Source organism: Pelecanus crispus, chromosome 1, assembly GCF_030463565.1.
Source record: "Pelecanus crispus isolate bPelCri1 chromosome 1, bPelCri1.pri, whole genome shotgun sequence".
NCBI lineage: Eukaryota > Metazoa > Chordata > Aves > Pelecaniformes > Pelecanidae > Pelecanus > Pelecanus crispus.
The window spans coordinates 95060351-95111795 of NC_134643.1; the positions used below are offsets into that span (position 1 = coordinate 95060351).

The 51445-nt window shown below is 48.6% G+C and overlaps 1 protein-coding gene across 1 annotated transcript; it reads left to right on the top strand.

The window, feature by feature from the left end:
• Nucleotides 1–7680: 7680 nt before the first annotated feature.
• CASQ2 (calsequestrin 2) lies at nucleotides 7681–42684 on the top strand. The gene is made up of 11 exons (XM_075723863.1): nucleotides 7681–7914; nucleotides 22962–23046; nucleotides 24515–24615; nucleotides 27347–27458; nucleotides 28908–28981; nucleotides 29450–29580; nucleotides 34292–34337; nucleotides 36829–36883; nucleotides 37576–37676; nucleotides 38029–38103; nucleotides 42484–42684. Exons 1-11 carry the CDS (start codon nucleotides 7681–7683, stop codon nucleotides 42682–42684), a joined length of 1215 nt encoding a protein of 404 aa, XP_075579978.1.
• Nucleotides 42685–51445: the final 8761 nt, after the last annotated feature.

The following is a 51445-nucleotide window of genomic DNA, read 5'->3' on the forward strand; positions in this document are numbered from 1 at the left end:
GCTGGAGGGAAGGAGAGCTGAGCTGCCACTCCAGCGTAACAGGTGTAAATCTGCTGGGCACAGCTCCGTCAGCAGCAGCCAGTGCCACGCCACTAAATTAAACACCCCTCCAATCATCAGGTTGCTATTAAATACACCCGTGCTCTCATGGCTAGGAGAAAGCTGAGGTGCAAGAGGCACCCCAGACCTAGCCACCCCAACCCTGCCTGGTGCAGGATCCTTGTTTTAGATCCTGGCCCCGGAGGGCTGGGTGGAAGAAGCACTGGTGGTTAATGTGTGCATGGGCACGTGCAGGCAGAGATACAGACATATGCTCGGACATACCGATCATGGGCAAAGCTAGGCAGGAGTCCTGTGATCCCACCTCCTCCAAGAAAAAGGCAGAGGACCAATGGAAATGGCCAGACTGTATGTGCCCCCAGGGTTTCCAGAAGGGAATGCACTGTGTCAGACCATGTGCTTTATTTCTTTTACTTTATTATTAGTAATTATATTATTACTATATTATTAGTAATTGCTGGGGTACCTGGGCCAGAGCTCAGCCTATGCCCATTCACACCCCGGCTCTCAGGGGACCAGCACTGGGCCATGCTGGGCCAGCTCAGGGCTTGGCTCTGGATCACCAGGTTTTCATGGAGATCACCCAGAGCTCAGCTCTCAGCATGTCTCAGGGCAACATGCCTGGCCAGGTCTCTGAACAAGCTCTCCTGAAAATTCAGCCCACAGCAATTTTGTCCCCTTCTCCAGCTCTTCAGCATGCCAAAACCTTCAGGAGCCCAGACCCGGCCCAGGCTCCCTACCCGCCTAAAGCACTCACCCCCATCCGTCTAGTGTCTAAGCATCTTGCAACGTCATACGTTCCCCAGACCCTGCCAGCACAGCTCAGATGGAGAACTGAGACATGGAGGGATTTTTCCAAAGCCCCATGGGAAGCCTGTGTCAGTGGAAAACTCAAATGTCCGTCTCCTACCCACAGGCACCCTCTGTCCCTCCTGAAGTACCCATCCACACCTTTCCCCCGGGGGGGAGATTATGCCCCTGTCTCAGGGGCAACTTCTTCAACTCATCAGTTGTGACATCACAGCACAGGAAGGTGACATAGAAAGGGTCAGGGTGGCAGTCATATGCCATGGGATTTGTCCTAGGGGAGAGTTCTTCAGCATGTGGTACTGGAGTTTTTCTGAAGTAGAGTGTGTTAGAGGTATCTGGGGAAAAAAGGGGCCTCTCATCAGTCAGCTTAAAATTGTTATGCAGGAATCTGACACCAGAGTGATTTTAGGACTTTGTATGTCAAAAAAAAGGTTAAAAGCCCCAGCGCCAAATGCATGTCAGACCCCCTCCTTGCTCCCAGGTCCCACAGAAGAGGAGGTGGGCAGGAGCCCACTGCAGGCAGCAGCATGGCCGTGTCTCTGCTTGGGCTGCTTTGTGCAGCATGATCGGCAGAGTTCTGGGGCACGTCTGTAGGACCCTGGCTTGCTGTGATTACTGGCAAGGTGAAGATTTTACTAACCAGGCTATGGCTAAGTCACATCTCCCCATTTTCAGGTTAGATAGAGCCAACAGGCCAGATACTTGCTCAAAAGTCTCTTCCAAGCACTAATTTGCCCAAACAAGGCTGCCTTCCTGTGGCTCCAAAAAGGCATTGCCTCTCAGACCCAAACAGCCACAAACAGAGCTCCCCTCTGCCCGGCTACGCAGAACACATCCTGCAAAATACAGGCATGGGCTCCCGTTAGAAGATCAGTGAATAAACCTGGGTCTGACTTCTTTACGCAGGGCACCAGTTACTCCATCCTAGGAGAGAGGAGTTTTTGCAGGCAAAAGTACAGGGAGCGTAGCCCTGCATGCTTACCAAATATGATTGGGGCCTGCAGCTTATATAATGGTCTTTCCTGGAATATTTTCAGGTCAGGGTTTTTTTTCACCATCTCTCTGCCCCCTCATTAGTAGGATCCAGGCTTCTTCTAACATGTCTAACACAATGCAGATACAGCCAGGTGCAAAGATGTTGCCCCAGCTATATATAATGCCAATTTTAAGCTCTTCTTTCTTTGAAACTATCTGGGTGTATTAGAGGTGACACCTGTTTGCTGGCTCCTGTATATGCAACAGAAACAACGCAGAAAATCCTTGCATCCCAGTGCTACCTGCAGGAAGCCCCCCAGGGGAGCCCCTCCACCCTTTCCAGAGTGGGTTGCGTGTGGATAAGTCGTACCCTGCTCCCACAGGCTGTCAGAGCTCCCAGCCCAGCCGGGAGGGGTAGGCAGGTCGCTGCCTCTGTGTCCTGCTGCAGGCAAGCTGCAGCCTTTCCCAGTCCACCTGATGGGTCCCCCAGCCACAGCAGCAGATCGCCTTCAGATTTCCCTTGTCAGGCCTCTGCATGAAGAAGCAGCCTTGTCTGCTTCCAGCATTTCTCCTTATGCTTTTCATTTTCACTTTATTGCTCTCCTTCCCACCCACTTCCACCCATGCTAATGGGCCCATTCCCATTCGGCCCCAAGTGATGTCTAAGTTAAATCCTTTCTTGCTGTGTAGGGTTTATAAGCCCATTAGAAGGTAACTAGCCCAATCCTTCTGGGGCAGTCCTGGTTTTGACCTTCTAAAGTACTTTCTGACCTGCATAAGACACAGGTGCCAGATCAGCTCCCAAAGACAGAGAGGTGCAATCCACGGGTGGCACAGAGCAACTTTGCTCTGGGGGACACGATGTCTAAAAACGACAAGACTTTTTTGAAATGTCTGCGTGGCTGAGAGTGAGTTAGAACTCCTGACTCATCTCATTGACCTTCCCCTTACAACTTCTGTATAATATTGTGTAAGTGCTTTTGTCTGTGGTGGTGCTTTATTTTCCTCATCAAAAACAGTGTCTGTGTGTCAGAAAATGGAAGGGTTTATAGCATCTTCTCACACGGCAGATCTCAGGACACCTCAGTCAAAATATACAAAGCATCATCAGGTGCTGCAAAGATCTCTGGCAGTTTAAAAAAGGAAAAGAAGGAGGGAATGGAAATGATACAACTTCTCTGCCTTGTACTTGCCATCACTGACATGACTGCATTGGAGTACAGGCAATGTAAAGCACCACGAAGGACTTGTCACCTTTCAGGGCTGAAGGGAAGGGAGAGAGAAGTAGGTTTTCTCACACTGCAGAGCTTTCCTCGAGATGCTAGTGATCCCCTCAGTCTCCTTAGAAAGGTTCAGTGAGTCTCTGAGGCTTCCACCCTAATGACAGCAGTACACTCAAAGTTATTACGAGCTGTGACCTTGCTTGGCTAGCTGGAGGCAAAAGGCATATTTTCTGAATACTCCTATCTTGCAAAACATACAAGGTCTTAGAAGCTTGAAAAGAGATTAGCTAAAGCAGAACCTTAAATCCTGAAGCCCTGGAAAAAAGGCTCACCGAAGCATTTGGATCAGCAGTGGCTGGGGACCTTACTACGTGAACTAGAAAGGACAATGAAGGTGAGAACAGCAGCGTGGAGTGCGACTGCAGCAGCCAGGAGGGAGGAGCAGCAAGTGTGTATCCCTAATTTCTAATACAAGTAGGAAAAAAAATCAACAAGAAGGAGATTTTTATTTATCCTACATCCCCACCCTGCATTTCTGCAGGCCTGAAGTGAAGGTCTGAGATTGTACTGTTTTGAGCACTTCTGTTTGTATTTCTGTCAGTGGCTACCTACCCTCACAAAATTCAAAAAACCAATGTAAAATCCTACTACAATGCGTGTCAGGCATGGTTTTGCAACCTAATTCCCTGGAGCCAGGATTTTGCTCAATGGGTATACCCCAAAGAGCCTAGAACAGTGGATAAACCAACAGCAAGCTTTTCCTTTAATTCTCTTTATTTGCCTGAAATTTTTGGGCCAATTCTGAAGGTTGTTTGAATGACTTGGGAACTTGCCCAGGTAGATGGGCATTGAGCCCTATCAGCTCATTTCTCAGAGAGCTTTCAGGTGGATGATGGGATGGTTTGCCAGGGAAGAGCATCATAATGATTTCTAGAGGCAGGACTGAAACATGGTTAAGGAGTTAGAGTCGGGAGTTTGAGCCTTGCAGTCAGCTTATACCAGAGACTAACAGATGCCAGCTTTGCCAGGGAATGAGCTGAAGGGCAAATGTCCTAGGACACTGTGCTGACCATATCATTCCCTTGCATGGTGCTGGCCACAGAAACAGTTGTGTTGCAACCATGGGGATCAGCTAAATGGGATCAGGAAGACCTTGGACTATGCAGAAATATAGCACAAAGTATTTGTAGTGAACCTGTGAATGCAAAATCCAAGATTTCACAGAAAAGTTCTTTGTCCCCCTCATCCTTCCCTCCTGTGGGGAACTGCTATTGCTCCTACCCTACAGGGGAGGATCTGGCACACAGAGAAACCTTTCGTCAGTGTCCCATAGAAATGGGCCTTCAGCAAAACTCAGGTTCCCCAAATCCATGAGGTCTACACACTGTCCTTTTCTTGACAGTGAGCCTGCCCCAAAATGTCCACTGGATTTAGCACTAACAGTCCCACTGAGGTTTTGAGTGGAAAGACAAAGAGATGGACTCTCTGGTGACCATGACATCCAGTGTCAGTCTGCTGGAGGAATTTCCTTCGGAGCAGAGGTGAAGCCTAACAGTCACAGATCTTTGCTACTCATGCCACAGGCAGATAAAATAGATGTGTCTGGGGCTAACGAGGTGACACTTTTTGTGAATAAAAAGCCTTTTTGTTCCTTTTTTTTGGTAGCAAAAAGAGGAGAAAATGAAAATTGGATTGTGTCTATTTTTAGGCAGATTAAAAAGTTAGTCAGACTAGAGAGAAAGCACCTCAAAAATAGCTTGAGCGATATGAAAGTGGAGCAATTGCTGAAGATCTACAAGAATAAAAGGAGGGCAGGAGCCTGGGAAACCAATTTTGAAGTAGCTGTGAACGTTTCATTTTTACAGCCCTGTCTGATGTGTGCCTGGTTTAAAACACACTCTGACGCCAGTGGAAGCCTGCTCCTGCACCCCAAATCCATGGGGTCCTTCAAAGGCAACCAACCAGCCTGGTGTATGCCTGGTCATCCCACAAGCTCAGTTGTGCATTTTACAGCCTAAATATTCAGCAAAAACCCAGCTAGCCATTGCCACCCACTGTGACACAAGTCTTGCATCTCTCACTAAAAGCAATCAGAAGGATCCAGGTTTGTCACATCTCCCTCTAGAAATGACTGCCCCTGAAGGGTGCCTCCACAGGCAGTGTATTTCTGAGGCTGTCTTGCTCTGGCTTCTACCCACATTTCTCAGGCTTCATCATTAGGACTTCAAGTTGCAGGCAAACATTGAACTTCTGAAAAGGCACAAGCAGAAACTAAGAGGAGCCTTGGAAATAAGACAGACTTGGAAACTATTGCTGACAGAGTTTCAGTCAGTATGTCGTGGGCTGTTCAGGTTGGAAGTGAAAGCTGAGGGGGATGTGTGCTCCTAAGTCACCCAGGAGATGGGTATAATTGCTAAGTAATGCTTGCCTTTTACCCTGTCGTGGTTTAGCCCCAGCCAGCAACTAAGCACCACGCAGCTGCTCGCTCACTCCCCCTACCCTGATGGGATGGGGGAGAGAATCAGAGGAGTAAGAGTGAGAAACACTCCTGGCTTGAGATAAGAACAGTTTAATAAATGAAATAAAGTAAGATAGTAATGATGATAATAACAAAATAATAATAATAATAATAATAATAATAATAATAATAATAATAATAATAATAATAATAATATACAAAGCAAGTGATGCACAATGCAATTGCTCACCACCCGCCGACTGATACCCAGACAGTTCCAGAGCAGCGATTGCTGCTCCCCGGCCACCCCCCCCCTCCCCCCCCAGTTTCTATACTGAGCATGACGTCATATGGTATGGAACAGCCCTTTGGTCAGTTTGGATCAACTATTCTGGCTGTGCCCCCTCCCAGTTTCTTGTGCACCTGGCAGAGCATGGGAAGCTGCAAAGTCCTTGACTAGCATAAGCAGTACTTAGCAACAACTAAAACATCAGTGTGTTATCAGCATTCTTCTCATATTAAATCAAAAACACAGCACTATGCCTGCTACTAGGAAGAAAATTAACTCTATCCCAGCTGAAACCAGGACATACCCCAGATATTGAAATATTCCAGCCATACAACTGCAACAGCTGGTTGGGGCAAGAATTGCATGCACCAAGAGGAGACATCATCTCCTTCCCAGTGTGGATGGAGCAAGGCTGTGATGGAGCAGCATGCAAGGAGGAGGCCTGATAAGGCCACTTGTCTGCACATCACTTTGGCAGGGGGGGAGATCCATGCCCCCTGTCAAGCTCTTCTCTGCCAGCCCCTCAGCATGCCTTCTCCAGTGGATCCGCGTCAGCCCCGGTGCCGGCACGTGGCCAGCTGGCCTGCCGCCACCTGCCTGTCGCTGCCAGTCATGGGGCAGCGGTGACATCCTGGTCAGAGTAGGGGAAGAGGTGAAAGAGTGTGCCACCGAATTGTTCTCCCCCAGCAGCGTGGTGCAGGTGATGTGGCAAAGCAGCAGCCGGCACCGAGCTCCTGGGGAAGGGGGATCCAGTCACCGTTCTCGGGAAATGAAGAGGAAGGAATATGCAGGACCACTTGCTGGGAAATGCAACAGAGTTGTGTGAAAAACCCCCTTCGAGCCAACAGGCAGGTCTCAGGAAGGGAGGCCAGCAGCGACGTGGCATCTGTCCATGCCCTGCCTCCTGCCCCAAGACCCTGGCCGGGGCACGTGCCTCCTGCCCTTCATCTCCCTTAGTATAATAAGCTTTTAACCACTCGCTAGCAGTGTATGGGGTTTGGTAACTGCTGTGGGCATGAGAGGTTGCAACGTAAGCTGCCCTCTGCTTTGGGATTACAGGTCCAAGGGCCAGCAATTCTCCTGGTACCCTGCAAGCAGAGAAGGTACTTCAGAAAAGAGCTCGAATGTCAGCCGGCACCTCTGGGCGATGCCCCAGGCAGGAGGAGGAGGAGGCAGTCCCACGAGCGCTCACCTCCTTTGCTGCTGAGGAAACGGGACTTTTCCTCTAGTGGTGCAGATGAGTGTCTGAAACTGTTTAATTCGAGATCTGTTATCCAAAGCCTAATCACTGTGATGCCCAAGGGGTTACAAAGAGAGATACCCTTATTAAAAAATGCAGTAAATACCTTCTATTTTTGTTAAGCCCTAGTGGGACAGGCTGTGCCTTGGTTCCCTGTATGAGTGAAGTCTGTCCCTTCACAAACCCTGCGTGCATATTCCCAGCATCGACATCTTCCACTCCCTCCCTCTCGCTTGCTCCCTCTCTCTCAGATGATGCAGAGTGCCAGCAAGTCCCTCAATGGTGTCATATCTGTCCTTTTTATTCATTGCAGGGTTTATTTTTAGCCTGAAACAACTGCTTCCTAAAAATGGAGTTCCTAATGACACGGGAGCTGGACACAGCTATGTAAGGTATCCGGGGCTTGGCCTGACAGCTTCTCCTGTCTGTCTCTTTGTTGTAAGCCCAGGACAGCAGAGTTTGCTGCTCCCCACCAGCCTTGCAGAGTTTGGACTGATCACTAGGGAGGCAGCAGAAAGAGAAACTCGGTTCGAACTTTGCCTGGAGCCTTTGGTCTCCCCCTCTTCCCAAATTAAGAAGGAGAGGGACGTTTACCTGCCCTCTGCTGCACTCCAAGGGCTCCCCTATGAAAGCGATTTGCTGGATCCTGGCAGGTTTTTACCTGCTTTTCTGCTGCAAAGCAGAAGAGGGACTGAACTTCCCCACTTACGATGGGAAAGACCGAGTAATAGACCTGAACGAGAAGAACTACAAGCAGGCCCTGAAGAAATATGACATGCTCTGCCTGCTCTTCCATGAGCCTGTGAGCTCTGACAAGGTCTCCCAGAAGCAGTTCCAGATGACAGAGATGGTTCTGGAGGTAAGCACTGCTGCATGTCCCAGCAGGGGTCAATGCCACAGCGTTTGGAGCTGTGGAGAGGAGCCACAGGACAGGACAGTCAAAGGGTCTTGTGCAGGGGTGGGGGATTGAGCACAAAGTTTGGGTTTGTTTACTTGGATCTGAGTTAGCCCCTGAGCTCTGCAAAGCCCAGGAAAAAGCCTCTTTTGCGCTCTTCTGCATTGTTTGCTGGGAAATAGTCTTTCTGGATTGCGCATCAGAAACCCAGGCAATAGTGAGTAACCTTGCAAACCTCAGCAACATGAACTCAGCTCAGCCAAGCTTTCCCAAATCACAGCAGAGATCTGAGGCCATAGCTTGAAATTTTTAGATCCTTTCTCATTCTGTGCAAGCCAGTATCCCCCTTGTATTCTGTATTCAGTCCCATTTTCTGTCCGACTAGGAGCAATCAGCCAAGAAGCCTTACCAAACTGCGCTGCAAACAGGCGTCCTCGCTCCCCATTTCAAAAGCCACCCGTTGGTGCAACATTAAATCCCTTTTTGTTTTTCTGACACTTGGTTGCCTGCTTGGAATCAGTCTGTAGCCGTGTGCTAATGCAACAATTCACTTCTGTGCTGGAAAAAAAGTGTTGTTAATTCTTTGGTGAAAGAATGATTAATTAATCCTCAGTAAAATAAATCATGGTAAAATTACAAAGTAGATTCATAGCATTCTTTCTTGTAGTGTAGCTGTAATCTACGGAATCATACAGCGGCAAGCCTGGATTGTTAGGTGCTTGTTTCCTACTAGGGGCTTACAAATATTCCCTCCTAACTAAAAGACACATTTGGAAGGAAGGTGAGAATTGCATGAGAAACACATAAGCTTTATTTATGTTATCCAGAGAGAAAATGCATTGCACCCCTAGGAGTATATCAAATGTGAATTAGAAACTACGCTTGCTGAGGGCTAAGACCTGCAAAAGTCCAATGTCAAGTTCAAAGTCTACTGACCTCCTCAGTAAGCCTGACAACAAGAAAGATTCAAAAACTAACTAGATTTTACTCACCTGTCAGGAAACAGTTACTTGCTCCAGGTGAGCAATCAAATAGCATTTGGCAAAGGAAAGAAAAAATAACACTGGAACTCCAGTTGAAATGTTTGTGGTTGGTAGTGTAATTGCATTGCTATTGAATAGGATAGCTATTTCGTGCTTGATAGGTGGCAAGCAGTTAGATACATATTTATAGAAACCTGACAGAAGCAGGTATCTGTTGTGTACTATCAGGTTTAGTCCCCATGACACCTATACCCATGTTAACAATCAGCCATATCAAGGGTGCAATGGCTACAATACAATTTGGCTTAAAGCTTTTATTTTGCAGGGTTTGATTCAGCAGTGAGCACATTAGCTTAGGACTCTGGTGATTTGGTTTCCAATTGCCTCTCTGCCGTGGATTTCTTATGTGACCTTGGGCAAGAGACTGAGGATTAGATCCACAGCAGACTTTACATAATTGTAGTGCTCCAGTCCACTAATGCTCAGCTACTGGCTAACCATGCCACGCAGGAACCGGCCCTTGTGGCTTTGACCTCAAAGTTCCCCAAGCACTTGCAATGCTGATTCAGTGCATGTCTCGAAGTTTCACAGTCGTGTGTCCTGTCCCCCCTGCGACCGGGAACTGCAGCAGCAGCAATCTGACAGCCCAAGCACAAAAGCAATCTGCAGACTGAGCACTCCTTTGCCTCTGTCACCTGAGAGAATTAAATGGGGAGAAGGTCTTAGGAGCCAAGAGACAGTATCCTGCATGGGACACAGCCCAGCAAGGTGCTGGTGCTCCCAGTTTCTGTACTAACTCAACCATGGGAGCACTTGGGAAAGGAGCAGGCAAAGCAGGTTTTAATCTGCTGCCTCTTGTGACAGCATGCACCTCCCTCACCTCAAGCCATAATGTGTTGTGGGGGTCACTCCCAATCTCCCCTGCCAGAACTCATCCAGCTGTGGGACTTCACCACATGTTCACCGGGCCAGGGAGAGGGAAACAAATGGCTTCAGTGGCTCCGTGGCTGAGGTGTGGAGCTATTCACCTGGGAGAAGAACTGCCTGGGATCGATCTGCCTGGAGGCAGTCAGCAGCTGAACCCAGCTCTCCTGTAATTTGAGCAAGTACTTGGAGGAGTGAGCTGCTGGGTAGGCACAGGAGCAGTGACAGAGCCTCTCCTTCCAGCTAAAACCAGGAAAAGTTCACTCAGGAAGGCTTTATGTATCTGATTTCAGTAGAGGGTTCAGGGCTCTGAGTGCTGCAGGTCCTTTATGCCTGAAATAAGCTATATAAAATGCAAACACTCTAGCCCTCAGTTTTCCCTGCCTGCCCACCTTTGGGGGTTCCTGGTATAGGATACTGCCTGTGATAAGCTGCCTTTCTGGAGCACCTTGTGTTTTTCCATCTTACTGTACTAAGAATTTACCTGCTGACTCACAAGGTGTGTTGCTTCCACAGCCGGGAAAACATCATAACCTTAGCCCCCCATCCATAAAATGGCACTGGTCTCCATCATTAGGAATAATAGGGAACCTTCATCGAAGACACAGGCAGGTATGGAGCTAAGCAAAGATCTGAGCTGCGTGGTTATGTCCTATGGGCTGATAAACATGAGTGTGTGTGCACATGGGAGGGAATGGGCTTAGTCCAGAAAACCGCCAAATAGTCCACCCTTTCTCTTTCTCCCACATGCACCTTACAAGAAATTTATAATTCCAAAGACCAAAGACCTGAAGAAATATCTTAGACACCAAGAAAAGAACAGGAGAGATCCAATGGCCAGGTTCCAGCAAATTCGCTAGGAGAAACTCCCAGATATGCCCAGCTAGTAAACAGCATGGCATGTTGCTGAAGCAAACAAAAGTCCCAGTTCCCTCTTGACTCTAAATCCAGACCCTGCTTTAGGCTTCAGCACATGAAAAAAAGCCACAGCTACAAAGCACTGAAGGGCAAGATGAGTGTAGGCAAACTCACCTCTGACCCAGGAATGAATTTGTGTCCTTTGACCATGAGCATGATTTCCTTGAAATATGTAGCTCATGGTCAGCAACAAGCTCCTACTGGGGCTTCTCCCATGAGTGAGGAGTCCATGAGGCTCACTCTCACCTGAGTCCTTTGGTGTCTAACAGGGGTTGACTTCATGTGGTGACATTTCCTTCGTTCAGGCCACTTCAGTCTCTTTCCTCCCAAGTCCCTGGTCTTCAGGAAGCTTGCAATAGCTTTATTATTTTGTATTCAAAAACCTGGTAGACATGGCACTTTGGGACACAGTTTAGTGGGCATGATGGTGTTGGGTTGCTGGTCGGACTGGTGATCTTAGACATCCTTTCCAACCTTAATGATTCCTAGTTTTTACTTTCACTAAAAAATAATCCAGCCACCAAGCCAGGAAACATGAAATTATTACTCTGCCCTAAATTGGTTTAGTGGTGGACTTGGTAGTGTTAGGTTAATGGTTGGACTGGATGATCTTAAAGGTCTTTTCCAACCTAAATGATTCTATGATTCTATGATTATGCCTGAGATCCCTGCCTCTGGAAAATTTGGTTTAAAAGGGTGAACAGCTAAAAAAATTTTTAGGGGAGGCAGCTGACAGACAAACCTGGGAGGAGAGAGAAGAGAATCACAGGGGTCTCATATCCTTAGGAAATCAAGCTGATAACCTGACAGCACGTGGGTAAATTTAAGTACGTATTTAAGGACTTTGCCAAACATAACTACAAACAGCAGACTGAGAAGAAAGTGATATGATAGGAAAAATTTCCTTCCCAAGACAAAAGCCAGCATGCAGGACTGACTGACTGTGTCAAAAGCTCAGAGTGCACACCAGCTACCATCGTAATGATGCCATTGTTAAGCTGATATACAGTGGGACAGCACATAGGGTCTTCAGCTGCCTGAACCCAGGTGTACTGGGAACTGTGACCAGATTGCCACGCAGCCCAGGGTCCCTTTCCAGTTTAGAAAGGGAATGAAGGTGAAGACCATGATGAAGCAGTCCTGACAGCTCCTGCCACCCACACTGCTGGGTGCTACCTGGTGAGGACAGGGTCTGGGGACAACTGAGCCCCTCTGGGAGAAACAGCACCTTCTTTGGACCAGCCTTTTGCATGGCAACAGCTCCAAGGATGGGAGTGCCAGCTCCTCAGGTTGGGGTGGGAAAGCCAGTGGCTGTTGGGTTAGTCTGTCAGGAAAACAGTCAAAGCAATGTTTGAAGATGCAGCTGCCTACTGCTTTCTGGCTAGGATGGAAAAGGGTTGGGGAAGAATTGTAATAAGACAGCCCAGGGCAGAGACAGCATGAGCACAGTCTGCTTCACAGTTCAGGTTAAAGGGCTCTCCTTTGCTTGCCTTTCTCCTATGACTCCACTCTGCACCACTGACTACTGAAAAGCACCTGCAGCTTCAGTGGGGAAAAGCCTCCATACAGGGCAACACCAGAGGTTGAACAGGCAGTCATGGAGCTAATAGTAGCTATTCCTGCTCTGTGGTGATGTTTACAAGAGCCCTGCATGCCCTGTGAGGTGAGTACAGTGAAGAAGCAGATGAAACAGAGGGATCTGGACAGGCTGGATCAATGGGCCGAGGCCAACTGTATGAGGTTCAACAAGGCCAAGGGCTAGGTCCTGCACTTGGGTCACAACAACCCCATGCAATGCTATAGGCCTGGGGAAGAGTGGCTGGAAAGCTGCCTGGTAGAAAAGGACCGGGGCGTGTTGGTCAACAACTGGCTGAATATGAGCCATCAGTGCGCTTAGGTGGCCAAGGCGGCCAACAGCTTCCTGGCTTGTATCAGAAATCGCATGGCCAGCAGGACGAGGGAAATGATCATCTCCCTGTACTTGGCACTGGTGAGGCCGCACCTCCAATACTGTGTTCAGTTTTGGGCCCCTCAGCACAAGAAAGACATTGAGGTGCTGGAGCGTGTCCAAAGAAGGGCAACATAGCTGGTGAAGGGTCTGGAGCACAAGTCCTGTGAGGAGCAGCTGAAGGAACTGGGATTGTTTAGCCTGAGGAGGCTGAGGGGAGACCTTATTGCTCTCTGCAACTACCTGAAAGGACATTGCAGCAAGGTGGGTATTGGTCTCTTCTCCCAAGTAACAAGTGATAGGACAGGAGGAAATGGCCTCAAGTTGCACCAAGGGAGGTTTAGATTGGGTATTATGAAAACTCTCTTCACCAAAAGTGTTGTCAAGCACTGGAACAGGCTGCCCAGGGAAGTGGTTGAGTCCCCATCCCTGAAGGTATTTAAAAGATGTGTAGATGTGGTGCTTAGGGACATGGTTTAGTGGTGGACTTGGCAGTGCTAGGTTAATGGTTGGACTTGATGACCTTAAAGGTCTTTTCCAACCTGAGCAATTCTATGAAAAAGCTGGACACAAGGCTTCACAATAACTATTTAACAGACAAGTTATAAAAAAAAGCTACTTGTCCTAAAAGGTCTCACCTTTAATGAAGAAGGGGCAAAAGAGGACAAGACCAAAGCAGTGAAGCTGAGAAATATCTGTCCTGCTTTTCTTCTACTCCATAGCTCCCCCGCCATATTTCGTCCTGTCTTATACTATCACCACTTCTCAGACCTTTTGCCCTCTCCCTCTCATCTCTGAATCTCCTAAATATTGGGATAGTTTCACCTTCCAGTGGGCCAGACCCTGTCTCTAGGAATCATGTAACAAGAATAATGAGCAGTGTGGTTAGGGGCTTTCCTTTTGCACTTGAGAAGCTCTCTAGCAACTGAGATTGTCTCATTGCCATAGCAGGCTGCCTGCAATGGCAGGTCATCATCTCCCTTACCCTCTCCCCTGCTGATCTTGCTCAGTCCTGGCTCCCCTGTCATTCTTCCCTTGTCATCTGTGTGCATGAGTAATATCCTTTTAAAGGATAAGAGGTTAGTTAAGCCCAGATATTTTAGGCCCTTCAATGCAACAGTGTCTCTGGGCTGCAAATTCATGGAGAGTTCTCCATGTGCCCTCACACAAACCAATCTGATTAGAGGTAAGAGAAGTGGGACGTAATACTCCCCTTTCCAGATGAGGTCTAGGATCAGCCTGGCTTCTAGCAATAAATGGCAGAACAAAGTGAAACTCCTTAACATATTTGGCCAATTCTGTAACACAAGGGAAAATTTCTCCTATAAACCTGAGAATACAAATCCGTGAGATTACATTGCATGAGATCCTCCCAGTACCCAACCACAGCCAGTAGTTACCTGGGGTATGAGAGGAAAAGATAGATTTTTGAATCCAGTAAAAGGTGAGGGTTAAACTGGGTGTGAGGTCTACCTCCCAGTTCACTTGAGAGCAAGGATTTATTTTCAAGTGTTGAAACTACTGCAGCTTCCAGCTCAGGATGGAAAAACTGGTGCAAGATCAGCTGGTTTTGGGGTAGTTACACCCATGTGGTCTTGAAATCTCTTGAGAACAGATGTTCCTATGACAGTTCAGAGCCATGTAATATATAGCAAAAAGTCCTTCTCTGCTTCTGATGCAACACAGAAAAAAGGTTTACAAGTTTAGGTCTGTGAAGTTTATCCCAGAAATCCATAGGAACCAGGAGATGAGATTCTAGTTTATTCCTATCTCAAGGTAGAGTATAAATATAAATATAAATATAAATATAAATATAAATATAAAACCAAGCCCTTTCTTCAAGAACCCTTCTCTCTTTCACAGATCCAGATTTCAGCCTTTTTCTTTGAAAATGGGCATGTTCATTAGACAGTGCCTCAACACAATTTCCTGGGCTGGGTAGACACGTTATACAGGACATGTTCACTGAGTGTCACAGAAACTGTCAGGTCTCTGGGTCCCTACAGAACAAGTCCTCAGGGTGAGAGACGAGGCACACCTGGCTGCATAGGTATGTGCAGAAGCCTACACTGCAAGTGCCTTTTACATACCTGTAACAGAAGAGGTGTTTTGGTTTCCATGGCTACTAAAGCAGTGGCTTCTACTACAGATAAGTTAAAGCAAAAATAAGGAAGGAAGGGAAAGAAAAGAAAAAGTGTGCACTGATTACTTTGCCCTTTGAGACCATGTAAGTAGGTCTCAATCCATTAACATCCAGCAGAGCGCTGATTTTTAGCAGTAGCGCCTAGGAGGATTTCACTCACGGACATGCCAGTCACAAAAACAAGTTACAGAGAACTCCCTGTTTTGCAGATGGGCACGTTGACATCCAGGGACAAGTATGTGATTTGGTCTTTCTGTATAACAGTGGCAGAAACAATTTCCGAGGCTGCTTTACCTGTTATTGCCCAGTTTCTTTCTTTGAAGTCTCTCTGCCAGTTACCAGCAGTGAGTTTGGACTGGCTGCATGAGCAGCATCTAGCATAAGACCCTGCTTTCAATGCCATAGAACTCTTTGAAAGCCACCTTTCTCAGCTGCTAAAGTATGGTCAGAGAGAGGTGTACTGACAGCAGTTCTCAGAGCAGAGACTGGCTGTAATCCCAGGATCTAAAGAAAATCAAGCTGGTTTCATCCAAAGACCCAACTTTTAGGCAAATGTCACCTGGAGACATGGCAGACTCCTGTGAGCTTGGGTTTGCTTGCTGACACAGTGCAAGGCCAAGTCTGCTTAGGCTTTGCAGACTTTCTTGGCCCTGACGCGAGGAGCTTTTCTCACTGTCCAGCTGTGGCAGGCAACCTCTGCAGGTGCCATGCAAGACCTTAAGCCGCACAGAGACGCTTTCTGTGTCACTCCTCCCTTCAGAAATGCAATTGAGGAAAAACACTGAAAAGCCCATCCCCGTAGGGTCTCTGTCATCCTGCCATACTACTCAGCTTCCCAAAAAAGTGCCAGTGAGGGTTCCCAGTGCCTTCCTGCTGGGCTGGTTCCCAGGAGGCAGGGTCTCACTCTTGGACAATGAGGTGCCTTTGCCCCATCCTGAGTGGGGAGGGCCTCAAAAGGACTAGCTTGAGCTCACACTTGTCTACTCAGTGGACATGTGTGGTGTTTATAGTTATCATTTCATGTTCTTCAACCTGGACCTTGACATTTCTCAGGAGCCTGCCTGTGGGCAGCTGTTGCTCTGTGAGGCAGACCGGGTACGGTGGGCCATGCCTTGCTCGCCCACTGTGAGCTTACTCCGGAGTCTGGTCTACCGGTGCCCTTCATCTAAAACCAAACTAATCGAAGCCTGTGACTGCCCTTCCTTCAGGTTTGAGCTTCATTTGAGGGGAGAATGGAAAGGGGATACAATAATTCTCTTTAAACACCCAAGAGGGAGAAGAGCTATTTAAGCACAAAGCCTAAGGACAAATGGGCTATGAATAAACCAAGTCTGGAAACTATGAAGTCCCTAATCACCAAAGGAGGAAGGCATCAAAGGGAGAACAGCCCAATGAGTTTTAAATGGACACTGACCAGGTTGCGACAGAGATTGAATGACATGGTGCCGGGTTTGATGACCAAAGATGTCCTTTTGCAGCCTCTGTCCCTAAATAACAGGCACCCAGGCAAAGAATCCATGGGCTAGGAAAGAAATGACTTAGTGAGGTCCAAGTTCTCCTTTTTTATTTTTCTTTGCACATTGGGATTTACCTACATACATGAGACAAAACCTTGCCCGAGGAAATAGAACGAGCAGCAACAGTGAAGAACTCAATTCCCAGGGGGGCTGCAGAGCAGGCATTTGCTCCTCCCCTCCTGGGTGCCCCGGGAGGGCCAGCGCTCCTTCCTAAGCCGTGCTGATGGGGCTCATTCCTGCGCACTCTCTGGCACAGCTTTGGTGAAGGCCAGCTGCTGTACATGATACGTCCTTTTTCTTGGAACCCTGTCCGGCCCTGGCAGGAGACAGACTGCTGTCAGCTCTGACACCTCTGACACCTCGAACCCTGCACAAAGGGGACTGCATGTTTTTAAAGCTTTCCTCTGTTCTTATTTCTCTCTGCTCACTCCTTGGGTAAAAGGCCTTTCTTTTCTCAAGGACCCCTCCATTCCCTTAGGGCCCCCCCTCGCTGATCCTTCCCACAGGTGCAGGGTGGCATCTCCTGGCTCCCATGTGCAGCATCCCAGGCTCTCCAGGGTTTCAGAGGCATTGGCTCACACCCACTCGGCCAGAAACTTGAGAAATGTGGCTTGTTCCTGGGAGCTGGAGGCGTAGGAATGACATGGGCAATGGTCTGCGGAGGTGAACGGGCTGAATATCAAGCATGCTTCCCTCCTCCAGCCCCTACTGAAAGGAGCCAGCTTGTCCCCCGCATGGGCTTCACAGTGGCATCCAGCCTTTGGTTTCAAAGCAGCCTCTCTGAGGCCAGAAAGACAAGGCAGCTATGGCCTCACTTTTGTCTAGGACTCAGATTGCGCCTCTGGTCTCTGTTCAGTCAAAGGGGAGCTTAGCAGGGTGGCCCCTGGGCACCATCCCAGACCCCACAACCTGGGTCAGCACATGCATGCACGCACGCACACACGCATGCCCCGGGCTGTCCTCAGCACGCAAGCTGCCCAGCTGAGTCGGCAAAACATCCATGATGCAGCACCAGCGAGGACTGGCTGGGAGCAGTGGCAGGTGGCCCCTGCACCCGTGGGTGCTCAGTGGCATGGGCATTGGCCCCAATTAGCTCATGGCTGGGGAAGCTGCACTTTGGCTTACAGCTTGCTAAAATTAGGGATGCCCGATGCGGATAAAAATACTAACTGTGCGAAACTTACAGGGAGGCAGCCAAAGAGCACATCGTATGTCTGACCACGCTGAGTGGCTGTGCAGCAATTAAAGCCCTGGGGCGGCGTTCTTGGAGCATTACCTGTGAAAGCCGCCTCCGCAGGAGTGACCTTTGGGTGTTCCATATCTGAGGACTTGCCTTTTAGTCTGAGGAGCAGCGACCCCCTGGGAGGGCAGGTTCAGCAATAAACAGCCTCCCCAGGCAGCTCAGGTGGTAGAAAAGGGCAGAAAGGTGGGACCAACTGGCTCTCCCCCAGTCCCACTGCCAGAAGAGTGGCTCCTCTAGTGGCAGCTGCTCAGCAGGCTTCTGTCCCTTCCCTTTGACCACCACTACGCTTCAGGACCTGTAATTCGCCAGCCTGAATTATGCAAGAACCCAAAACATTGCTGGTAGGGTATGCAAGGGGATGCTTGAGGAGACAGCACAGCATTAGGAAGGAGCAATATCCCCCTCTGCTCTCTAACAAACTGCCCACCAGCTCAAACAACAGAGAAGCCAACCATAACATGAAGGCATGAGTTCTGCATAAGGGTGCAAAGCTTTTGGGGAAATACCCTAGATTTTTGCCATCTCCTCCTGCTGTTTCTGAAAATAAAACCCTAACATTTTGGGATATAAAATTATCATCATTACATCAAACAGGTTCTGACCATCAACACAAATTGCAGCTTTAAAGAGAGTAGGAGAGAAACAGCAGAGAAGTGCAGATTGCTTGAGAGACATGCCCTCGTCATCTCCTGTTGCTCTCCTCCTTGCATTGCTTGAGTTTTGTTCTTCCACCTCTATCAGCTAGGGTAACAGAAAACTCCCCATGCTTAAGAGAAGTTTACTCATGAAGGCTCTTACAGAGACCCAAATGTCCCCAGTGCCCTGCCTCCCAGCCTGAGCGGCTGGGGAAGATGAGCCTTACAGTCTGTTGGAGCTTGAGGCAGGTGCTAGAGAAGTGGGAAGAAAATCCAGGCCACAAGGCTGTAATGTCACTCCACAGTGAAAAACTGACCATGTTGAGACATCCACCCCTCCCACCCCCATTTGTAACCATCTCTGCTGGATTTTGTCTGCTATTTAGCAGCAAAACTGACACCAAATACAAGGTTCGGCACAATCACTCTTGTTTGCAGCTGGAATAGGATTGTGGCTGGGCAGTCTGTCACTTTTATACCAGTGACACTTCTGCTGCTCTGTAACCTAGGATTTCAGAATGACCCTGTGGGACTCCTTAAATCTCCCAAAAGCTTCCTAGCATCACACCTAAGTTTAGATGGCTATGGTAGGTGTGAAGCTGAGATGTTCTGGCAGGGAGCTGTTTCTTTCCATCCCCATTATTCAGATTGCCTGTAACTGTTGACACTGTCCAAGATGAGGTGGTGCTTGCTTACTTGGTGGTACTCAAGCTTCACTTTGGGCTGGCACCTCTCACACATCCCAGAGAGCCATGCACTCCCTCACGCTTACTCAAATCCAAGTATGGCTATTAGCTGAGGGAAGTGGGAAAAAGGAGGAGTGTTCGCAAACTCGCACCTCCTTTTCCCAAGGTTGCACAGGACACAGCTTGTGATCCTGTGGCTAGAAGGTGTGCGATGCAAAGGCTTCGAGCACATGACAGGAAGGCTGCAAACTGTGCATGGGATATGAGCTTACAAGTGACTGTGGTCTTTGCTCATGGTCTGAGCCAGCTCTGACTGCCCAAAGCTCCTGCTGTACCTCAGGAACTGCATGATCAGTTAGGTCCAGTTCTTCCAGGGCAGTTTCTCTCCTCCATCTCCCCATGCAGCTGTTAAAGCTAAATTACTCGCTATAGAGGCTGACACAAAGACATGGGCTCTGGCTGTCCAAGACTTCAAGCAATATGAATTTAGAGGGAGGAGGGGGAGGAGGAGGGGCTGTGTTCTTACATTACAGCCACCTCTGTCCCAAGGTCCCGAGCCAAGAGGATTGTCAAGATTAGAAACATTATCTGCATTCAAATCCCACTAGCATTATGGAATCAGAAAATACTGTAAGGGGATATATAAATGCTTGATACTGTAATGAGCAGGGGACAACTAGCCAAGCTGCTGTGCCTCTGGCATACTCTATATTTTGCTGCCTTATGAGGTTCAAATACAGGTGTGGGAATATGTCCTCACCTAAGCACTGGCCAGACTCACCTGCTGCAGTGGAAAGCAGGGAAAGCATGGGCAGGAGCTGTGTCCAGCCCCTGCATAGCTGGCACTTGAAAAGGCCACCGTAGGTACTGACACCCTGCAAAGGTCTCCTGCCTCCAAGCACTGCCACAGTGGAAAGAGCTCCGGAGAGTCTCGTGTTGCATGAAAATTTCCCCGGTGCAGGATCCCAGCGTTCTGCAGATGCGCACAGGCCATACCGCTTACCTCATTATCTCATTAATACAAAAGTCCCAGCAAAGGAGGCAGGCTGCCCACATACCTTGCAGCTCCGTCCCACACACGCACACACTGTACACACGCACTCTACTATATACACACACTGTTGCACATCTTCTCTTGGGACAAGCCTCTTCAGAGGAACATCTCCAAATGCTTGTACCCAGGGTACATACACGTTCTAGAGACAGTCTTGCTAAACACAGCCACACAAACCCTGCCACACTGACAGGCACATCTCCAGCATTACTGTGACCTTTTTTGCCTCCCAAGCCCTAGCGAAATGCACACTCCCACAATCTCATACAAAGAGGCTTTGATCCCATCACCCATATTTTCTAGACATGTTTGCTCTTTCCCAGAAAGCTCCCATGCTCACAGCTACATGACTGCACCCACACCCTTCTGAAGACCTACCTTGTGTATGCGGCGTGCTCACGTACACTACTCAGGAGTAATTGATGCCTCCTCTCTCGCAAATGTCCCCGCTCACACCCAACTACTTGTCTGTAGCAGGTGTTGCAAGCTCACATGATGAAGGCACAATTTTGAACTTCTTCAAATGCCCACAAGAAAGCCTAACCATCTCCTGTGTGCAGGAGTCAAGAACTATTTGGCTTAAACTGCTTTGACTTTGTGTGGTACATGGGTAGCATCGCTGTAAGTAAGTAGCTAGATCAAGTATGGACTGGACTGGACATGACTGGACAGTCTTCTTCTGTTGGGCTTTCTGTGTTTTACCTCTGGTCACAGTGCAGCCAGAGCCTCAAGCATTGACTCTGAGGAACCTCTTGCTGGTCTACACAACTGCCAACGAGCAGGGACTTGCTGATGATGTCCCCCAAAGCTGATGATCCTACAGGCTCCATCCCTTTGTCCAGTAAAGGCAGATCCCCATAATGGGGAACAGAAAACAGCTTCTCCCACCACCACCCACTTGCAGATGTCTAGGGAACTCAGAAGAGATGTCCATCGCTCCCTGCGTTATTGGGTATCAGCTGCTCTCGGGTGCTCTAATGAGGATGCCCGTGGCCTGAGCCAGGAGATGAGATGCCAGATGAGTCAGATCAGTGGTCAGATGCTTTATGAACAGATGTGCAAATACAGACCGGTGCTCTGCCCTGTTGAGGCAGTATCTACTGTAAGAACAAGCCCTGAACATGCAGCCTCACCTTTATTTCAAAGCACTGGTGGAGAGCAAGGAAAGAGTGGTGAGACCGTGTGTTTTCTGCATAACATGGAGCACACATTTTGCCTCACATGGCGGCATTTCCCCCTAAAGACAACAGGCCAATAGCTGCAAGGCGATCAAGGTTGCAGTGATGCTGTGATGCTGCGATGGTTAGTGGAGAATATGTCCTTCTGGTGGGCTTTGGGACAGTCCTGGGGATGTGTATTTGGTGGAAGAGAGAAGACAACCATGTTCTCCATCACTCCTTTTCACTCAAGCAAGGTCCCTGAGCCCTGATCCTCAGGTGCCTGGAGTCTCCCCCAGGATTTCGGGGGAGGGCTGGGCACTACCAGCATAGGAGCTGGCTGGCCCTGCAATGCCCCAGGGTGCAGGCAAGGGGGCTGCTGCACTGCTTTTGCTCCCCGATGCTTTTAATCACGGCTCACTCTTGCAGCGGCTGTGTGCAGGCGGAGGCTATTTATAGCGGGGAGCCAAGGGGCCATGTGGCCATGGGGGCAGTGCCGCTGGGTGACATTCAAACCGGCTTTGAGGCTGGCAGGGTGGTGCCAAAATGGGTCCTGGGGGAGGACGTTCCTCATAAATCAGCCCACCATCCCTCTGGCCACGGCTTTTCTTCTGCCCCCCCTCCAGCCTCCCACTGCTAAGCGCAGGCAGCTGTGCCCTAGTAGGGACATTCCTGTCCCGGAGGCCCCTGACTCCTCGTTCCCATTGCCCCCCTCATCCGGCAGGGCTGAGAGGGCTGACAGCAAGAAGACCATCAGCATCAGACGCATTTGTGGAGCAGGGAGGGAGAGGGGGGCGGAAGGGGCTCTTACAGCTGCTTGGTGGTCTCAGAGCATCATTACCACCTTGTAGGGTCTCTGGCATGCTTGTGGTGGGGCTAAATCAGTCATCTGCTGAGTAAGGGGGCTCATTTCCCAGGGTCACTGCATCTCTACACAGCCCATCTGGAATTCACAGGGTCTGACTCGGGGCTGCTCCCACCACGGGGCACTTGCAGAGCGTCTCTCCTTTCCTCACATATCTATTTTCACAAAACAGGCAGGAACTTGATATCTTCAAGAGGCCCCTTCGTCAAAAATGGTGGGAACGGGAGGCAGTGGTTTCCGAAGCTGTGAGGAGGCAAAGACGAGTGTGGCTGGGATTAGACTCATTTCTGTAGGAAAAAGAGGGGACCAGGAACTGGGGGGTGACTGAAGCCTGGACAGGACATATGACTTAAAGCATTTCATAGGAGAAGGGACTGCTTTCGCAAAGCCGGGAATGCCTCTGCTTTATTTTGCTGGGACCTGCTTTGGTTGTCCCATCACACGTACAAAGTACACATGATGCTGCAGTGCCCTGCATCCCCTTCAGTTTGCAGCCACTGCTGCCTGGCACCAAGCACTTCCAGAGTTAAAACACCTGCAGTGCCCACATATCATGCTCCCCCTCAGGAGGCCACCGAGGCACAAGAGAGGAGACAGGTTTTGCTTTCCGTCAGTGGCACAGGTCTTTGTCCAAGCCATGCCCATTGCTTTGGTGTCCCTGATTCGGCCCGGAGCCCTCTCCCAATACCCGAGTGTCAAACAGCAGTTAGCAGCATGTGGTATCACCAGCAAACTCAGTGCTGCGACACAGTGGGAAGAAATCCAGCCCTTGTGACCTCCGGGCAGCATTATCTCAGCGGGGAGGCAGCATGTGACACATCCCACCCATTGGTGCTGCCTGAAAGCAGAATATGGGTCACTTGTGTCTGTCGTGATGCCCTTTAGCTACCCTGTGGTGTTAATGCCACTAATGTTGGGCTCTCTGGTTCCTCCCACAGCTGGCAGCTCAGGTCCTGGAGCCCAGGAGCATTGGCTTCGGGATGGTGGACTCCAAGAAGGATGCCAAACTTGCCAAAAAGCTAGGTGAGTCCCATGTCTGATATCTCTGTAACAGCTCGCAGAGAGTGTGGGAGTGACGCCCAACAAGCAGCCCTGGAGAGGACAGCCAAATCCTTGTCACCAGGATGAGGAAGGTGATAGTGGCAATTGCATACTGACCACCTGCCCACCCCAACATGAGCAGGATCAAGTTGGGGGGGGTAAGGATGAGAGGGGTGAGCCCACACCCTTCTAGCAAAAAGATGCCTGACTAAGAGTGCCAAAACAAAACCAAACCAAGTGAAAAAGAAAGCCAATTCATGCCATAGTGATGGCAGGGTGGAAGCTCACAGTTTCTGCTGAGCAGAAACTGTAAATAGATGTCATGGAGTAACTCCATGCTCTTCCTGCACAGAGACAGGTCTGACAGTGGCGCAGAACCAAAACCTATAGGGACATCACATAGTCCCCTAAATGTCACCAGTCCCATGGCAGAGTGACACCCTGCCACTAATGGGGGAGCCACAGCCTTGCAATCGTTTGGCAGCCAGATGCCAACCCTTCCTGACTTGCTCCCCAGAGCAGAAGAGGAAACCTACTGTAAAGGTGAAAGGCTGCTGCATTGTCCACTCCTGAAAACAGCTGCCTTCCAGGGGCTGGCGATTCCTTCGTATTTTAACCCACAAAGGAATATGGAAATACTATGGCCCATAAATACAACAGCACATAAATATACCACTAGACTTAAGGTCAGACTGTTTAAGCATACTGGAGTGTATACTGGACTGTAATTTTCTTTCCTAAATTAGAGTCTAGGTGTGCTGGTGGAAGCTAAACTAAAGCTGAGAGATTCTGCCTCTCCAGGAAGGAACAAACTACCAACCACCTTGACCTGTGGTACCCTGCCACCATGCACTGCAGGAGCTTAGTGCTGCTGATTTTGCAGCCTCCACCAAGATGCTGTAGCACCCAGTTCTTAGTCCAGTGATATACCACTCAAATCTGCCAGCCTGCCCTCTGTGGCATCTTAACCCTTTTGCTAAGGCTAGCTAAGCTGCAGAAAGTTTGAAGCTTGCTTTGGCTTCCAGCTCACTGTCTATGTTCACATAGTTCAGCCTTCTCTGGGCAGAGACCGCAGCCCACATCAAAATCCATTTTCCATCTAGTGTCAGGTTGTTAAAATTTGGGATGTCAGTCAGAGCCCAGTACTATTTACAGCAATATAGATAGCCAAGCTAAAACAAGTTTCCGGTGCAGAATTTTTCCAACGGAGGCCAAACCATGACCTGAACGAAAAAGTTCAAGCTGGCACAAGTTCTGGCTGAAGTCTGTGCTTCGTGCCGTGAAACATCAGTCAAGAGATTTCTTGGGTTGTTTCTGACTGGACCAACTCAGTGAATTGGCAATTGCATTTTCCCAAGAGGCATTGCTAGAATAACAAGCAAGATACTCTGTAGTAAAATGCTTCTAGTGATGTGTTGCCCACATTATGTTTCCTGTCTCCTTCTTTCAGGCTTGGTTGAAGAGGGAAGTCTCTATGTCTTTAAGGAGGAGCGGTTGATTGAATTTGACGGGGAACTGGCCACGGATGTATTGGTGGAATTCCTCTTGGATGTAAGCATAGATAAGCTCAGAGCTAGACAAAGCCTCTCAGAGAAGACCTTGAAAATACTTTGCTAAAAAACATGAGTTTATTTTGATTTGAAATTCCATCCCTGTTCGCTACACACTGGTAGAGATGACATTTTCCAGCTTCCCAAATACTTGTCTGACCATGAGTTCCCAGGAAAGCTGGTACCTTTATATGGCACCAACTACTTACATCTTTGTCATGGTTTAACCCCAGCCAGCAACTAAGCACCACGCAGCCGCTCACTCAGTCCCCCTGCCCTGGTGTGATGGGGGAGAGAATCGGAAGAGTAGGAGTGAGAAACACTCCTGGCTTGAGATAAGAACAGTTTAATAATTGAAATAAAGTAAAATAGTAATAGTAATAATAACAATATAATAATAACAGTAATAATAATATACAAAGCAAGTGATGCACAATGCAATTGCTCACCACCCGCCGACTGATACCCAGACAGTTCCCAAGCAGTGATCGCTGCTCCCCGGCCACCCCCCACCCCCCCCCCACCCCCCCCAGTTTCTATACTGAGCATGACATCATATGGTATGGAATAGCCCTTTGGTCAGTTTGGATCAACTATTCTGGCTGTGCCCCCTCCCAGTTTCTTGTGTACCTGGCAGAGCATGGGAAGCTGAAAAGTCCTTGACTAGCATAAGCAGTACTTAGCAACAACTAAAACATCAGTGTGCTATCAACATTATTCTCATCCTAAATCGAAAACACAGCACTATGCCAGCTACTAGGAATAAAATTAACTATTCCAGCCAAAACCAGGACAATCTTAAAGACATTCTGCTCTCTTTCCTGTTTATGGAGTATTTGATTGGACACAAGCAACAATCCCACATAACTAACTGCTAGTCACCCACCTCAGTTAGCAAGCTGGCATGCAAACACTTTGCCATTTGCAAAATCTTTCACTCTTTTTTTTTTTTAAAGAAGAGTTATTTCCCAAAAATCCAAGAAGTAGCATTCCCATAGAGCAATTAAGAACAGCTCAATTAATTGAAAAAGGCATATGATGCAAACTATTTGCCCATTTCTAGACACAACCACACAAACAACATAGTGTATTACTGCCTCTTCAATGAACTTACCAAATTGCACTGCCATGAGTTAGAGAAGAGCCTAGGACTTAGTGCTCTCAGGTCATTTTGTGTATGGGCACAAATATGTACTCGCCCTTGCACCTAAATGCAAAAGAGATGCTGACTCCCTCATCAATGTGTTGCACTTCTCTTTACATTTTATTCCAACAGCCCAGAAACATGGTCTTTGCTTTGTAGTGAAAACATTTTGCAGTGGCTTGGCTTTCCTTTGAAAGGAGGCTCCCTTTATGAGCAGCCATGCAATATTGCAGATAAGGGAGGTAAGGCAAGCAGCAGCGCTGGCAGGGTTTGTTTCCCAGGGTGGCAGGTTGCCTGAATGGTGACCTGTGGTGCAGGAGTGCCAGCGGCAAAAAGCACGTCTGGGGAAGAGAAACATCTCCCTCGGACCTCAGCTCTCCCATGGCAATGTGGCTGCGTGCATCAGGTACTGTGCCCAAAACACATGTAAGTGGCTTCAGGGGCAGAAGCGGGCATCTTGCCCCACCCAGGAGGGCCACAGGCAGGGCAGGACTTTGCTGTGACCCCCAGCAGTGGTGGGATCCCCGGCTGCTGTGGCTCAGGCCACTACGGCAGCAGGGAGCCGCCCATGCTGCTCTGGACACAGCAAAGGCACAGCCGCATGCCGGAGCATGACTCGCAATGCACTTTGTGAGGTTTTGTTTGCTGTGCTTTGCGGTATGCCGCTGAAAAAATCATGTTCTGTGAACAAAGGAAGAGAGCAAGGATTTCTGTTTGTGTGTTTTCCACTCAAGAGGGAAAATACCCAGCAAAGCAGGGAAATAAAACCAAACACATCTGTGGTGCCTTGGCAGCCTGCTCCCAAAGGAAAACAAATTCAGAGGTCCTCTACTCCTCTGCAGGCTGTACAGTGGCCTGCCTGCATTTTTTTTTTCTAGTGAAGCCACACCTTATTTCCACCAGTATTGCTGGGCAAAATAATCAGACCAAATCTTTTCACCAGCAGTGGCTAGTTAACAAAACAGAAACAAAGTTTAGACTAACGACAGGCTGAAGCAGCAGATAGGTCTTCCAACTTCCTCATCAACAGTGTGTTAACCCATTTTGCATAGGAGTATCAGCCAGGAAAATTCACATCCAGACTTTCCACTGCTCCAAAACGTTGTTGGGCCACACTCTAGCATGCTGGTTTTAATGTTTTCTGAGAGCAAGTTCTTTGCAGTAACCTCTTCCAGCAGATTACAGTTAAAACCGAATATATATCCATTGTTCACAGAAGCTCACAGTCTCCATACCAGACCCTTTCAACTGCTCTCCCTTTTTCTCAGCCTCTCTAAAGACCGTTGCAATTGCTACCCCTTATCTCACATCACAGCAGGTCCCTCAGCATCCATTTGGGTTACTCAGACCTCTTTCAGCTTCCCTCTTGATGCTTCAACCTGTGCAGTGAACCTACTAATGGCTCCCTCTGAAGGTGACCTGCATCTCTTGGTTCCTCACATTAAGGCAGAGAGCACTAAGTAGGGTTTCCAGCAGCAGAGAAATTGGGTGACCTCCTTCTCCCCACTTAGGCTGCTAGTGACACAGCCTGCCAGGCATAGGTTGGTGCTGCAAATCATAGCGTTATCAAATGCATTTGTCATGGCAGCTGCTAGAAGACCCTGTGGAGATCATAAACAACAAGCTGGAGCTTCAGGCCTTTGACCAAATCGATGAGGAAATCAAACTCATCGGCTACTTCAAAGGAGAAGACTCTGAACGTAAGATGAATGTGTTCCTCGTGGGGCTTGGAGCCTGGCTCGGGGCGCTGGGGTTGGACCTTGGTTCTTCTGCATGAACATTAAGGGTGTTAGGGGTATATGGCAGGCTGTGACAGTGCCAAAATTGCTGGAGGATGAGGTGGGGTTGCAGGCAAGTTTCTGCTGTTGCTATGCATGACCCCATTCCTACACCAACAGCAGTGACCCTTCTGCAAGGTGTCTGCTGCCAGGAGAAGGGGGCGATAATCCAGGGGCTCCTGAAGTAAATTAAGTCTACCTCACCCAAAATCAGCTGAGATTACAGTACACTGGGTGAGCACCTAAAGGGAGAAAAGCTCCCCCTCTTACGAGTAGTGCACCCAAAATGTCAAAGAAAGAGGGAAGGAGGCAAAGGGACAGAGGTGGACACACATTAAATACTGACGTGGCAAACATACAGTAGCAGTAAGCAGGACACCTTAGGGCAGCCCAGCAGAGGCACTGACCTGTTTCTCCTTGCTGGAGCTCAAGACTGAGAAGAGGCTGGTCCCATGCCCTGAAGGATATGCAACTCAGGGACCATTCCAGGCAAAACCATCAGCTTTCCTGAGTCTTGAGAAGCCCTTGCCCGAGACTTTCCCTGGCAAGCCCCAGCAGTCTCCTTTGCCAACCCCAAGAGCTCCCCTGGCTCTCCGGGCGGTACTGGCAGCATGCACCCCACACTTGCAAGGCTTGCCTTTCACAAAAAGATGGTATTCCTACCTGAACAAGCAACGTATCACCAGGTCTGCTGCAATGCAACAGCCCATCCACCTCTCCCTTCAGCTTTCTCACCCACTCAAAATGGGCTGCAGGGCAGCTCAGACAGGGATGTGCCCCTAATGCTGTTCAGTAATAAGTATTTTGAAGAAAGGTGAGAAATACCTGCTATACACAGCTCCCACCAGGCTGAGAGCATCCTTCCTGACCCCAGCTGAGGACCTGATACCAGTAACAGTAAAAACATACCTTGTTCCTGCCCCCTCCTCCTGCAGCAAGAGGAGCATGTCTAATTATGCTTGGTGACTGTTTAGGGAATGGCAGCAATCATTAATGCTGGACTAACTCCATGTATTTCCCAGGCTGAACTACTGTTTGTGCAAGAGGGCAGCTGCAGACACCCCTATCAACAGGCTGGAGTTGCAGCCCCTGTACCTGCTTCGCAGGGCTGCCGATTTCAGCCGCGGTTAAGCATGCCATGCTGGGATCTGTAGTTTTCCTGAGCACTGTGGAGCTACACAACATGTGTCCTGTTTGCTCCACATGAAATTGTCCTTGTTTGTAAACCCTGGAAGGGTGGAAGAAACAGTGCCGTCATCTGATGTATTTTGCAATAATTTATATTTGTTCTTCCCTAGTGCGTTCTGTGCTGACCAAAGCATGGCCAGCTGCCTGTGAAATCTTTTCTTCATCTCCCTTTTCTCCTTCCAGATTACAAGGCATTTGAAGAAGCCGCTGAACACTTCCAGCCGTACATCAAGTTCTTTGCCACCTTTGACAAAGGGGTAAGCATCCACGGACCTCACCATGAGAGCTCACAGCCTCCACCACCTATTTTCCAGAAGCTCGGGATGCTCCCAGGTTTAATATCTGGCTCCAGCTTCTCATCTTCAGCATTCCTGTAATTTGTGGTATTGGTGTTCACATTTGGATTTGGCCCTGTCACAATATAGAAGGCTGTTGCTGCAGCATGGAGGCAGGTCCTCGTCTGAGTTTAGAAACCAGCACCATTAGGTTTGTGGGACCTTGACTCTGGCCTTGCTCTGCTCCAGTGCTTGAGACCAGTAGTGTAGAGAGCACCAGTGTTTTTTTGACCAAGGAAAGATCTAATCATATATTGTTGGCCACTCCTAAGAGTGCACGCTCTGAAAGAGAGCAAGCACCTTGACCTCAGCTCTGCCACCGGGAGAGACTCTGGGTAGGCAAAGAGGCACATCAGGCTCACTCACCTCTGACCATCTGCACTGCAACAGGTTGCCAAGAAGCTAGGTCTGAAGATGAATGAGGTGGACTTCTATGAACCGTTTATGGATGAGCCTGTTCACATCCCCGATAAGCCTTACACAGAAGAGGAGCTGGTTGAATTTGTGAAGGAACACAAAAGGTATGTAGCACACAGGACACTCCCAGCCATGGGAAGCAGGTAAAGGTATCTGTCATTGCAGGCTTGCCCCTCTAGGGTGTCACTCTCAGTAAAAATTAGGATGACAACCACCTTTTGATTTGCTCACCCAGGTTTGAGATTTTGTCTGGTCTTTTCCTACTCCCACAGGTGTATCTGCTGCAATCAGCCCGCCACCATGGGGCTGTGACAACACAGCTTCCTTCCTCCTCCTCCCTGGTTAGTACTCCCTCAAAGAGCAGGGAAGCTTGCAGGCAATGGAGAGCAGAAGCCTTGCCCTACTTGCCCATGCTTTTAATTTAGGTTTGTTACAGAAGATTATCTTCTCCAAGGCCTCTCAAGCCAAAACCAAATTCTGTCCAGTCCCCTCCTTCCCCAAAACAGCTTAACTAACAGGTATATCCCTCTCCTGACATCAGCTATGTCTGTAGGCATGTTCTGAACTCAGACCAAGCTCAGAGGAACTGTGATGGACTAAGGGACCCCTGCTGACCACAGGTGCAGAGAGGAAGCCATTGCTGTTATGGCTGTCTTAGTCCTCATCTGCAAAGGTGCTGAGCACCTACAATATTTGATCAAGTCAGTGGGAGCTGTGGATGCTCTGTGCTTTTTGTGATCAGGTTTATTGCAGTTGTTTAGGGACTTGGCCACCAACAGTCTGGAAGCGACTGGAGAGGCTGATCCCGTGTAAAAGCACAGTGTTAAATATAAGGGCATGGCTACCTATGAGGTGCTGTATTTTTACACCTTTAAAAATACGGCACAGGATAGTCATGCAGGTTATCTGCTGCTTCTGCAACTGCATTTCCCAGCAGATATTCAAGGGACCAGAAAAGAGTTCAAGAAAAGCAGGGCTACTGACACTGATAAGGGAACCCAAACTGGGCTGACCTGGAGGTTTGTGTTCACACACAGAAAGTTTAGAGACAGGAGATCATCTCCAGAGTCTGCAAGTCACCAGACTTGGAAACAGATCGCTGCTTTTTCTGAAATATGAAGGAGTCCTCTGTCTCCCATGTACTCGCAGGTCACTTTGCTGACCTCCTGGACCTCCTGACCTCAGTCCTTCCCGTCTTTCTTTCCAAGCTCTTTCTGTCAGGCAGCAGTATCAGGAGGCTGATTAAACACAGTCAGCTAAGTGCTGGCCTAATAAGGCAAGCTCCCCACCAGCACAAAATTGCAGTGGAAGCCCCCCAAGTCTTACATATTTCAAGATGTTGTGCTTGGTAGGAGCAAGGGGTTGGGTCATGTATTTTGCAGGTGCCAAGGCTCAGAAGGGAATTAAAAGGAATCTCATGAAATTGGACGCCTGAAATCCCAGACCTGCCAAGGTGCTGCCATGGCAGGGGAAAAACCTTGGGGTGACAGTGACATGTTCCCAGCAGTTAACACTTCCAAAGGCTGGAAGTGGAATTAGTCAGACACAGAGAAGATCAGGCCTGTAGAGAAAAACGAAGCTACCTCAGCAGCTGCCACATGCTGGTTCCCTATAGACAATTTGGCAGGATCTTCTGCTCTGCAGGAAGATGTAGAGGACCACTTGCCTCCTCCCCTTCACACAGCAGACTTTCTTGCTTCACCCCAGGTGGCAGGCATGGGATATCCCTCCACTGAGGTGCAAAGGCCCGCTGCCACCTCTCCATCCTGCAGAAGGAGTCCCATCACATCACTGGGAAAAGCTCCCAGTGCTCAGCAGTACCCAGGCTCTTTGGCATGCTTTACACAGCTCTTCCAAAAAGGGCTGCCTGCTGCCGTGGCCAGGCAGGCTTCACCACCTCTTGCTCCAGCCTTGCATGGAAATTGGGATTTGCTGAGCTCTCATTGCAGCCTCAAGACAGGAGCTGAAGCATGTGCCCAGGAGGAGCCCAGGGGCAGCCTCCTGGATGATGCTTCCCTGGGCAGCTGCAGGCAGTGGTGGGAAAGTTCATCCTCTCCCAAGCAGGTCAGGAAGCCAGTGTTCAGCACAGTGGGGTGACTTGTCCAAGGTCAATAGGTGTCCATCTGGGGATGGTGGCTGGGTGCTGTGACCCTGAGGTCTCAGCACAGATTTTGCTCTCAGTTGCACAAATACAAATTACATGGTATTTCCTCTGCCTGCAGCAAGAGGCCTCTGGATTTATGCCTATTTTGCATGCAAAATGCTGGGGGTGGACACCCCTACACCACCACCCCAGGCCCCGCCATTCTCTGTAATTGTGGTGTAGTGGTGTGGGGTCTGAATTCTGCTCCCTCTTATTTGCCTAAACCCTGCTTAACTCACTCCCTCCAGCACTGAGGAGTAAACAGAGTAAATCTTGAGTAACTCCACAACAATCAGTACACGTGGGTGTGATCAAATCCTTCCCACCAAGTTTCCTTTCTCCAAGACAAAATGCCCCCAGAGAATGGCTAGGGAAAGCATCTTGAAAGCCAGGTACAAGTACATAACATGCATTCACCTGATACAATCTCCAGTTTCTGACAATCAGCAATGAGGAGACTTGCTGAGTCAGAAATTGTATCCCTGATCTTGTGCTTAGTGACTATTTCTTCAATTTCTATAGTAATTTTTTACCTCATTTCTATTTTGATGCTGCAAGTATCCAATTGTAATGAGGTCAGTGGCTGAATTATGCATTGCATCAAAAGAGCATTCCTATTTGTTCAGTTTATACCTGCTACCTAATAATTTAACTGTGTGCCTACTAGCTCTGGTGTTATGAGGAACAATGACTAGCCATTCCCTGTTTCACTTTTCTTTTTTTTACCACTCCTGATTTTTTAGACTGTATGCCCTGCTAGTATCCTCTTCATTCACCTCTTTTATGAGATAAAGAGTCGTCATCTGTTTAATCTCCCCCAAACAGAGGTCATTCCATACCTTTGTTCACTACTGCCATGTTTCCATGTCCCTTCTTCAGTTGTCCCATATAATTTCTCTGATGGGATGACCAGAACCACAAAAACATTCACTGTGGAGGTGCATAGTGTAGTTGTCCATTGCTATAACAGTATGATGTGTTTTTCCAACTGTTTGTAATGTTCTTTTTGCCTTTTGCCTTTGGAACTGATGCTTTCTCAATTTGTGACACCTGGGCCCCTTTCCTGAGAGGCAATAATTAATTATAACTAATTTAGAATCCATTGTTGCACCTGTATAATCAGGGTTGATTTTCTGCAAGTGCATTACTTCCTATGTCTATCATGCAGACACTCAAGTCTCAGGAGATCCCTCTGTATCTCCTCATAGTCAGGCCTGTGTTGGTTGTCTGAAGAATTGGATGTGATGAGGAAATGCTGCCATACTTCTGTTTTCCATCTTTTTCAGATTATGTGAGAATATGTTATTCATATGATTATGCTAAAGCATATGCTATGAATCTTAATTAGTTAATTCCCTCTGTCATGAAAACTGACCATTCATCTCCACCGTTCATCTTCCAATGTCATGAATCCACAGGAGGACCTCTCCTCTCATCTAACTGCAGCTTAGTTTCTCTGAGACCCTTTAGTAAAGGACCTTGTCCAATGGTCCTCTGAAGGCAGTTCACTGCATTGACCAGCATAACTTTGCCCACTTGTTGACTTGCTCTGGCAACTCCAGCAGATCCATGGCCATGATTTGCCTCTTAAAGGCCATATGTCTCTTGTCCTATCACATCATTTTCCTTCAAATGTCTCTTAACTCTACTTTTTCTGGTAGCATCATGCCCATAAGGAAGTTACTCTTCTAGTCCTCCTCAGGTCCTTTAGGAACCTCTAAAAATTGCTCCTTGTTTCCACTGCACTGGTAGCAAGGCAAACTGAAGCGACAGGTTACACATCTCATTGATGCCACCTGGTCCTGGCAATGCTGCTACTCCCTTTGTCAATTTGTTCTAGGACCTCATCGATGGACACCTCATTGCCAACAGCTCCTGGGGCTGGTCTGCCAGGGAGACCCGCTCTGCTGGGGGAACATCCATGAACGCTTGATGCCAGAGTGGGCAGAGGTGCAAAGATTAACTTTACTTGTGCTTGTCTGCTATGGCCTTGTGTTCTTTGGGTGCCCCTTTAACACCCCAGTCACCTCTCAGCCTGCCAGGCTCTCTGACAGGCTTCCTGCTATGGATGTGTCTGAAAACATTTACTATTCTTTTTTTTTTTTTTTGTCCTTTATGAACTACTTCTCAAAAATATTTGCTTTGGCCAGTCTTATGGTTTAAATTTTCTTGCCAGCAGTTATTATGATCTAAATTTTCTTGCCAGAGGTTGTTCTGTCTTCTTTGCTTCAGCAGAGTTTGGAAGGATTTTTATAGTGGAATTATGCTAGGGTAAAACCTGGAGAAAAGGAGGGAAAAGCCCAGTAGGAATGTCCCAGGGACTGCAACACACAAGTGAATGGGTCACCTTCTGCTCTCAGCATGGACAGAACAATCTGCCATGTGTGGGACTCATTTACCCGTGTACCCTGGCACAGAGAGCCATCTCATCTTCCCAAGCACAAATAGCGTCTGCAGTGACTCCAGTGGGGGCAAGGGCAGGGTTTTACCACCATAAATAAAAGCGTAAGTTGACCTGCTGTGCCCCCAAGCTTGCATTCAAATCATGGTGGCTGACGGCACCAACTCCAGCCACCAACCAAATGTGCCATCGTGACCTTTTCTGTGACACTGGCAGCGTCATATGTGACGGTGCTGGATGTGTCCTCAAAGAGTGTCTGTCTTCTTTTCAGGGCCACCTTGAGGAAACTGCGCCCAGAGGACATGTTTGAGACGTGGGTAAGCACACGCGGGTGGGAAGCCTTGTGTCCCCTGCTAGCTTCCAACAAGAAACCACTGCTCAAAAGCTCTAGCCTCTGGCTGGGCAAAAGATTATCTTTCCTTCCTTGCAAAGCCTCTTTCCCCACTCTGGGAAGAAGGGAAAGCCTTGGTTATGATGCCCAGTGCCTGAGTTCAAACAGTGTGCTCAGATGCTTTGCTCAGCAGTGGTGGACAGCCGATCTGGGTCCTGTTTCCTCCACAGAGAGAACACGGAAAGCTAACCAGCTGTGCCAGGCGGGTGTTGAGCCTCTGTAGCGGCCAGATATAGCTATGACATAGCTATGGAGAGCATCATTCCCAAGGATGCTCTATCCTATCTAATGGGCATCAGTGTTGGTGGTGGGGTGACACCAGCCTGCTTGCTGGGTGAGCTACAGAGGTTGTACTGAATGGATGACTCATGGAAATTGTACCAGAGCAGTTGTACAATTCAAAATGCAAGCAAAGGCAGGCAGTTCGGTTAATTATATAGATTACAGAGCAAATCATGCATTGATTGCACTTCTCACGGTGTGAGCAAGCTGCAAGTCAGCGATTATGAAGAACTAACCAGCAGTTTGGCACTGATCGCACACAGAGGACTCCCCTGGTCTGCAAGTGTGGGGGGAAAAAGGCAGAGGGTGAAAATGAAAGAAAAATCATGTATCATAAATTATCCCTTTACTGTGAATGAGTATAATGTTAATAGCCAGTCATGGACCTTCAAGTACCAGCTGAATGCTGAAAAACAAAGCTGAACAGGTGCTTTACAGACACTAAGGAAGATGCAGTCGTTCCTCCAGAAAGCTCGGCACATTTATAACAGCATTCAGTTGCCTCCTTGCTTGGCTGTGTAACATGGAACACTGCAGGACTCTGAAGCGCCAAAAACCTTGGGAGTCTTTAATACAAGGCAAGAGGTAGTAAAACTGAATCAGGAGTTATGAGTCACTTAGGCATGATAGCTTTTCATTTTATTTTGAAATACAGATTCTGTATAGAAGATAGCTTCCCAGAGATATTGAAGTCCCTCAAAGATTTTTCATGGGGCTTCACTGGGATGCAAACTTCACATGCAGTGGTTTTTCTTTTATACTAAATATATTCTCAAATGGCCTCAGGAAAAGTGTGAATTGCCAGTGATGGGATGTGCCCTTTACCAGCAGCCTGGGAACGCAGAGCTTGCCTCTGCTACAAGCAGGGGACTCGTACCTACAGGTGACAACAGGCTGGATTCTGATCTCGCTGAAAGTTCAGAACATCCCCAATGCCTTCACTGGAATTACTCCAGTTTTGTTTGTTGCTTTGGAGGTCAGAATATAGCTGTATTATATGGCTATATATATAATTATATATTGCTTTTTTTTTTATTTTATTTTGCTCTCTGACAATGCTGTGAGAAAATATGGAGAAAAAGCAACAGTGTAGATTTTGCCAGCTGTAAGTGGTCTGAATCCCAAGTAAATCTGCCTAGAATGCCCCGGTGAAAATGTATTCCCTGAAGACACCAGCAAAGGCCCAGCATCTGCTATTGTTTTTAAAGATAATGTTTTCCACTTAATCTTTCAGGGGTTTTTTTGCTTTCAGTTTTTGATGGTGGCTTTGTCACCTCTGGGCTCAGAAGGGAAAAGAAATTAGCATTTAGATGGGAATTTTTTCTCGCATTAAAACCAATTGAAATGGAAACGGGGACCAGCAGCGGGTGAGGAAGGCAAAGCTGATCTGTGGGATAATTCGGAGATGACATTCATAGCAGGTGGATGATGAACCGGCCGGCAGATCCATTGGCCTTTGCCAATATCATTACCCATTACTCACGTGTCTCACAGAGAAAAGCAGTCCACCAGGCTGTCATTTCTGTTCTCCACTCATTGGAGCCCTGAAATGAGCTTCCCACTCAATTCCCCTTGTTCTTCACAGAGACCCTCATCTAAAGCAGAGACCCTTCACCTTCTGAAAGGTGTCCAAGTGAGCCACCTCACCTCTCATGTTGCGAGGAAACCTCCTTTGCTGGCTCCAAAGCAGCATTGTTTGTGGTCTGAACATGGTGGCAGATATTTACTTCCCCACAAACCATGCACTGACAGCTGCAAATTAATGAGGGTAGGTGGCCTCGGGTGTAGAGGGTGAGCCCATATTCCCATGCTAGAGAGCCCTTGGGCTTCTCTGCAGGCAAGGTTTTGCCCCACACCATCAGAAACTCCCTTGCTTTTGCCATCAGGGTGCCCACCTCATTTTTAGCTGAAGGGTTTCAGCAACACTACCCAAACTACCTGCTTCAGTACCTAATACCTCTACAACTCAGCCTCACCGCAGCTCCTGTTTCTGATGTCTCGGTGGGGCTCCAGTCAAGCCTCCCTTTGCAATCATCCTGTTCGTTTGAAGGCATCCCACCACTCCTCATCTCCAGCAACCACCCGGACTCTGTCCTCCCTCCCTGGCCCATCAGTAATAGTTTTGTTGTTTCCAGGAGGATGACATGGAGGGAATCCACATTGTGGCCTTCGCTGAAGAAGACGACCCAGGTAGGAGGCCGTTTTCCTCCTTGCATGACTCTCCATCACTCAAGACGGTGTCGTTTCATGTGCTTTGTTTGCATTGTGGAGCCCTACGCCCTGGCCAAGAAGGGGAGCCCCAGCCTGCTGGGATGGGGAGCTGGGATGCTGCTGGGTGTTTATGCTAGCAGATGTGCTAGCCGGGATTCAAATTCTGGATATAAATGGGTGGCTGGCTGGGGAAAAAAAAGTCATCCCCTCCACCCCAGTGCCAGGATTTGCTCCCTAACTCTGCGTCCATCTTGCTGTGTGGCTCCAGGAAAGCGCTGAGGGCTGGGTATGTGATGTGCATGTGGGAAACCCTTGGGCATCAGCTCCTGAAAAGCTGTGGCATTGGCGCTTCTCAGCACCATCAGCGTGCCAAAAAGCTTCGGCCTCTCGGGGGCTCAGTTCCTCCCTCGCCACAAGAAAATAGTGACATTGTTCCACTCCACGGAAGGATTACGAGACTTAATTCATGTGTAACTAATTTCAATACCCGGGGAGGATGCTCGAAATTAAAAGCCTTATTATCAGCAGAAAGAGCTGGCAGACAGCATTTTAATGAGAACTATAAACAACTCCTGTGTCCATAGGGGGGTGAGGGAAGTTGAAAACCCTGCAAGCGAAAAGTGCCTGCATGTTTGCAGGAGAGGGCTGCAGCAGTTCATGTATCATTTCAGATGGTTTTGAGTTCCTGGAAATCCTGAAGCAGGTTGCCAGGGACAACACTGATAATCCTGACCTGAGCATTGTCTGGATTGACCCCGACGACTTTCCTCTGGTGAGTGGCAGGGGCTGCTTGCCTGTCTTGGTTTAATTCATGGATGGGTATGTGTGTATGCATGAGCACAAGAATTGCCCCAGCGCATGCACAGGATATAAAGGGTGGGAAATGGGAACACAGGTGATGCCTGATAGCTGCTTGTTCGAATCTGCCTCCCATGAAGGTGGTGTCTTGGGAACATCCCCAGAGCTGGCACTTTTCTTTGCGGTGGCCCAAGCTTGTGGTCAGCCTCTCTTCTCTCCTGTGCACTCATCCATGCACGGTCCCTGCACCACAGCCCAGCCAGCTGAATTAATGCAATGGGGTATTGCAGATGCCCTTGTCTCAGCTTTGTTTCTCTCTCCTGCAGCTGATCACTTACTGGGAGAAGACCTTCAAGATTGACCTGTTCAGACCACAGATTGGAGTGGTGAACGTCACAGATGTGAGTAGCATGTGCCCAGAAAATCCAGTGACCCCAAGATTAGGGTGCTAGAAAGGACGGGATCTGAGGTCCGCTGGAATCAGTGGCACTTCTGCTGTTAAGTGGAAGTAGACCAGGCTTTTTCTCTGGGAAAAAGTGTGAAGACCTAACCATTCCCACACACAGCTGGAGTCATAGCACCTCCAATGTCAGGCTTCGGTCTGAGCATGTTTCTGCTGCCAAGTCACATGCAAACCATGTCTGCTGAGGACAGGACCAGCCCCTGTGGTCTGAGCTTCAGGGCTTTGCCTGGTTTTTGTTTTCAAGGTCTCACATTTCCACCTCAACCCACAGCATGCACCATTGGGCCCTGCTCTGACTGAATCTGGGTGGGCTTGTGGGGGAAAACTGTGTGTATGGGGAGAAAGCAAGCCATGCTTAGGGGAGGAGAAGAGGAGAAAAAGGAGGGTGTTTTTGCAGCAGAAGCAGAACAGCCCAGCTTGAGTGTAGGAGGGAAGGATGGTCCCCAACAGACAACAGGGAGAAAAGATGACAGGGAGAAACTGCACAGGTTGGAAAAAAACCAAATAAATACACAGCCTTAATAAGAGTATGACATAAACTGGTAATGGAGGGATCCTGCTGGGGCGAAGAGAGTATACTGGGGTTCATCCAGGCCCTCCTCCTCCTCAGTCATTGCCGTGCAGGTGGTACTGGAGGGGTTTGGGTGGGAAGGGCTGCATCAAAAGCAGCATGGCCAGCAGGTGGAGGGAGGTGATTCTGCCCCTCTACTCTGGTCTGGTGAGACCTCACCTGGAGTACTGCATCCAGCTCTGGGGCCCCCAGCACAAGAAGGACATGGACCTGTTGGAGTGGGTCCAGAGGAGGGCCACCAAAATGATCCGAGGGCTGGAGCACCTCTCTATGAGGCCAGGCTGAGAGAGTTGGAGTTGTTGGAGAAGAGAAGGCTGCGGGGAGACCTTATTGCAGCCTTTCAGTACCTAAAGGGGGCCTATAGGAAGGATGGGGGCAATCTTTTTAGCAAGGCCTGTTGTGACAGCACAAGGAGTAATGGATTTAAACTAAAGAAGAATAGATTTAGACTGGATATAAGGAAGAAATTTTGTACAATGAGGGTGGTGAAGCACTGGAAGGGGTTGCCTAGAGAGGTAGTGGAGGCCCCATCCCTGGAAACATTCAAGGTCAGGTTGGATGGGGCTCTGAGCAACCTGATGTAGTTAAAGCTGTCCCTGCTCACTGCAGGGGGGTTGGGCTAGATGACCTCTAAAGGTCCCTTCCAACCCAAAGCGTTCTATGATTCTATGTCCGCCCCATGCTCGGTGGCAGTGAAAGGTTTCCACACTGTCCCACAGCCGGCAGTGCTGCAGAGGGAGGGCTGCACAGGCAGGTGCTGCTTTGGCGCGGCTGCGGTGGTGGTACCCACAGCATCCACAGCTGTGCTATCGGGCCAGCTTTCTGGCAGCTACTGTTTTTACCATGGTTGCCTCAAGACCAGCAAGCCATGGGATGTCAGGTTGCCTACACACTGTGAGCTTTTAAGACAGGTGGGAGAGGGACCCATCTGACCCCCACCAGCAGAGATCTGGGGAGAGCTGCTGAGTGCAATGTAATGTGCATCACGGCCCTGACATGACGACGGAGAGAAACCATTTTTCCTCTTTCTGACAATAACAGTCCAGACTATCAGAGAGTATGTAACGTAGCACACTCCAGCCTGGCTCGCTTATTACCTTAGTTTATTTTTTATGGTTAAGTGCTGGGTGTTTTAGTCTTTTTAAAATGAACATGTGTGGGTATGTAATTGTCTCTGGAAGCAGAAATCTCTCCACTGCAGAAGTGTTTGTAATTTGGTGCTTGACTTTGTGTTTGAAATTTCAGCTGTATGGGAACCCGATGTTTCATTAGAAGAGAGCAGAGGGGAACTTAGAGTTGGGACAACTGTCCAGGGCTGGGCGCCTGTCCTGGCTCCACCACCGACCTTGCTCCCAGTCCATACGTCCTCTCTCCTGTACCTCCCCACAAAAAGAGGGACAGTGAGGGAGTACTAGAGTATTGTGCCTCCTGTTACAACAAATGTTGCAGGACCAGAAGATGGGAGACGTGGTAGGGAAGGCAAAGTGATGGCATTATGAAGAAAGCGGAGGCCCTGGATCTTGCCTGTCCCATTGAAGGGAATGAGAGGGAAGCGCACAGGCTGGCTTGGGAGTTATGGATTAGATGTGGCACTGGCTGGGTGTGAGCAGTGCTTTACCTGTAATAGAACAGCATCCACCAGACCATGGGACAGACACCTAGAGGGTGGGGACCCAGTGGGTTAAGGCTTGTTAGCAGAATTGTTAAGGGAGAGACAAAAGGGAAGAGGGCCAAGATAGCCCCTGTGACCTAAAATCATGAGAAATTAAGAGACAAGCCAGAAATAGAGCCCAAGTCTTCCAGTCTTTTGCCCTTATTACTAGCCCGCAGTGTCTCTCTTCATTATATTTACTGCAGTTGGCTGTGTTTAAATCATATCAAAGCTACATAAAACGGCTAGCAATGAAATTCATAGAAGTTGGATTGTCAGTGGCAAGAGAATCATATAGAAAGCAGTATTAGGCAGGAACATATGCCTTATTATCCAACAGTCACTCAGAGACCTGTAAAAACTCATGCATTATCTAACTTTGATAAAGTAAATATTTCAGGTTGTTGAGTATAGTATTTGCAGTTTTTATTTCATTCCACTTAAGTATGTTTTCTATTCCTCAAGAGAGAGATTTAAGAAAGTTCTAGGTTGGCGGGTGATATCTAAAACAAACACTGAGCTCATTTCGTTATTTCAGTGTTACATCACTGCATTCAGCCAAGTTACACAAGTACAAAGTGGGGCTTACACAATGGAGTGAAAATAAACATTGCTGTTGGCTTTGGTGGACATAACCCCTGTGACCCCATCGCTTCTCTAAAAACCTGCCAATACAAACACCAGAGCTACCAGTGGCCCCAACTGGCCCATCTCATCGTAGTGGCTCAGGACTAGGGCCATGACACACTACAAAATATTGCTGCTTTATTTGCACAGCATCTTCTCCAGGTGCAATGGGCCCACTCCTGTTTCCCTTCTTTAAAGGTGTCACTTTTTGCCGCAAACAGTCCTGAGGTTGGGGACAAGATCATTTGCATGAAGCAAGGGCTGCATGCCTCTCCATAGCTCTTTTTTATTACAGTTTCAGTGTTTTAGGAGGAAAATATTGTAAGGGAGAAACAGCTTTCCCTCAGCAGGAATTGGTCTGGCTTTTTAGCAAGCCATGCAACAAAGAGAATTAGGTACCACAGAAAGGGAAAGAAGTGGGTCGCATTTGCAAAAGCCAGTAGTTTTCTTCTGACATATGAAAAGCACTTGCTTCTGCAACATCAAATGCTGAACGGGATAACCTCACAGCACCTCTGCGAAATAGGAGGTTGATCCTATTTTACAGAGGGGAGACAGTGAAGGGAAAGGGGCTTACCCAGGCATTTACCCAAGGAAACTACAGCAAAGCAGGGAGAAAACCTTTCATTTCCAGGTCTCAGAGACCGTCTAAGCTATGCTTCCTGTCCCTGGCTAATAGCTGCAATTTAGACAGCATCTTCTCACTGCATTTTAGACAGCATCTTCTTACTGAATCTACCTATCCCCTCCAGTTTATGGAAGTAACACAGACAGCTGGAGAGAAAGAGCAGGGGGCACCTGTAGTATAGGGCATTGGCATTTTTCACCATTCTTCAGCGGGAGCATGGTTGAGATGATCTGAGGAAGGGCTCTTCCAAGAGGAGCAACCGCTATCACATGTGGAGAGTCCAGAGCAACATCCTGAGGCAAAGGTGATGGTAAAAGAGGCTGGGGAGAAGGGGTGCTGAGAGCAGGGTGTAAAGGCTCAAAGGAATAGGTCCAAAAGGGCTCTGGAAGGAAAGAGGGAAATGCTGTGATAACCTGTGAACTGAGGCGATGCAGGGGGAGCTGGCATAGGTCTTTTTATGCTCTCTTTATGTAGATTTGGAGTCTACAGAACTGGCCAGACAGGGTGAGGATAATGCATCAGGCGGACCGTGCTCTTGCTCACAGGTGTAGGCACTGCAGGAGAGGAATGGCACACATCTAACCCAGGGCAAACAGTACCACACATTTATGGACCCCTAGTCAGAAGCAATGGCTCTTCAGGGGGGAAGTGGTAATCCCAGTGTGTGGGCAGAGAGACACTGTGGCTGAGCCTGCCCACAGGCTGGGGCAGAGAAGGAGCTAATGCCACCACCACCCCTGCATCCCACCTGTGGGTCCAACCCTTACCCCCTCAATAGCAGCGAACCTGATCTCTTCCCTGTCTCTGGGGGTGGCTAATCCCCCATCACCTGTCCCCGCAGGCTGACAGCATCTGGATGGAGATCAGGGATGACGATGACCTGCCCACGGCTGAGGAGCTGGAGGACTGGATAGAGGACGTGCTTTCTGGGAAGATAAATACTGAAGATGATGATGATGATGACGACGATGACGATGACGATGACGATGATGATGACGATGATGATGATGATGATGATGACGACGATGACGACGATGACTAACTGTGACTCTGTGCAGTTTGACTTGTGGGGGCTGAGAGGCCTCCCCCTGCGGCAGGTCCCTCCATCGGAAGACCTGTGTTTGAGCGTCAGCAAGCACCGCTGCTCCTCTTTCCCCCCTGCCCCGCTCCCCCTGCCCCTGCCCTTGCCGGGACACCCTGGCCTGATTCTCAGTGGTGCTGAGCCACTGGGACTGCCCCAGCGGCGGGCGGCGCCTGCAGGCACCCAGCACCGCTGTAAATCATGCCTCCTTAGAAAGGACAATAGGAATCTGCAGGGAATCTGCCCCCAGGGCAGGAGGAAAGCCCCTGCCTGCTCCCTGCCAGAGGGACACAGGGAGCCAGTTTGTATTTTCCATGCTCATTGGCCCAGCACGTAACATCCAAAGACCAAATCTCACTTCAAGACATAGGAAAGGCCACTATAAAGTTTAGTCCTTTCATTAAACACAATGCTCTTTGCAGCTACTCTGCCAAGACCACTCAATCCTGCAAGTTCTGCTGCGGGAGTCTATAGCTAACATGCTAGGAGCAGCCAAAAGCTTTGGGAGGGGAGGAAGGTTTTAGGAATGCTATTTAAGTTTTCAGTGATTCCATATAATGACAGGATATTCTTGTCTGGCAGCGCAATGTAAAACCAAACACCACGGTCCCTGTCTCAACCTCTTTCTTCTTGAAAGCTCAGGCCAAAGATGGGGTTAGTGCAGGTGATGTGATACGGGACATCAAAGCTTGCGAGTTCCTGAACTGCTGGAAAGGCTGATCGAGGTCTGAGCCCAGACTCTTGAGGCTGAAGATCATGGCACTGGGACAAACCATAGGTCTTAACCCCAAAGAAACACCAGAGCAGAGTGCAGGCCAGTTCCAAAGATCTGCAGCCAGGTCTGGGCTGGGCCTACCTTGCCTTTCAGGTGCACCTCAGTAGGATTGACGGTGGTGGACATGAGATAGACAGCATACTCCTGCTAGTGGAAACATTTGTAGGGGCCCATCCTGAAGCCCTCCTATTCCCCTCGACCTTCCAGCTTTAGCTGACTTTTAATCCAAAGCCTACATAGCATCCTTTCCCATGACCAAGATGCTGGAACATATCCATCCAACCATATTACATGCTAGACAATGAGAGTTGGGCAATGAGCAGTGAAAGGATTCAAGCTGTTTGGCTTTTAAGCATTCAGTTGCACAGTTACTCCCTGCTTAGAGACTCGGATGTCCCATGGTAGCCTGCGAGAAGCCTCTTTTGACTGCAGACTGAGAAGGAGCTCAGGGCGCCAGTTCGCAGTCAAGGGGGTCACTCACAAAGCAAAGGGTCAGCAACTCAGTCCTGGCGAGTGCAGCACCATCCAAGTGCAGGTCACTGCGGCAGTGTTAGGTCTCCCTGCTTTCCCATGCCAGCAGATTTCAATTGTCTTAGCTTATTAGGTTTGACAATAGTGCAATGAATGGAGAGTTTGGAGGTAGTTTCATCTTTATAAATACATTTATAAATACATTCTCCAGTTGTTCAGACTTGTTAGCCTAGGTAGGGTACACACGTCCTCTCTTGCTACAGACAAAAAACATTGTTCTGATCTTTCTTATACTGGCTTACGTCAGAGGTAAGTGATGTTAGTGGAGATAACAGTGCGAGGGACAGGAGAATCAGAGCTCATATACAAATGCGAATCAGCCTGATGAGAAACAAGGTTTACACACTATATATTTCCTCTATCAGGTGAACTGCAAAGCAAGATTTTATAGATTTTTTTTTTTTTTTTCCCCTGCCTTTTGATCAGTCTCTTTGACTCTCTCTCTCTCTACATTAGCTGAAATAGAAATTTTAAACTACTGGTATAAAAAAGCTGAAGTACTGCTATATTCCTACGTGTGCCATATCCCCTTGGTGGAAAGTGCCAGCATAAACAATACGCAGCTAGATATCTATATATCTCTATGTATATGAATGAATACTGTACTTATATAGTATATGACCAGAGGGCATGTTAGGGCTCCTCATTGAACATTGAACACTCAACCTGTGATTTTTAGGCACAGCTTATTAGGAGAACAGACAGGACAGCAAAGCCCCTAGGTCAACTATTGTCTTTCTTGCTTCTTTATGATGGATAAGCACTGCCTGGAAGACTTGAACCAAGTGAGTTTGGGGAGACCATCAACCTGGGGTTGTTCATAACTGGGGTGATGAACAACTTGGCCCCATCCCAGAGGGCCTGGTGGAGACTTTCAGAAGGCTCGAAATGCAGAGTGCTCTCAGCCTGAAGGTCGCCGCCTCTCCTTCACGCACCCCTCTCTCCTGGCCAGAGGATTAAGGGACAAACACTGATTATGTTACTCACCTCAGCAAAGTACTTGTTTATCTTTACCTTGGGGCTATTCCCAGGTGTAAAACACACACAGTTTCACGCTGCATAAAGTAACAGCCTGCACAGGCCCTGCAGCTCCAGATCCCTGCAGCTCCAGATCAGTCACCGCTAAGTGCCATGAACTTCTATAGACATGAAGAACAAATGAAAAGTTGCTCTACTGCCTTTCCCAACTGGCACTGTCTCCGGACCTTCCGATTGCCTGGGCAGTCTTCACTCCTCCTGCTGTGGATGCCCATCTGTTCTGACGTGCCCCTCTCTAGATGGTCGGAGAGGCACAGCTTACGCAGGCAGAGCAGGCAGACCCTGCAAATGGCACTACGGACGTGCTCAAGCGCGCAGGTGTTTCACAGGCACATACACATCTCAATGCATCAAGCAACAGAGCTCTGGGGGAAAAAAAATAAATAATGTAGTGGTACTTAGGCTTATACAGAAGCCAGTGAGGCTGAGCTCATACTGGGGCTGGTGGGCTGGTGTCAGTAGTTTACGGGAAGTTTCCCTTGAGTTATGAGAGAAAGGGCTAATCCTATGGCTGCCACTCCTTCATGGTGCCAGCGCAGTCCTTGATGGGGCAACCCTTTCCCTCATCCCCCGGTTATGGTTTTCATGGTTCTCTTTGCCCACGAATGGGAACTTTTTATCTTCAGCTAGTGGAATAAACACATAAAAAGTTAAGAAAACATTGCAGCAGAGGAAGGATTGCAGCAATGAAGAAGAGCAGGCAGCAAAGCCTCTCCCATTCACCTGTAACTCCTCGTCTGCCCCAAGTTCACAGTGATTGAACCACTGAATGAGGTAATGCCCCTTGTGAAGAAGATGTCAGCTTGAGTTTGAGTGTCTTCCTTGCAGGGACAGGTAAGACACCGGCATGTGGAGGTATCACACACAGGACCCCACGCACAGGTGTTCCTGGGCTCCTCTGTCAGAAGTAGGCACAACTGGCACGTGAAAGGCACAGGCAACCCTGAGGAGCAAAGTCAGCCTAACCCTGCCAGCTATGCACTCAAAAGCAAAAGGTCAGTATGCTTGGATAAGGAACCAGCAAAAAAACTTCTTTATTTAAAAAAAAAAAAAAAAAGATGCACATGTGGGCAGCACTGAGTGTTTCTGCAGGCAAGTCTGTTAAGACCGTCCCTCTCTTCGCAAATAGCTCTTTTTCTCCAAAGTGTGAATTAGACATTCGTATTAAATGGGTCTTAATACACATAAAGACAAGGAATTGTGCTCTGCCCTCATCCAACTGTGAGTACCTCAAGCTGATCAGTCACGTCAAAGCAGCCAAAACCCTAGCCTTGCCAGCCCCCAATAATGGTAAGGACCCTCCCTTGCAAGTGATACATGGCAAAACCACAAATTTATATACCACCTCCTCCCAGTCCCGGGGCATGGGGCCAGGGGCCACAGAAGAGGGGTTTGTTTGGTGTGCTGTACCACAGGCCACTCCATGCTGTTCATGGGCAATGATCAAGGAGAGAGAAACCCATCAAGAGCCATATACTACAGCTATCGTACAGAAGCATGGAGAAGAAAGCTTCTGCCTTTGCAGCAGACTGAAGGACACTGATGGAGAGGCTCTGTGAATCAGAAACTGCTCTGAGCTGACGTCACCTCTTTGGGAAACAGCTCCAGAAGGGGAGGTCAAGGGAGGCACACTGGAAGTGACAGATTACTCCATCTTTTCAGGGTCAGCAGTTTTCATGATGTTTCTGAGGAGCGGTGAGAGACTCCGGTGCTGCCCTTGGGAAAGGAATGGCCCCATAGTGAAACCAGAGATCTCAGCTGCATCCCATCCCAGAACAGAGCTGCTCAGCCAGATGCCAACATGCACACACAGCCAAGGACACCGGCTGCTTCTCCATGTCTGTCCACACATCATACCTCAGAAATGATTGATTCATTACCGAGACCAAACAAAAAAACCATTGCCTTTTATTCCCAGAGAAATAATTAATTAGACAGGAACATATCATTTCCCAGCTGCCGCTGACTTGCAGTGCTGTGAAAACAGGCCAGGATTGTGTCTGGATTCCTCTCTGCCCCAGCAAAGCTTTGACTTTGGGGAAGCCCCACACCACACAGCCAGTTGCATGCCGATGCTTAGACTTGGGGAGACTGAAGAGTGAGAGCGGCTCAACAGGCAACGAGCATCAAGGCCCTCCAGGGCAAAGCAAACTGGATCCTGGCTGCTTTTACACCCCAGGTATGTCTATACAATGTCAGTGCAATACCATCTGCTAAAAACTGGAAGCAGCAGAGCAGCAGGAGGATGATTAACCTCAGGAATGAGGCTGTGCCAGCAGGACTGTGTCCTACCCGAGACCCAAGACTCTGCGCAGCACCCCACTGCACTGCAGCATCCCCTGCCTTTGCCCCATTCCCTTGTACCACCGACATCTGGGCAAAGCAGCCCTCCAATGCTCAGTACCCCTTGGGGCCAGCGGTGGGATGGCTCTCACACCTGTTTAGCAGAAGAAGATGTCTAATGATGATGTGGACCATGGGGCAGTGTTCAGAGCAGACCCAACTCTCTTGACCCTGCTCCCAGAACGCTCCCTGCCAGCTTTAAAAGGTGCTGAACTATTTAAGGGCAGGGGAGCTAAGGAGCTTCCTTGCAGCTTGAAGACCTATTTCTGGAGTCAGATTACAAGCAGCTTTTGGGATGGAAGCAAAGATCCTTCTGGTGCCTTGTCCCCTCCTTTCCGCTCCCCCTTCACGCCTTCTCTTGCTGAGCCCCTGTGATGAAGGACATCAGCAAAGCACTCAAAGGACTTCTGGTACTGTCCCTAATGATATGGACAATGAGAAGAAAACACAGCTTTTCAACCTTCTTTTCATCCCTCTTGACTTATTACTCTTCTTGTCTTCACTGTCTCCCCTAATTTTTTTGCTCTCTCCATTTCTATCTAGCTTGTCTTCCTCTTTTCCTCAACCCACCCCCACGGCATATGGTATCGAGGGTCGCTGAAGGACAAGGCCCTCCCCTGCCCCTGCTGCTTGAGCTCATCCCCAGCCCAGGGAGACAGCAGCCTCCCTCACGCCGCTGCCAGGAACCGGACGTGGTGGCCCCCATGCCATGAGCCACAGCTGTGAACACAGGGAGGAAACAACATTTCATTCCGAAGGAGAAAGCCAACCAGACAAGGCTGAGACTGGCTTTCCTTTTGGGAGGGACAGGTGGGACACATTCAAGGTGAAGCTGTTTCACCAGCCTGGGCACTGTGGAAATACCAGGATTTTTTGGGGGTGGATACTTTTTCCCATTGTCCCAAAATCCAGATGAGGAACCATTATCTTTTCAACCAAACTCCGGCTGCACAGGGAGAGGTTGGGCCATCTTGGCTGCCACTGCAGGAAGAGACCACTGGCAATCACACCACTACACTGCTGAAACAGAAGACAGGTGGCATGACTTACTTGAGAAGTAAGCCTCAAGGGTTAAATGAACTGAGTTTGCTGGAGGGGTTTCTCCCATACTTCAACAGCAGCCAGAAAGCCAACTACCTGCCCAAGAAGACCAGTAGTTGTCCAGACTGAGTCCTCCTTTGGTCGTGGGTGGCAAATGACTTAAATAGCCATGGGCAACCTCATCCTCTGCTTTTGGATTTGGAGGAAGCCCAGCTTGAATCAGGTCACTCCCTCAATAACACAGGTGAAAATAAAATTATCTTTGACCAGAGAGCAGCCCTGAAATTTGCCTGGTGTTTGATTTTTTGCTTTAAAATTCAATCCAATGTGTCAAAGCCCTGCTCCTGCTAGCAACAAAGAGGCTATTTAATGACAAATGTAACTAAATGTTTGAAGAACATTTTAGTCCCTGAAAAATGAAATCGCTGAAGGAATTTGCACAGCTTCCCACAGTCTAGTTACTGAATTACTAAACCAGTTTCTCCCAACCACTTACAAAGCAAAATTATAATCAACTGTAGGATCTGGAATTATGAGTACTCAAGAATGAGCCTTTACAAAATAGAAGCTAAAAGGTTTGCAGATCTGTTTCACATCTGTGGCCCAGATATAATCAGCTCCTTCTCTTTCCCTCTTTTAAAGCATGCTCACATCATCTGACTCGTGCTGAAGAGAGGTCCAAAGAGCTAAAAAGTTCTGAGTGTCTCTTAAAAACTTCCAGAGAGGCTGAATCAAATGTGTTTTATTAAGAACTCCCTTCTCTCCATGCATTCACTCTTCATTCATGCTACCTTTTCAAGTAGTAAGGGCGGGGGGGGGGGGGGGGGGAAGACAACCAAGACTCTAGATGTCTAAGCATTTGGAAGCCTGATTTTTGCCTTTAAAAGAGACTTAAAATGTCTCAATTTACAGAGTAGCTTCATGCCTAGAGCAATTAGTGGTGTCTCTGTTTTTAAAATCTTTGTACCTTCATGTTTCTAAGGATGCTGGAGGGAAAAACCACACCCTATTCTCCAAGGTCTCTTCCACTGACTTCACATTGCCTCCTCCTTGTCTTACTGTCTCTGTTGAGGTTTTGCTGCTTCTTCTGTATTTTGATACACAAGCAAGGTGGACGCACTGAGCTATCCCAAAAGCACATCCACAAGGTAGAAGTTATCTCCCTTCTCTCTCTCTTCTAAATTGTATTTAGTGCTGCCCACACGGAGCCCAAAGACTGCTTGTTCCCTTCATCTTGGCCATGGCCCCACCAGCAAACAACTGTTCTGCTCCTGTCGTGGGCAGGACCCACGGGCTTTGGGAGGCCGTCAAGCAGCAATATTGCTATGTGAGGGCTCTTGGTGTCCCCAGGTTATTTGCATTAGCTGAGCTGGAACCAGAGCAAGCCCCAGGTCACATACAAAAGTGGCCATCTTCATCCCATTCAGCTGTCTAGATTTCGGGGAAGGAAGATCAGCTGAGGGCTTTGGAGTAGGCTGGCAGTCTTGCAGTGGCCCCCAACATGATCACAGACCACTGTATAAGCAGTAGCCAGGGGAAGAAAAAAATAAAGCAAACCCAAACCTTTTACAAGTTCATTATGGAGGGGGACAGGGAGATGGGGAGAAACAGGAAAAGAGCTTTCTTCCTGCTTGAGGTGCTCTCCATTCTACTAGAACATGTCAGCATAAACCAACACACATGTTCACAGCAGGGCTGTAAAACCTGTTACAGCATTTCAAAGCAACTCGGGCAACCTTGTTCATAGATAGTGATTTACGCATATGCAATCACACCACTACACCATCCCCACCTACATCCGCAGACATGTTATGCTCAGTGCTCTCTCTTCTCTCAGCACCTCCTGACCCAGCAGTGCATGGATGCACACATGAAAAGGGAACGGACACCCCTGCCCCAGTGGATTATCTGTCAGTACCGGAAAGGACTGTAACCTAAACCCATCACCTTCCCAGCCCAACATAAACTCAGGAATGGTGTTGAAAGACAAATCAAAGCGCTCTGCTTGGCCAACTCCCAGCACGCCTTCCCTTCCTGCCTGCTGTTGTGAGACACCGTGTCCTGCTGAGAGATCCCCTTCCCCTTGTACCCACCCCACCTGCCCCGAGCTCCAGGGCCTCCAGCTTGCTGCACACACTTTCCCTGGAAGCCCTCAAGTTCAATCCCTCCCTGTACCTCCCAGGAGTTCTGATCTGCGGCTGGAACAGCACAGCCAGTACATAGCACCGGGAGAAGCCGTTCTAGGGTTTGAAACCCTTCCCACCTCTACAGCCAGATGTTTCACGGAACTATTAATTTAGCTAACAATATTGTATGGGGAGGTGTTGCTAGTGCTTCATGCAAGGCTCTGGAGCCAGTTGCCTAAGGTGACAAATCCCTTTCTTAACCCATTTACCCTGACTGTGTGTGGCCCCTTTGCCCCGCTACCTCCCCACTCAATTCCCCAAAGCTGATGGTTTCTGACCATCCATAACTGTGAGGCCTAATCCCATCACCTACTGGGGTCAACTGATCTTCTTAACGTATTGAACCACACTTCAGCCACCAAATACTCTACCCCGGTGGCTGTTGCTGTGCTGTCTCGGGGTAGCCACAGCCTTATGCCCTCATGGCTGGGAAGGGCACTGCAGGACAGTCATGTCGTTCCCAAGTGACCCCAGCCTGGTACCTCCCTCAGGCAGAAGGTGCCTCTTGTTCAGCACGCCAGGTCCCCCCAAGCATTGCTTGCCACTGGAAGCCTCCATCCCCTTTCCATCAGAGGTTTGGGTCAGTAATACTTAATCCAATGTTGCACCTGAGGCTTCCTCGCACCTCAAACACTCCTGCAGCTTCAGTGAAAGAGTTGGCCAAACCAGAACAGCACCCTCAGCTCTAATTTCTGCTGAGCTATGCACCACAGTCCCTTATGATTCAGATAGCTGAGCTCTGGGTGAAGGCCAAGGGAACTGGTCCCTCTAGCAAAGCCTGTTCCTTCCATCAGCTTCCACAGCCCAC

What these genes read in the sequence shown, in the direction of transcription:
- CASQ2 (XM_075723863.1), top strand. Translation starts at nt 7,681, where the DNA reads ATGAAAGCGATTTGCTGGATCCTGGCAGGTTTTTACCTGCTTTTCTGC. An exon ending in AGGACATGTTTGAGACGTGG is followed by an intron (nt 34,338 to 36,828) that starts GTAAGCACACGC and finishes TGTTGTTTCCAG; the next exon opens with GAGGATGACATGGAGGGAAT. An exon ending in GAGTGGTGAACGTCACAGAT is followed by an intron (nt 38,104 to 42,483) that starts GTGAGTAGCATG and finishes CTGTCCCCGCAG; the next exon opens with GCTGACAGCATCTGGATGGA.